This window comes from Acomys minous (assembly GCF_964271855.1).
Source record: "Acomys minous genome assembly, chromosome: 15".
NCBI lineage: Eukaryota > Metazoa > Chordata > Mammalia > Rodentia > Muridae > Acomys > Acomys minous.
This window is the reverse complement of record NC_140497.1, coordinates 91,564,635-91,625,582: the sequence shown is the minus strand read 5'-3', so window position 1 is coordinate 91,625,582 and position 60,948 is coordinate 91,564,635. Positions and strand designations below refer to the sequence as shown.

At 39.1% G+C, this 60,948-nt stretch overlaps 1 protein-coding gene and 1 pseudogene across 2 annotated transcripts; both read left to right on the top strand.

Moving 5' to 3' along the window:
* The first annotated feature begins 636 nt into the window (after positions 1-636).
* LOC311584220 (olfactory receptor 6C76-like) lies at positions 637-1,574 on the top strand (annotated as a pseudogene). The gene has a single exon. The product of its transcript is annotated as an olfactory receptor 6C76-like (transcript).
* A 16,212-nt stretch (positions 1,575-17,786) lies between these two features.
* On the top strand, positions 17,787-51,842 carry LOC311584219 (uncharacterized protein; the record flags this gene model as incomplete). The annotated part of the gene is made up of 3 exons (XM_084758319.1): positions 17,787-18,712; positions 42,495-42,588; positions 50,970-51,842. 3 exons carry the CDS (start codon positions 17,787-17,789, stop codon positions 51,840-51,842), a joined length of 1,893 nt encoding a protein of 630 aa, XP_084614445.1.
* Between the last annotated feature and the right edge of the window lie 9,106 nt (positions 51,843-60,948).

The following is a 60,948-nucleotide window of genomic DNA, read 5'->3' as shown; positions in this document are numbered from 1 at the left end:
TAATTATTCTGTACCCTAAGTTCTTTGTCTGTTATCATCTCCTCTGTAAAGTGAAAAGATTTTATTTATTTCAATAAAGAAACTCTATAAATGTTTTTTTTAACTTTGGAGATTTCTGAGTTTGTTCCTTTAGGGTTATATAAATGTTGGTTTCGATAGTCCTGAATCTCTTGCTAAATTATTAATTCCTCAGAAAGTCAAGAATAGTTTTAAATATTTTCTAAGATTAACAAATAATCTTAAATGTTTGATTCACAAAAAAAGTAATACATCCCTTTGTTTAGATATTTTTTAGGTATTTTTATCTGGTTACCTGATATATCTGCTCTTTTCCTACAGCAAAAGATCCGCAGTGGTATTATTCTCATCTACTGATGTACTTAACAAAACTATCAAGTGACTACTTTAATATCAAATAGATGTAGATCTAAGGTAAACATCAGACATGTAATTGGTTTATGGAAACTAATATTAATTTTTAAAACAGCAATTTGTTCAGTGATTTAATGTTTCAGTTTGTATATTGTAACAATTCTTCTATAATGTGATGAAACATGTACCAACAACTATAAGTTAAAGTAATGCTGACCCTCCAATTCATTTCACAGTTTTAGACCTGGCAGAACACAAGAAGAAATGAAAAATCGAACAACTGTGAGTGAGTTTATTCTTCTGGGATTAACAAATGACCCAAAGCTGAACATTTTGATTTTTATATTTTTTTTCTCACTTATATTTTGAGCATTACTGGAAATCTGACCATTATTATCCTCACTTTAGTAGACTCACACCTCAAGACCCCCATGTATTTCTTCCTTCGAAATTTCTCTTTCCTAGAAATCTCATTTACAACAGTTTCTATTCCTCGGTTCCTTGTGAGCATTGTAACAGGGGATAAGACCATCTCCTATAATTCTTGCATGGCTCAGGAGTTTTTCTTCATACTCCTGGGTGCAACTGAGTTTTTCCTTCTGACTGCTATGTCCTATGACCGCTATGTGGCTATCTGCAAGCCCTTGCACTACACCACAATAATGAACAGCAGGGTCTGCATCCAGCTCATAATTGGATCCTGGCTGGCTGGATTTCTTGTCATCTTTCCACCTGTGATCATGGGCCTCCAACTGGAATTCTGTGACTCCAACATCATTGACCACTTCACCTGTGACTCTTCTCCCATGCTGCTCATCTCCTGCACAGACACAGCCGTCCTGGAGCTCTTGGCTTTCCTCCTGGCAGTACTCACGCTCTTAGTAACCTTAACATTAGTGGTTCTTTCCTATCTCTTCATCCTTAGGACAATTCTCAGAATCCCTTCTGCTGAGCAAAGGAAAAAGGCCTTTTCTACCTGTTCCTCACACATGATTGTTGTCTCCATTTCCTATGGAAGCTGCATTTTCATGTACGTCAAAACCTCAGCAAAGGAAGGAGTGGCCTTGACTAAGGGCATAGCAGTGCTCAACACATCTGTTGCCCCAATGCTGAATCCTTTTATTTACTCCCTTAGAAACAAACAGGTAAAAGAATCCTTTAAGAACATGGTCAAGAAAAGTATGTCAAATAAAATAGGATGATAGAGAAATTCACTGTTTCATTTTTTAAAGAACATTATATACAATGTGTATTTCATTCTTGTATTTTCTATCCTCTGCTGTATTAAACTTAGCTGAATGTTTCTATCTTTTCCATTTCAGCTTTACTTGACACCATTATCATTTTAAAATTTAGACACCCTTTAAATTTTTCTGAACATGGCTGATTTTATGTCTCTGAACTGAAAATGACACTTTCATGAGACCAACACTTTACCACTTGGCCATGATGCCTGCATCGAAAATGACATTTTGAAAGAATTTATTTTCAAAGAATTTATCTATTGATCAACACAGAAACTAATAAAAGAACAACAGACCACCCTGAAAAATCATTTTTCCACCATATAAGTCCTTTTTAACATGAGCTCTTCTGTGAGGCAAAGTCCTTACCTCTGTTGTGTGGCTGCTTTTTTGCTGTATTTTTGAAGAGTTTTCATATTAAATATTGATTGGCCTGTGTGGCTCAGTGCATAGGAGCTATAACTTCACTGTGTGCTCCATCCTTCATTATTGTATCTGGTGCTTTGTTTGGCTCAAATTCTAAAAGTTTCTCTGAAATCTACTATGTTATTTCATTCAAGCTCCCAAACCTTGACCATTAAGCATATTGAAGATTCCTTTTATGCTTATTTGTTAGTGCTGAACTTTGAGCTCCCTAAAGTATCCTGGAAAGAGCCTCTATCCATTTGTTTCCAAAACTATGGATTTCTGTGACAATGAAAAGTACTATTTCTTCTATATCCCAGGGAGTTGTTAAGATTCTTGGCATATACATATCTTAAGTCATTTTCCAATATTTCTTTTCTTTTTTATAATTTATTCTGATTACATCCCAATTGTAATCCCCTCACTTGTATATTCCTCTTCCCCCTCCCTCTTTCACCCTATTCCCCTTGCCTAGACCTGTGACAGAATGGGATGCCCTCAAATATGATCACAGCCTATCAGTTCTCGTTGTGATGACCTGCTTCCCCTTCCTCTCAGTGCCACTAGGCCTCCCCACCAAGGGGAAGTGGTCAAACAGGGAGCTCCAGAGTTCATGTCAGAAGTAGTCACCACGGTCCCCACAACCATGCAGAATGAGCTGTCCATTGGCTAGCTGTGAAAAGGGGGTCTAGGGCTACTGCATGTATTGTCCTTGGTTGGTACAGTAGATAGTGCAGGCCCCCTGTGTCCAGATCTTCCAGCCTTGATGGTCTTCTTGTAGAGTTCCAGGGACCTCTGGGTTCATCTGTATTCCCATTCTCCCATAACTCTCTCACATGGAGTCCCAGTAGCAAGTCCTAGCATCTGTCTCAATATCCTGCTAAGGGAAGACTTTCAGGGGACATTCTTGTTGGGCTGTGTCCAATTATAAGTGAATATATACCACTTGTATCTTCCTGGGTCTGGGTTACCTCACTCAGGATGATCATTTCTAGTTCCATGCATTTGCCTGCAAATTTCAAGATATCCTTGTTTTTAATAACTGAGTAGTATTCTGTAGTGTAAATGTACCATTTATCCATTCTTTAACTGAGGGACATCTAGGTTGTTTCCAGATTCTGGCTATTATGGATAAAGCTCTATGAATTTAGTTGAGAAAATGTCCTTGGGTGGTGGATCATCATTTCATTATTTTCCACTACTTCTTATTGTTTAGTCTTTTAAGGGTATTGGCTTCTCTCAGACTTTGCAGGACATGGGGTTAAGAATGCTTGCTATATACACTGATATACACAGTTCCAAGAAAGATTGTTAGGGGTTGTGAGTGTGTGTGTGAGTGTGTGTGTGTGTGTGTGTGTGTGTGTGTGTGTGTGTGTGTAAAACCAACATTCTCAGTCTGCATAATATTGCTTCTATGTGTGCATTTTCAAGATAAAGTACACAGACTTCCTTAAAGGTTCCTATTAATAATCAATAAGTGAAAATAGGTATAGATCTCTCCAGGTAACTTTACTGAAAAGTGTATTTAATGTCAATAGAATGGAAGTTAAGTAAGAAACCCATAACTATTTTCATAATAAAAACTTTAGCCACTTTTTCCTCATCTGCTTGTTTCTGGACTTTTTAAACTAGATTTTAGAGTTTAGATATTGATTCAGATTCAGACATAATGGCATGGACCTTTTGTCCCAGCACTCAGGAAGCAGAGGGAAGTGGATATTTGTCAGTTGTAGGCTAGACTGATCTATCTACATAGTAATAGCAAGAACAGCAAGAGCTACATAATATAGCTACTTCATCTAAAAAATAACCTCTTCTTTTATGTTTTCTAGCTTAACAGTTTGTTCAATGTGACAACTGATCCTTAGAATTCCTTGATGTAGTATTTATCCTGCTTATCCCAAGTAAAAATATTTAGTTTGATAATGAACATGATAACATTTTATGAAATTTTTCTGAAGCAATGGTTTCAACAAAGGTGGCATGGTGTTCTTCAAGTGAACCTTTTCTTAGAACTTTGTTTCAATTCACTTTCTTTAAGGTTCATCTTACTTTAAAAGAAATAAGGCTATCACCAAGAAAAATGAAAAGCAGAAAATATTGGCAAAAGTATGGGAGGAACAGTCCTTATATACTTTATGAGAGTGTACATTATTTCTGCTATTATAGAAATTAAAATGGGCACTCAAAAACACTGGAATTTGAGCTAGTATATGATTCAGATAAATAATTCCTGGGTACTCACCTGAAGGAACCCAAACTAATATACAACAGAGATCCCGGCATACCTCTGGGATAGTCTCATATGCAAAGCCACAAATTCAGTCTTGATGTCCTTCAACAAATAAGTAGGTAAATACAAATATGGCATATGTATATCATAGATGGACTATTATTCAAACATAAACAACATATCCAAATGTTTGGGACACAATGAAAGCAGAGCTAAGAGTAAAGTTTATAGCACTAGGTGCCTTTGTACAGAAATAGATGACATCACATACAAGCAATTTAATAGAACACCTGAAAACTCTAGAAAAGAGAAGCAAACACACCCAAGTGGAGTAGATGGCTTGAAATAATCAAACTCAGGGCTGAAATAAATAAAATAGAGAAAACGAAAACAATTCAAAGAATCAAAGAAACCAAGAACTGGTTCTTTGAGAAACTCAACAAGATAGACAAACTCTTAGCCAAACTAACTAAAAGGGAAAGGGAGCACACCCTAAGTAACAAAATCAGAAATGAAAAGGGAGACATAACAATGGGTAGCAAAGAAATCTAAATAATCATTTGGTTTTACTTCAAAAACAACTATATGCCACAAAATGTGAAAATCAAAATGATATGGACAATCTCCTTGATAAATTCCACTTACCAAAGCTGAATCAAGAGCAGGCAAACAAATTAAGAGGTCCTATATCTCCTCTAGGGAAATAGAATCAGTCATCAAAAATTTCCCAACAACAACAACAAAAAGCCCAGGGCCAGATGGATTCAGCACAGCGTTCTACCAGACCTTTGAAGAATAACTAATACCAATACTCCTCAAACTATTCCGCAAAAGAGAAACAGAAGGATCACTACCAAACACATTCTATGAAACCACAGTCACCTTAATACTTAAGCCCCACAAAGACAAAACAAAGAAAGAGAAAATCATACCAATCTCTCTTATGAACACCGATGCAAAAATGCTCAATAAAATTCTGACAAAGCAAATGCGCAAGAACACATCAAAAAATCTCATCCCTCATGACCAAGTAAGCTTCATACCAGACATGCAGGGGTGGTTCAATATATGGAAATCCATCAATGTAATCAACTATATAAACTGCAGGGAAAAAACAACATGATCATCTCTTTGGATGCTGAAAAAGCATTCAACAAAATCCAACACCCTTTCATGTTAAAATGTCTTAGAGAGATTGGGGATATATGGCACATACCTAAACATAGTAAAGGCTATATACAGCAAGACTATAGCCAACATCAAACTAAATGGAGAGAAACTTAAATCAATCCCACTGAAATCAAGGATAAGACAAGGCTGCACACTCCATTTCCCTTCAATATAGTACTTGAAGTCTTGGGTAGAGCAATAAGACAGCTAAAGGAGATCAGGAGGATACAAATAGGAAAGGAAGAAGTTAAAGTTTCACTATTGCAGATGATATGATAGTATATACATCAGTGACACTCAAAATTCTACCATAGAACCCCTTCATCTGATAAACAATTTCAGCAAAGTGGCAGGATACAAAGTTAACACAGAAAAGTCAGTAGCCCTCCTGTATACAGATGACAAATGGTCTTATAAAGAAATTAAGAAAATGAGACCCTACACATTAGCCTCAAATAATATAAAGTATATTTGTGTAAATCTAACCAAGCAAGTAAAAGACTTATATGAAAAAAATTCAAGATTCTGCAGAAGGAAATTGAAGAAGATCTCAGAAAATGGAAATATCTCCCATGCTTATGGATTAGGAGAATCAACATAGTAAAAATGGCCATCCTACCAAAAGCAATCTACAGATACAATGCAAACCCTACCAAAATACTAACACAATATTTTACAGAGCTGGAAATATCAAATCGCAACTTCATATGGTAAAACAAACAACCGAGGATAGCTAAAACAAGCCTATACAATAAAGGATCTGCTGGAGGGATCTTCATCCCTGATCTCAATTTGTACTTTAGAGCAACAGTAATAAAAACAGCATGGTACTAGCATAGAAATAAGCCAGTTGACCAATGGGATCTAATCGAAGACTCAGAAATAAATCCACACTCCTATGGTCATTTGATTTTTGAAAAAGAAACAAACAAAAACCATACAATGTAAAATAAAGAAAGCATCTTTAACAAATGGTGGAGTCTAACTGGAGGTCTACTTGAAAAAAATGTGAATAGATCCATATTTCTCACCCTGTACAAAACTAAAGTCTAAGTGGATTAAAGACCTCAGCATAAAACCAGACATACTAAATCTGTTAGAAGAAGTGGGAAAGGGCCTAGAACTTATTGGCACAGGGGACCACTTCCTGAACAGAACACCAATGGCTCAGGCTCTAAGATCAACAATTAATAAATGGGACTTCATGAAACTGAAAAGCTTCTGTAAGGCTAAAGACACTATCAACAGAACAAAGTGACACCCCACAGATTGGGAATTATCTTTACTGACCCTACATCTGACAAAGGGCTAATGTCTAAAATATACAAAGAACTGAATAATTAAACACCACCAAACACAATAATCAAATTAAAAATGTGGTACAGAACTAAACAAAGAATTCTCAACAGAAGGACAGCAGGTTACCAAGAAGAGACTTGATACCCTATGAGCATATACAGGGGAAGGTAATCCCCCTCAGGAACAGTCATAGGGGAGGGGAATAAGGGGAAAATGGGAGGGAGGGAAGAATGGGAGGATACAAGGGATAGGATAACCATTGAGATGTAACAAAAATAAATTAATAAAGGAGAAAAAATTAAAAAAAAAAGAAAACCAAGTGGCTAAGAAACAGTTAAAGATATACTGAAAATCCCTAGGCATCAGGGAAATGCAAATCAAAACAACCTTGAGGTTGCATCTTACACCTATCTGAATGGCAAAGGTCAATAACGCAAGTGACAACACCATACTGAAGAGGATGTAGAGAAAAGGGAACACTCGTCCACTGCTAGTGGGAGTGCAAACTTGTATAAGCACTCTGGAAATCAATATAGTGCTTTCTCAGAAAATTGGGAAAAGTTCTACCCCAAAATCCAGCTATACAACTCCTGAGTATATATCTGAAAGATGTTCCACCATGCAACAAGGACATTTGCTCAACTATATTCAAAGCAGCTTTATTTGTAATAGCCAGAATTGGGAAACAACCTAGATGTCCCTCAACCAATGAATGGATAAAGAAACTGTGGTACGTCTAACAATGGAATACTATTCATCTATTAAAAACAAGGAAATCTTGAATTTTGCAGGCAAATGAATGGAACTAGAAATGATCATCCTAAGTGAGATAATCCATACTCAAAAAGACACTCATGGTATATACTCACTTATAAGTGGATTTTAATCCAACATTGATGCCCTCTGGGAGACTCCAACAAGTGTGGGATAAGGACAGTTACCTAGACTCAAAGCTGGATACTGGGCATAGTGCTGAGAGTGTAAGTAAGAGTGGGGGAATGTAAGGTCTGGGAGGGAGCAGAGGCTCCAAAGGGAGACCACCAAGACCTGTGGATTGAGGCACAAGGGGATCTCCACAAACTGATGATCCAGTCATTGACAACACAGGCAAAGAACCAAGACCCCTTTTTTCAGAGATAGCCAATAAACTGCAGATTCCCTGCATGGGGGGAAAGGGAGAACTGCTGCTGAACCTCTTCCTGCACTCGGGGTCCCACTACTTGGCCTCTGCCCCTTGGCAAGATGGTCTAGCGGGAATACAGTGGAAGGAGATGCAGACTACCCTGATGATAGGCTGTGGCCAGAGGTCTAGAGGAGGGGAATAAGCAGAAGATCAATGGGAAGATGAGAGGGAGGGTATAGCAAATGGGAGGTAAGTTGAATAAATTATAATAAATAAAATATACACTTAAAATCTGAACAGAGGATAGGGTTGCTGCAGAGACATACACTAACCAAGGACCATGCAAGGTGAGGATCTAGACACTCAGCTCACTTGTAGTATTAGGCAGAAGAGTCTCCTTGTGGGTCCCACAATACAGGGAATAGGGACTACCTCCGAGATTGACTATGGCCTCCTAATAATATTCACTTTCCCCCTGACAGGGTGGCCTTGACAGGCCATAAGGAAGAGGTCACATGTAGTACAGAGGACACTGGATAAGCTGAGGTCAGACATTAGGGAAGGAGGGCTCCCCTTTCTAATGACTATGGAGGGAAAAGGGATAAGGGAGAAGATGGAATCGGGAGGTGATGAGGGAGGGGGCTGCAATAGGGATGTAAAGAATTCAAACTGCAGAACAAGCAGGCAATTTATATTGCTAAACCCACTACACAGGAATATCTCTGAGACTGGCAGAGATACGAGTGTCTATGCATAGGCAAGTCTTCACGTTGGTCACAGGTTCTTGGTGATTTATTACTAGAGGCCATTCTGAGTACATCATGAAGGAAGATTTTCAGATGTCTTACTTCTACTAAATCAATTAGCAGAGAATCAGCTTTAATTGCTCTGTACATCCCACACACCTCATGATACTATAGTGTTAGACCTGTATGATGCCTTTGAGAAGTTCTGTTTTCATAACAGAAGAACCAGACACTGACGCTCGATCAGACCTGAGAGGATTTATTCCTCTCAACATGCTGCATGCTGACATCCAGCATCCTCCTTGTTCCAGACCCCAGGCACCTCAGTTGCTGTTACCCAGCAAATTTGGATCCCTGCCATGTTGTAGAAAGCTTCTGATCCCAAATGCACCAGTATTTCAGTCTGTCCCACACAGGACTCCAATTAAGGCTGGAATCTCTCAACATTTAGAAACTGGAACGTAAATGCAATCCCTGGCTTGTTTGAACATTTTCTCCAACGTTAGGGGACCCATCCTAAGGTAATATTTGTCCTAAATCAGCCTGAAGAAACCTTAACAAGTAAGCTTCATTGTAAAACTAAGCTACCTGGTCTTCAACTCCCTCAGAGACTTGAGCAGGAATAAAGTTGATTACCTGAGTTTGCCAGAAATGCAGGTTAGAAGCTTTCCAAATGAAAAGATGACAGAGACAGTTTTCTACCTGAATAGTCACCCAAAACTCTCTATAACACGAGAGCATCTTCCCAGCCTTCTGACCCAAGCTTGCCCTTTTTTAAGGCAGAATTCTGTCTGTGGTAGAAATGAGGACCATTTTCCCAGTGGCTAGTTTGCCACATTTGAAGCCATCTCCATGAGGAGGCTCTTTGATGCTCATCATCCTCTGTGAGATAGGCTGGGTGTTGCCAAGAGTTACCCTGTCTCATTGTCAATGAATCTTTAAAGTAAAAAAAAAACATTTTAAATGCCATATTCTGCATGTCTCTGGCGTTTTTGAAGACCTTATCTTTCTATAGAGTCATATCTATCTGCTTCACCTAAGATGTATATTCTTGTGATAATAGACCAGCAATTGACATGACCATGATTTGACCTACTAACATTTAATTTGTATAACTTACTTTTCCTAAACAGCTTGCTATAGCACTTCCAAAGAATTGGAGGTAAACCTTGTGTTATAATTGAGTTATATGGGTACAGTAGCTCATATTAGAGTAGAAATATATATGCATATATATAATGTGTGTGAAGAATAATCTTACATTTATGTTCTATACCACTATATCTAGATTTAAACTTATTTTGCATCTATATACAAAATTCTATGCCAGTCAATTAAAAATACCTTGTGAGTGACAATTGAGGCATTAAGTTGAGGAGTAGATTTACTAATTTACTTTTTGTTCTATCTTTCCTATATGTTTCGATATTTCCCTTCTTTCTTTTCAACCCCTTTCTCCAAACAGTATGTCAATGTCCAGTGTGCTGTGAGGAGTGCATCCTGTCAGCTCTGATCCAATGACAGTGTCTGGTTCTTTTGTTCTGAAAGCATATGGTTTCTCACAAGCATTATGCAGTCCTAAAATTATAAGTGTATAAGGTGTGCATGATGCACAGAACAATTAATGCTGGATTTCTGCTCTTTATATGAGCAGGAAAAGAAGATCTCTGTAAATCTTCATTCATGCCATATGAAGATTGGCATCTAATAGTAATTCATAGGGGTTCTGCAGTCAACAAGAAGCATTGTCTATGCCTAGACATTCACATTTCAGCCAGTCTCAGACCTAGTCCTATATGGTGGGATTAGCAATATAAGTTACCTGCTTGTTCTGCAGTTTAAATTCTTCACATCCCAATTGTATCCCCCTCATTCCCTCCTGATCCCCCTCCCTCCCTCATGCCCTCTCCCTCCCTCCCTTAGTACTCAGACAGGGTAACCCTCTTCCCCTAATATCTGACCTCAGCCTATCAAGTCTCACCTGTATTAGCTGTAATCTCTTCCTTTGTACCATGGCAAGACTGTCCTGCCAGGGAGATGTGATCTAATTCAATGGCCAGAGTGCATCTCTGAAGCAGTCCATATTCTCCATATGTGGCATCCACAAGGAGACCGTGCTACTACATCCAAGCAGTGGGTCTAGGTCTACATCATACATGGTCCTTGGTTGACATTTCTGACTCTCTTTTGTAGTGTAGATAGCCTGTATTATGTGGCTAATGTTGTCAGTATATACCAGGCATGTCTTTCTGGGTTGGGTTACCTCACTCAGGATGATCTTTTCAAGTTCCATCCATTTGCTTGCAAATTTCAAGACTTCCTTGTTTTTAATAGCTGAATAGTATCCCATTGTGTAGATGTTCCACGGGTTTTTTTATGCACTCTCCGGTTGAGGAACATCTAGGTCACTTCTAGATTCTGGCTATTACAAATAAAGCTGCTATGAACATTTTTTAGTAAATGTCCTTGTATGATGGAACATCATTTGTGTATATTCCCAAGAGTGGTATGGCTGGGCCTGAGGTAGAATTATTCCAATTTTCCTGAGAAAGCATGAGATTTGTTTCTGAAGTGGTTGTACAAGTTTGCACTCCCACCAGCAATGGAGAAGTGTTCCCCTTTCTCCACATGCTCACCAGCTTGTGTTATCACCTGAGTTTTTATCCTAGCCATTCATATAGGTGTAAGATGGACTGTCAGAGTTGTTTTGAGTTACATTTCCCTGATAACTAGGAATTTTGAGCATTTCTTTAGGTGTTTCTTGGACATTCGATATTCCTCTATAGATAATTCTCTGTTTAGCCCTGAACTCCATTTTGGAATTGGATTATTTTGTTTGGTGGTGTATAATTTCTTGAGTTCTTTATATATTTTGGATATTAGCCCTTTGTCCAATGTTGGGTTGGTAAATATCTTCTCCCAGTCTGTAAGCTGTCATTTTGGTCTGTTGACAGTGTCCTTTGCCTAACAGAAGCTTTTCAGTTTCATAAGGTCCCATTTATTTATGGTTGATCTTAGGGCCTGGGTTGTTGGTGTTCAGGTCAGGAAGTTGTCTCCTATGCCGATGAGCTCAAAGCTCTTCCCCACTTTTTATTCTAACTGATTTAGTGTGTCTGGTTCTATTTTTTTTCATTTTTTATTAATTTATTCTTGTTACATCTCAATGGTTATCCCATCCCACCAGGTCTCCCCCTCCAGGGGACATAGTCAAAGGTGAGGCCCCAGAGTATGTGAGACAGTCATATCCCAAGAAGAATGGATAAAGAAACTGTGGTACATATACACTATGGAATACTACTCAGCTATTAAAAACAAGGAATTCCCGAAATTTGTGGATAAATGGATTGAGCTAGAAATGATCATAATGAGTGAGTTAACCCAGAAGCAGAAAGACTCAAATGGTATATACTCACTTATATCTGCATATTAGCCCAAGGGGCATGTCCCACGAAAGCCTTCACTTACCAGGAAATTGAGACAGAGGGGAGGACATTCTAGTGGGACTCTAGATGAGAGAATCATGGGAGAAAGGCAAAGTAGAAGGATCAAGAGGGTCCTAGAAACCTACAAGTAGAACATTATGATAGGCAGATTTGGGCACAGAGGTCCCGCTCAAACTAAGGCACCAGCCAAGGACAATACAGGCGGTAAACCTTAAACCCCTACCCAGATCTAGCCAATGGACAGAACACTCTCCACAGTAGAGTGGAGAGTGGGATATTACTTTCTCACATACTCTGGCGCCTCACCTTTGACCATGTCCCCTGGAGGGGGAGACCTTGTGGCACTCAGAGGAAGGACAGCAGGTTACCAAGAAGAGACTTGATACCCTATGAACATATACAGGGGGAGGTAATCCCCCTCAGGAACAGTCATAGGGGAGTGGAATAAGGGGAAAATGGGAGGGAGGGAAGAATGGGAGGATACAAGGAATGGGATAACCATTGAGATGTAACAAGAATAAATTAATAAAAGAGAAAAAAAAGTAAAAAAAAAAAGAGAGAGAGAAATGAGACCTCACAGAAGTAACAAAACTTCTGTACAGCAACATACATCATCATTTGCACAAAGCAGAAACCTATATAATGGGAAAATCTTTCCTGATTATGCATCATATTTTAAGTTGAATTATTAGTTTCTTTGATGTTTAGTATGTTTTAGTTCACTGTATATCTAGAATAAGAGAGACACTTTATTCTAGTCAAAGAAAGAGTTAACCAAGAAGACATTGCTATCCTCACCATACCTGCATCAAATTCTGGTGTGTCTCATTTTTTTTTAAATTTACAACTGGATTTGGGGATGGAGATTAATTTAAATCCATTGATAATGGGTGATTTTAATATCTCAATGTGAACACACAGATGACCAAAACAAAAATAAACAGAAAAACATCAAAATTATATAAAATCACACATCAGTAGACTTAAATATCTATATATATTCCAAACACCAAAGAATATATACATTCTAATCAACAGCACATAAAATGTCTAAAATATATCACATTCTAGGAAACAAAACAAATCTTTACAACTCAAAAAGACATTTTTACAATGTTAATACTGCCAATCCATGACCACAAGACATCTTTCCATCTCTTCATATCTTATTCAATTTCTTTCTTCAGAGACTTGAAGTTCTTGTCATACAGGTCTTTGACTTGCTTGGTTAGAATTACATAAAGATATTATATATTATTTATCACTTGTATAAAGGGAGGCTACCAATGTTTTAAGTTAACTTTGTATCCAGCTAAATTGCTAAAGGTGTTTATCAGCTATAGGAGCTCTCTAGTCAAATTTTTGGAGTCCCTTACGTATACTATCATGGCACTGTGCATATCAAACTTTGACTTCTTCCTTGATAATTTGTATCCCCTTGATCTCCTTTAGTTTTCTTACTGCTCTAGCAAACACTGTATGGAAGACATATGGCAAGAGTGAGCAGAGTTGTCTTGTCCCTGATTTTAGTTGAGTTTCTTTAAGTTTCTATCCACTTAATTTGAAGCTGGCTATTTGCTTTCTATAGCTTTCCTTCATTGTGTTTAGGTATGGGCCTTGTATCCCTGATCTTTTCAAGACTTTTAAGATGAAAGGGTTTGGATTTTGTCAAAGCCTTTTTCATCATCTAATTAAATGGTTTTTGCTTTCAGTTTCTTTATATGGTGGACATCATCAATAGATTTTCATACATTGAATCATTCCTGCATCCCTAGGACGAAATCTCCTTGACCGTAGTCATTTGCTATGTGTTCTGTGATTTAGTTTGTGAGTATACTATTGAGTATTTTTCACCAATGTATGTAAGGGAGATGGTTTTGAAATTCTCTTTCTTCATTGAATCTTCATGTGGTTTAGGTATCGGGGTGGGTTTGGCATCATAGAATGGTTTGGCAATGTTCATTCCTTTTCAATATTTTATAATAGTTTAGAAGTGTTGGTATTAGCTCTTCTATTTCAAATGGAACATTTAAAAACCAGGATAGTTAAGACAATCCTGTGCAATAAAAGAACTTTTTTTTGTGTTTCAGGTATGGTGATCCCTGATTTCAAGCTGTACTACAGACCAATAGTAATAAAAAAACTACATGGTATTGGCACAGAAGCAGACAGCTTGATCAATGGAATCAAATCAATGAGCTAGTAATAAACCCATACACCTACACACGCTTGATATTTTTACAAAGGAGCCAAAACCAGACAGTGGAAAAAAGAAAGCATCTTCAACAAATGGTGCTGGTCTACCTGGATGTCTACATGTAGAAGAATGCAGATAGATCCATATGTATTACCCTGTGCAAAACTCAAGTCCTAGTGGATCAAAGACCTCAGCATGAAGCCAGATATGCTACATCTATAGAAGAGAAAGTGGGGAATCACCTAGAATGCAGTGGTACAGGAAACAATTTTCTGAACATAATAACAACATCTGAGACACTAAGATAACAATAAATGGTAACTCAGAAAACTGAAAAGCTTCTGCAAGGCAAAGAACACTGTAAATAGAATGAAATGGCTGTCTACATATTGGGAAAAGATCTGCACCAACTCTACATATGACAGAGGGCAATTATCCAAATATATATAAAGAACTCAAGAAAGTAAATACTGACAAAGTAAATAGCCCAATTAAAAAATGGCATACACAGCTAAACAGAGAATTCTTAACAAGTTATATTGAATGGCCCAAAAAAGCGTAAAGAAATGCTCAACATCCTTAGTCATGAGGGAAATGCAAATGAAAACAACTTTGAGATTCCGTCTGAACAGCCATCAGAAATGTTAAGATTAAAAAGTGAGACTCGCCTCAATGGAGAAAGACAACCCCTGACTCTGTTAATGACAGGAGTCTAACATAATCATCTTCTAAGAGGCATTTTCCAGAAGCTGATGGAAACAGATGCAGAGACTTACAGCCAAACAATAGGCAGAACTCAGGGAGTCCTGTGGAAGAGTGGAGGAAGGACAGAGGTGGGGCAGAGAGGTCATGAACACTAGAACAAGTTCTACAGATTTAACTAACCTGGGCCCATAGGGACTCACAAAAATGAAATCATCACCCAAAGAGCATGTGTGGGATGAACCTAGGCCCCCAATACATTTGCAGCAGGTGTGCAGCTTGTTCATCATGTGTGTCCCTTAACAAGTGTAGTAGGGGCTGACCCTGACTCTGTTGCCTGCCTTTGGATCTCTTTCCCACAGCTGGGCTCTCTTGTGTGGCCTCAGTGTGAAAGGATGATTCAGTGCTTTGCTTGCTAGGGTTGGTTAATCTCTGGAAAGTGGAAGGGAGGATGGGGAAGCTCATGTTAGGATGGAACAAGAAGAGGAGGGAGGGTATGTAACCAGGACATAAATTGATTAAATAGATGATTGAAGACAAAATGAATGCCTCACAGCAATAAAGCAGACCCCACATTGTCTTACAGAGAAAAATATCAGAGGACTATTTTGGAAAAAAATAAACGTGATTATTCTAATATAAATTAAATAATGTGTACGATAATATGTTGGATGCTAATTTTATGAGTTGTAAAAATATGGCCTCTTTGTTCTTCACAGTCTATTAGCTATATCTTGCCTAAATTATACAGTATGCTTTTTATTATCCAATGCAATAATTTCATGGCACACTTCATGTCCCAGTGGATATTTCTCATGCTATTTTCTGCTTTGTTATGACTACATGAAATATGATTATATTACCTTTGCAAGTTTTTGTATTAAAATATTTCACTATATGAAATACAAAAAATTGATGTTGTTTCTTCACAACTGTTTGCTTTCTACATTTCTCCAACCTTGGATGTTTCAAAAGATAATTTCTGTAATTCACCTAATTATTCAGCTTAGCTTTAGGGCACACCAATCAACACTCTCCAGAGACAGTTAGCTCTGCTTAGCTGTAAGAATCCCCTGTGTCCATTTTAAGGAGGAGATAAAACATAAAATGGAAATGCTTTTTCTGAAAAGAATACTTAGCAAAGTATTTTCTAACAATAGGGTAAAAAGTAAAAATTTAAAGTCACAAGCCATCTTTTTTTCCCAAGAGTTACTGGAAGCCAAATGATATTTGTCAGATTTCATAATTTCCGTGGTAATAACTTGTTCTTTTAAGGGTTTTTAGAAACTAGAAGATACCAGGTACTTGTTAGGCCCACAACTGAGAATTTCAAGTGATATTCTATTTCAATAATTTCCACTCAGATGTTATGTGCTCTCCATCTTCCACAGATGTTGGTTCTTGACTCCCACTCATACTGTGTGTCTTTTCCTGCTTCACCTAGAAAGCAAACAAAATATTGATCTTTATTGCTTCATAGCTGTAAGTATTGCCTCAAATGCTTTGACAATGTGCCTGCTTTCTTCCCATTTTTTACTTTGCTCCCCTCTTCCTCTCCCTCCTCCCTCTCCTCATCCTCTTGAGAGTCTTAGCTACGAGACTTCCAAGACACCATACTTCTGGTTCTGAATTCCTGTTCTGTTTGTCAGCTTCCCTGCCTGTTCCCACAGCCTTTGGATTTGCTGCTAAATAGTAAGTTGTATCCAGAGACACATCTACTAAATAAAAGCAAATAATAAATAATAAAATAAAGATTTTTTTCACTTTAAGACTTTCATTCATAATGTGCATTGCCCTGGGGTGCCCACTGAGATTTTTGCTGCTCACGGGGACTGAAGGATGTCTCAACTTTCTTAGACCGTGAATTCAGAATGCATTACTTTGGAGAATTTAATTTGGCTTTTGGCAGTTTCTATCAACACCTAAGCCCATGTCACCTATCAAACCTCTCCTACTTTAGAGATTCTTTTTTAATTCATCCTCACAGTAGATCTTGTTACTGTATCTAGTTCAATTATCTTCTCAAATTTCAGCTACACAATATATAAGTTTGTTATGTATGAAAATTGCAAAATGTAGACATCAGTGAGAAGTGTGGAAGTTGGTTTAAAAAAAAACATCGAACGTTTGGGTTTGAGCTTTTCAGCTGTGACCACTTGGCATTATAAAATTGTAAGTATTTTCTATTCTGTAGATCTTTTTTTTTTCTAATTATTCTGTACCATCGGTACTTTGTCTTTCAGGTATCATCTCATCTATGCAATGAAAATGTCTTATTTCTTTCAATAAAGAAACCCTATAAATGTTTTCTAACTTTGGAGATTTCTGAGTTTGCTGCTTCAAGGTTACATAAATGTTGGTTTTGATTGTCTACTTCCTCAGACAGTGAAGAATGGTTTTAAATATTTCAAAAATTAGCAAATAATTGTAAATGTTTGTTTCACAAAAAAGTAACACATCCCTTTGTTCAGATAGTTTTGAGACTAAAATAATATTGTCCTTTTTAGGTATTTTCATCTCTTTCCAGATATATCTGCTCTTTTACTACAGCAAAAGATCCGCAGTGGCATTATTCTCATCTACTGATGTACTTAACAAAACTGTCAAGTGACTAATTTAATACCAAATAGCTGTAGATCTAAGGCAATCACCAGATATGTAATTAGTTTATGGAAATTAATATTAATTTTTAAAACTGTAATTTGTTGAGTGATTTAATGTTTCAGTTTGTATATTGTAACAAGTCTTCTATAATGTGATGAATAAAACACATATAACAACAAATATAGTTTAAGTAATCCTGACTCTCTGATTCATTTCACAGTTTTAGACCTGGCAGAACACAAAAAGAAATGAAAAATCGAACAACTGTGAGTGAGTTTATTCTTCTGGGATTAACGAATGACCCAAAGTTAAATACTGTGATTTTTATATTTTTATTTCTCACTTATATTTTGAGCATTACTGGAAATCTGACCATTATTACTCTCACTTTAGTAGACTCACACCTCAAGACCCCTATGTATTTCTTCCTTCGAAATTTCTCTTTCCTAGAAATCTCATTTACAACAGTTTGTATTCCTCGGTTCCTTGTGAGCATTGTAACAGGGGATAAGACCATCTCCTATAATTCTTGCATGGCCCAGATGTTCTTCTTCATACACCTGGGTGCAACTGAGTTTTTCCTTCTGACTGCTATGTCTTATGACCGCTATGTGGCTATCTGCAAGCCCTTGCACTACACCACAATAATGAAAAACAGGGTCTGCATCCAGCTCATAATTGGATCCTGGCTGGCTGGATTTCTCATCATCTTTCCACCTGTGATCATGGGCCTCCAACTGGAATTCTGTGACTCCAACATCATTGACCACTTCACCTGTGACTCTTCTCCGATTCTGTCCATCTCCTGCACAGACACAGCCGTCCTGGAGCTCTTGGCTTTCCTCCTGGCAGTACTCACGCTCTTAGTAACCTTAACATTAGTGGTACTCTCCTATCTCTTCATCCTTAGGACAATTCTCAGAATCCCTTCTGCTGAGCAAAGGAAAAAGGCCTTTTCTACCTGTTCCTCACACATGATTGTTGTCTCCATTTCCTATGGAAGCTGCATTTTCATGTACGTCAAAACCTCAGCAAAGGAAGGAGTGGCCTTGACTAAGGGCATAGCAGTGCTCAACACGTCTGTTGCCCCAATGCTGAATCCTTTTATTTACTCCCTTAGAAACAAACAGGTAAAAGAATCCTTTAAGAACATGGTCAAGAAATGTATGTCAAATAAAACAGGATGATAGAGAAATTCACTGTTTCATTTTTTAAAGAACATTATATACAATGTGTATTTCATTCTTGTATTTTCTATCCTCTGCTGTATTAAACTTAGCTGAATGTTTCTATCTTTTCCATTTCAGCTTTACTTGACACCATTATCATTTTAAAATTTAGACACCCTTTAAATTTTTCTGAACATGGCTGATTTTATGTCTCTGAACTGAAAATGACACTTTCATGAGACCAACACTTTACCACTTGGCCATGATGCCTGCATCGAAAATGACATTTTGAAAGAATTTATTTTCAAAGAATTTATCTATTGATCAACACAGAAACTAATAAAAGAACAACAGACCACCCTGAAAAATCATTTTTCCACCATATAAGTCCTTTTTAACATGAGCTCTTCTGTGAGGCAAAGTCCTTACCTCTGTTGTGTGGCTGCTTTTTTGCTGTATTTTTGAAGAGTTTTCATATTAAATATTGATTGGCCTGTGTGGCTCAGTGCATAGGAGCTATAACTTCACTGTGTGCTCCATCCTTCATTATTGTATCTGGTGCTTTGTTTGGCTCAAATTCTAAAAGTTTCTCTGAAATCTACTATGTTATTTCATTCAAGCTCCCAAACCTTGACCATTAAGCATATTGAAGATTCCTTTTATGCTTATTTGTTAGTGCTGAACTTTGAGCTCCCTAAAGTATCCTGGAAAGAGCCTCTATCCATTTGTTTCCAAAACTATGGATTTCTGTGACAATGAAAAGTACTATTTCTTCTATATCCCAGGGAGTTGTTAAGATTCTTGGCATATACATATCTTAAGTCATTTTCCAATATTTCTTTTCTTTTTTATAATTTATTCTGATTACATCCCAATTGTAATCCCCTCACTTGTATATTCCTCTTCCCCCTCCCTCTTTCACCCTATTCCCCTTGCCTAGACCTGTGACAGAATGGGATGCCCTCAAATATGATCACAGCCTATCAGTTCTCGTTGTGATGACCTGCTTCCCCTTCCTCTCAGTGCCACTAGGCCTCCCCACCAAGGGGAAGTGGTCAAACAGGGAGCTCCAGAGTTCATGTCAGAAGTAGTCACCACGGTCCCCACAACCATGCAGAATGAGCTGTCCATTGGCTAGCTGTGAAAAGGGGGTCTAGGGCTACTGCATGTATTGTCCTTGGTTGGTACAGTAGATAGTGCAGGCCCCCTGTGTCCAGATCTTCCAGCCTTGATGGTCTTCTTGTAGAGTTCCAGGGACCTCTGGGTTCATCTGTATTCCCATTCTCCCATAACTCTCTCACATGGAGTCCCAGTAGCAAGTCCTAGCATCTGTCTCAATATCCTGCTAAGGGAAGACTTTCAGGGGACATTCTTGTTGGGCTGTGTCCAATTATAAGTGAATATATACCACTTGTATCTTCCTGGGTCTGGGTTACCTCACTCAGGATGATCATTTCTAGTTCCATGCATTTGCCTGCAAATTTCAAGATATCCTTGTTTTTAATAACTGAGTAGTATTCTGTAGTGTAAATGTACCATTTATCCATTCTTTAACTGAGGGACATCTAGGTTGTTTCCAGATTCTGGCTATTATGGATAAAGCTCTATGAATTTAGTTGAGAAAATGTCCTTGGGTGGTGGATCATCATTTCATTATTTTCCACTACTTCTTATTGTTTAGTCTTTTAAGGGTATTGGCTTCTCTCAGACTTTGCAGGACATGGGGTTAAGAATGCTTGCTATATACACTGATATACACAGTTCCAAGAAAGATTGTTAGGGGTTGTGAGTGTGTGTGTGAGTGTGTGTGTGTGTGTGTGTGTGTGTGTGTGTGTGTGTGTGTGTGTGTGTAAAACCAACATTCTCAGTCTGCATAATATTGCTTCTATGTGTGCATTTTCAAGATAAAGTACACAGACTTCCTTAAAGGTTCCTATTAATAATCAATAAGTGAAAATAGGTATAGATCTCTCCAGGTAACTTTACTGAAAAGTGTATTTAATGTCAATAGAATGGAAGTTAAGTAAGAAACCCATAACTATTTTCATAATAAAAACTTTAGCCACTTTTTCCTCATCTGCTTGTTTCTGGACTTTTTAAACTAGATTTTAGAGTTTAGATATTGATTCAGATTCAGACATAATGGCATGGACCTTTTGTCCCAGCACTCAGGAAGCAGAGGGAAGTGGATATTTGTCAGTTGTAGGCTAGACTGATCTATCTACATAGTAATAGCAAGAACAGCAAGAGCTACATAATATAGCTACTTCATCTAAAAAATAACCTCTTCTTTTATGTTTTCTAGCTTAACAGTTTGTTCAATGTGACAACTGATCCTTAGAATTCCTTGATGTAGTATTTATCCTGCTTATCCCAAGTAAAAATATTTAGTTTGATAATGAACATGATAACATTTTATGAAATTTTTCTGAAGCAATGGTTTCAACAAAGGTGGCATGGTGTTCTTCAAGTGAACCTTTTCTTAGAACTTTGTTTCAATTCACTTTCTTTAAGGTTCATCTTACTTTAAAAGAAATAAGGCTATCACCAAGAAAAATGAAAAGCAGAAAATATTGGCAAAAGTATGGGAGGAACAATCCTTATATACTTTATGAGAGTGTACATTATTTCTGCTATTATAGAAATTAAAATGGGCACTCAAAAACACTGGAATTTGAGCTAGTATATGATTCAGATAAATAATTCCTGGGTACTCACCTGAAGGAACCCAAACTAATATACAACAGAGATCCCGGCATACCTCTGGGATAGTCTCATATGCAAAGCCACAAATTCAGTCTTGATGTCCTTCAACAAATAAGTAGGTAAATACAAATATGGCATATGTATATCATAGATGGACTATTATTCAAACATAAACAACATATCCAAATGTTTGGGACACAATGAAAGCAGAGCTAAGAGTAAAGTTTATAGCACTAGGTGCCTTTGTACAGAAATAGATGACATCACATACAAGCAATTTAATAGAACACCTGAAAACTCTAGAAAAGAGAAGCAAACACACCCAAGTGGAGTAGATGGCTTGAAATAATCAAACTCAGGGCTGAAATAAATAAAATAGAGAAAACGAAAACAATTCAAAGAATCAAAGAAACCAAGAACTGGTTCTTTGAGAAACTCAACAAGATAGACAAACTCTTAGCCAAACTAACTAAAAGGGAAAGGGAGCACACCCTAAGTAACAAAATCAGAAATGAAAAGGGAGACATAACAATGGGTAGCAAAGAAATCTAAATAATCATTTGGTTTTACTTCAAAAACAACTATATGCCACAAAATGTGAAAATCAAAATGATATGGACAATCTCCTTGATAAATTCCACTTACCAAAGCTGAATCAAGAGCAGGCAAACAAATTAAGAGGTCCTATATCTCCTCTAGGGAAATAGAATCAGTCATCAAAAATTTCCCAACAACAACAACAAAAAGCCCAGGGCCAGATGGATTCAGCACAGCGTTCTACCAGACCTTTGAAGAATAACTAATACCAATACTCCTCAAACTATTCCGCAAAAGAGAAACAGAAGGATCACTACCAAACACATTCTATGAAACCACAGTCACCTTAATACTTAAGCCCCACAAAGACAAAACAAAGAAAGAGAAAATCATACCAATCTCTCTTATGAACACCGATGCAAAAATGCTCAATAAAATTCTGACAAAGCAAATGCGCAAGAACACATCAAAAAATCTCATCCCTCATGACCAAGTAAGCTTCATACCAGACATGCAGGGGTGGTTCAATATATGGAAATCCATCAATGTAATCAACTATATAAACTGCAGGGAAAAAACAACATGATCATCTCTTTGGATGCTGAAAAAGCATTCAACAAAATCCAACACCCTTTCATGTTAAAAAGTCTTAGAGAGATTGGGGATATATGGCACATACCTAAACATAGTAAAGGCTATATACAGCAAGACTATAGCCAACATCAAACTAAATGGAGAGAAACTTAAATCAATCCCACTGAAATCAAGGATAAGACAAGGCTGCACACTCCATTTCCCTTCAATATAGTACTTGAAGTCTTGGGTAGAGCAATAAGACAGCTAAAGGAGATCAGGAGGATACAAATAGGAAAGGAAGAAGTTAAAGTTTCACTATTGCAGATGATATGATAGTATATACATCAGTGACACTCAAAATTCTACCATAGAACCCCTTCATCTGATAAACAATTTCAGCAAAGTGGCAGGATACAAAGTTAACACAGAAAAGTCAGTAGCCCTCCTGTATACAGATGACAAATGGTCTTATAAAGAAATTAAGAAAATGAGACCCTGCACAGTAGCCTCAAATAATATAAAGTATATTTGTGTAAATCTAACCAAACAAGTAAAAGACTTATATGAAAAAAATTCAAGATTCTGCAGAAGGAAATTGAAGAAGATCTCAGAAAATGGAAATATCTCCCATGCTTATGGATTAGGAGAATCAACATAGTAAAAATGGCCATCCTACCAAAAGCAATCTACAGATACAATGCAAACCCTACCAAAATACTAACACAATATTTTACAGAGCTGGAAATATCAAATCGCAACTTCATATGGTAAAACAAACAACCAAGGATAGCTAAAACAAGCCTATACAATAAAGGATCTGCTGGAGGGATCTTCATCCCTGATCTCAATTTGTACTTTAGAGCAACAGTAATAAAAACAGCATGGTACTAGCATAGAAATAAGCCAGTTGACCAATGGGATCTAATCGAAGACTCAGAAATAAATCCACACTCCTATGGTCATTTGATTTTTGAAAAAGAAACAAACAAAAACCATACAATGTAAAATAAAGAAAGCATCTTTAACAAATGGTGGAGTCTAACTGGAGGTCTACTTGAAAAAAATGTGAATAGATCCATATTTCTCACCCTGTACAAAACTAAAGTCTAAGTGGATTAAAGACCTCAGCATAAAACCAGACATACTAAATCTGTTAGAAGAAGTGGGAAAGGGCCTAGAACTTATTGGCACAGGGGACCACTTCCTGAACAGAACACCAATGGCTCAGGCTCTAAGATCAACAATTAATAAATGGGACCTCATGAAACTGAAAAGCTTCTGTAAGGCTAAAGACACTATCAACAGAACAAAGTGACACCCCACAGATTGGGAATTATCTTTACTGACCCTACATCTGACAAAGGGCTAATGTCTAAAATATACAAAGAACTGAATAATTAAACACCACCAAACACAATAATCAAATTAAAAATGTGGTACAGAACTAAACAAAGAATTCTCAACAGAAGGACAGCAGGTTACCAAGAAGAGACTTGATACCCTATGAGCATATACAGGGGAAGGTAATCCCCCTCAGGAACAGTCATAGGGGAGGGGAATAAGGGGAAAATAGGAGGGAGGGAAGAATGGGAGGATACAAGGGATAGGATAACCATTGAGATGTAACAAAAATAAATTAATAAAGGAGAAAAAGCCTTTTCCCCTTACTGCTGTATCTCAAGTCAGCAGTATTGGGATCTAGAGTAAGGTCAGCACACAAGCTCTCAGACTGGGAAAAGATCATCACCGACTCTTCATCTGACAAAGGTCTAATATCCAAAATATATAAAGAACTTAAGAAATTAAACACCACCAAACCAAATAACCCAATTGAGAAATGGGGCGCAGAGCTAAACAGAGAATTCTCAACAGAGGAATATCAAATGGCTGAGAAACACTTAAAGAAATGCTCGACCTCCTTAGTCATCAGAGAAATGCAAATCAAAACGACACTGAGATTCCATCTTACACCCATCAGAATGGCTAAGATCAATAACTCAACTGACGCCTCATGCTGGCGAGGGTGTGGAGAAAGAGGAACACTCCTGCATTGCTGGTGGGAATGCAAACTAGTACAACCACTTTGGAAAGCTATCTGGTGCTTTCTCAGAAAAATGGGAATAGGGCTTCCTCAAGACCCAGCTATTCCACTCCTTGGAATATACCCAGAGGATGTACTACCACACAACAGGGACATATGCTCAACCATGTTCATAGCTGCCTTATTCATAATAGCCAGAACTTGGAAAGAACCTACGTGTCCCTCAATAGAAGAATGGATAAAGAAACTGTGGTACATTTACACTATGGAATACTACTCAGCTATTAAAAACAAGGAATTTCCAAAATTTGTGGACAAATGGATTGAACTAGAAATTGTCATAATGAGTGAGTTCACACAGAAGCAAAAAGAGCTAAATGGTATATACTCACTTATATCGAGACACTAGTCCAAGGTGTACGTCCCCATGAAAAACTGTACCTACCAGAATAGTGGGTAAGAGGGGAGGACATCCTATTGAAACTTTAGGTGTGAGAAGCCTGGGAGAAAGAGGAAATGGAAGGATCCAGTGGGTCCTGGAAAACTATAGGCGAGTCTGGGCCCTGGGGTCCTCTGCGAACTGTGGCGACAGCCAAGGAAAAAATAGGCAGTAAAAATCTTGAACCCCTACCCGGACAAGCCGATGGACATTCTCCACTGTTGAGTGGAGAAGGAGATCTAACTTTCACACAAACTCTGGTGCCCCATATTTGAACATGTCCCTTGGACGGAGATGCCTGGTGGCACTCAGAGGAAAGATAATAGGTCACCAAGGAGAGACTTGATACCGTATGAGCATATACGGGGGGAGGAGGTCCCCCTCAGACACAGACTTAGGGGAGGGGAGGAGAGTAGTAGAGGGGAAGTGGGAGGAAGGGAGGAATGGGAGGATACATGGGATGGGCTAACAACTGAGATGTAATATGTATAAATTAATAAAAATGTATTAAAAAATAAATAAAGGAGAAAAATTTAAAAAAAAAAAAAAGAAAACCAAGTGGCTAAGAAACAGTTAAAGATATACTGAAAATCCCTAGGCATCAGGGAAATGCAAATCAAAACAACCTTGAGGTTGCATCTTACACCTATCTGAATGGCAAAGGTCAATAATGCGAGTGACAACACCATACTGAAGAGGATGTAGAGAAAAGGGAACACTCGTCCACTGCTAGTGGGAGTGCAAACTTGTATAAGCACTCTGGAAATCAATATAGTGCTTTCTCAGAAAACTGGGAAAAGTTCTTCCCCAAAATCCAGCTATACAACTCCTGAGTATATATCTGAAAGATGTTCCACCATGCAACAAGGACATTTGCTCAACTATATTCAAAGCAGCTTTATTTGTAATAGCCAGAATTGGGAAACAACCTAGATGTCCCTCAACGAATGAATGGATAAAGAAACTGTAGTACGTCTAACAATGGAATACTATTCATCTATTAAAAACAAGGAAATCTTGAATTTTGCAGGCAAATGAATGGAACTAGAAATGATCATCCTAAGTGAGATAATCCATACTCAAAAAGACACTCATGGTATATACTCACTTATAAGTGGATTTTAATCCAACATTGATGCCCTCTGGGAGACTCCAACAAGGGGGGATAGGGACAGTTACCTAGACTCAAAGCTGGATACTGGGCATAGTGCTGAGAGTGTAAGTAAGAGTGGGGGAATGTAAGGTCTGGGAGGGAGCAGAGGCTCCAAAGGGAGACCACCAAGACCTGTGGATTGAGGCACAAGGGGATCTCCCCAAACTGATGATCCAGTCATTGACAACACAGGCAAAGAACCAAGACCCTTTTTTCAGAGATAGCCAATAAACTGCAGATTCCCTGCATGGGGGGAAAGGGAGAACTGCTGCTGAACCTCTTCCTGCACTCGGGGTCCCACTACTTGGCCTCTGCCCCTTGGCAAGATGGTCTAGCGGGAATACAGTGGAAGGAGATGCAGACTACCCTGATGATAGGCTGTGGCCAGAGGTCTAGAGGAGGGGAATAAGCAGAAGATCAATGGGAAGATGAGAGGGAGGGTATAGCAAATGGGAGGTAAGTTGAATAAATTATAATAAATAAAATATACACTTAAAATCTGAACAGAGGAGAGGGTTGCTGCAGAGACAGATACACTAACCAAGGACCATGCAAGGTGAGGATCTAGACACTCAGCTCACTTGTAGTATTAGGCAGAAGAGTCTCCTTGTGGGTCCCACAATACGGGGAATAGGGACTACCTCCGAGATTGACTATGGCCTCCTAATAATATTCACTTTCTCCCTGACAGGGTGGCCTTGACAGGCCATAAGGAAGAGGTCATATGTAGTACAGAGGACACTGGATAAGCTGAGGTCAGACATTAGAGAAGAAGGGTTCCCCTTTCTAATGACTATGGAGGGAAAAGGGATAAGAGAGAAGATGGAATCGGGAGGTGATGAGGGAGGGGGCTGCAATAGGGATGTAAAGAATTCAAACTGCAGAACAAGCAGGTAATTTATATTGCTAAACCCACTACACAGGAATATCTCTGAGACTGGCAGAGATACGAGTGTCTATGCATAGGCAAGTCTTCACGTTGGTCACAGGTTCTCGGTGACTTATTACTAGAGGCCATTCTGAGTATGTCATGAAGGAAGATATTCAGATGCCTTACTTCTACTAAATCAATTAGCAGAGAATCAGCTTTAATTGCTCTGTACATCCCACACACCTCATGGTACTATAGTGTTAGAACTGTATGATGCCTTTGAGAAATTCTGTTTTCATAACAGAAGAACCAGACACTGACGCTGGATCAGACCTGAGAGGATTTATTCCTCTCAACATGCTGCATGCTGACATCCAGCATCCTCCTTGTTCCAGACCCCAGGCACCTCAGTTGCTGTTACCCAGCAAATTTGGATCCCTTCCATGTTGTAGAAAGCTTCTGATCCCAATTGCACCAGTATTTCAGTCTGTCCCACACAGGACTCCAATTAAGGCTGGAATCTCTCAACATTTAGAAACTGGAACGTAAATGCAATCCCTGGCTTGTTTGAACATTTTCCCCAATTTTAGGGGACCCATCCTAAGGTGATATTTGTCCTAAATCAGTCTGAAAAAACCTTAACAAGTAAGCTTCATTGTAAAACTAAGCTACCTGGTCTTCAGGTAGCTTCCCTCAGAGACTTGAGAAGGAATAAAGTTGATTACCTGAGTTTGCCGGAAATGCAGGTTAGAAGCTTTCCAAATGAAAAGATGACAGAGACAGTTTTCTACCTGAATAGTCACCCAAAACTCTCTATAACACGGGAGCATCTTCCCAGCCTTCTGACCCAAGCTTGCCCTTTTTTTAGGCAGAATTCTATCTGTGGTAGAAATGAGGACCATTTTCCCGGTGACTAGTTTGCCACATTTGAAGCCATGTCCATAAGGAGGTTCTTTTCTTTGATGCTCATCATCCTCTGTGAGATAGGCTGGGTGTTGCCAGGAGTTAACCTGTCTCATTGTCAATGAATCTTTAAAGTAACAAAAACATTTTAAATGCCATATTCTGTATGGTACTGGTGTTTTTGAAGACCTTATCTTTCTATAGAGCCTTATCTATCTGCTTCACCTAAGATATATATTCTTGTGATAATAGACTAGCAATTGACATGACCATGATTTAAATCTACTAATATTTAATTTGTATAACTTACTTTTCTTAATCAGCTTGCTGTAGTACTTCCAAAGAATTGGAAGTAAACCTTGTGTTATAATTGAGTTATATGGGTACAATAACTCATATTAGAGTAGAAATATATATATACGTATATATAGAAATATATATAATGTGTGTGAAGAATAATCTTACATTTATACTCTATACCACTGTATCGAGATTTAAACTTATTTTGCATCTATATACAAAATTCTATGCCAGTCAATTAAAAATACCTTGTGAGTGACAATTGAGGCATTAAGTTGAGGAGTAGATTTACTAATCTACTTTTTGTTCTATCTTTCCTATAATATTTCTATATTTCCCCTTCTTTCTTTTCAACCCCTTTCTCCAAACAGTATGTCGATGTCCAGTGTGCTGTGAGGAGTGCATCCTGTCAGCTCTGATCCAATGACAGTGTCTGGTTCCTTTGTTCTGAAAGCATATGGTTTCTCACAAGCATTATGCAGTCCTAAAATTATAAGTGTATAAGGTGTGCATGATGCACAGAACAATTAATGCTGGATTTCTGCTCTTTATATGAGCAGGAAAAGAAGAGCTCTGTAAGTCTTCATTCATGCCATATGAAGATTGGCATCTATTAGTAATTCATAGGGGTTCTGCAGTCAACAAGAAGCATTATCTATACCTAGACATTCACATTTCAGCCAGTCTCAGACCTAGTCCTATATGGTGGGATTAGCAATATAAGTCCCTCTTGTTCTGCAGTTTAAATTCTTCACATCCCAATTGTATCCCCCTCATTCCCTCCTGATCCCCCTCCCTCCCTCATTCCCTCTCTTTCCCTCATCCTCTCTCCCTCCCTCCCTTAGTACTCAGACAGGGTAACCCTCTTCCTCTAATATCTGACCTCAGCCTATCAAGTCTCACCTGTATTAGCTGTAATCTCTTCCTTTGTACCATGGCAAGACTGTCCTGCCAGGGAGAAGTGATCTAATTCAGTGGCCAGAGTGCATCTCTGAAGCAGTCCATATTCTCCATATGTGGCATCCACAAGGAGACCGTGCTACTACATCCAAGCAGTAGGTCTAGGTCTACATCATACATGGTCCTTGGTTGACATTTCTGACTCTCTTTTGTAGTGTAGATAGCCTGTATTATGTGGCTAATGTTGTGAGTATATACCAGGCATGTCTTTCTGGGTTGGGTTACCTCACTCAGGATGATCTTTTCAAGTTCCATCCATTTGCTTGCAAATTTCAAGATTTCCTTGTTTTTAATAGCTGAATAGTATCCCATTGTGTAGATGTACCACAGGTTTTTTATGCATTCTCTGGTTGAGGAACATCTAGGTCGCTTCTAGATTCTGGCTATTACAAATAAAGCTGCTATGAACATTTTTTTAGTAAATGTCCTTGTATGGTGGAACATCATTTGTGTATATTCCCAAGAGTGGTATGGCTGGGTCCTGAGGTAGAGTTATTCCAAATTTCCTGAGAAAGCATGAGATTTGTTTCTGAAGTGGTTGTACAAGTTTGCACTCCCACCAGCAATGGAGAAGTGTTCCCCTTCCTCCACATGCTCACCAGCTTGTGTTGTCACCTGAGTTTTTATCCTAGCCACTCATATAGGTGTAAGATGGACTGTCAGAGTTGTTTTGAGTTACATTTCCCTGATAACTAGGAATTTTGAGCATTTCTTTAAGTGTTTCTTGGGCATTCAATATTCCTCTGTAGAGAATTCTCTGTTTAGCCCTGAACCCCATTTTTTAATTGGATTATTTGGTTTGGTGGTGTTTAATTTCTTTTTGGATATTAGCCCTTTGTCCAATGTTGGGTTGGTAAATATCTTCTCCCAGTCTGTAAGCTGTCATTTTGGTCTGTTGACAGTGTCCTTTGCCTTACAGAAGCTTTTCAGTTTCATAAGGTCCCATTTATTTATGGTTGATCTTAGAGCCTGGGTTGTTGGTGTTCAGTTCAGGAAGTTCTCTCCTATGCCAATGAGCTCAAGGCTCTTGCCCACTTTTTCTTCTAACTGATTTAGTGTGTCTGGTTTTATGTTGAGTTCTTTAATCCATTTGGACTTCAGTTTTGTGTAGGGTGATAGATATAGATCTATTTTCCTTATTCTACAAGTAGCCATGCAGTTAGATCATCACAATTTGTTTAAGATGCTATCTTTTTCCACTGTATGGATCTGGCTTCTTTGTCAAAATTCAAGTGTCCAAAGGTGTGTGGGTTTAATCTCTGGGCCTTCTATTTGGTTCCACTGATCAACCAGCCTATTTCTATGCCAGTGCCATGCTGTTTTTATTACAGTGACTCTACGGTATAACTTGAGATCCAGCATGGAGATTCCTCCAGAAGATCTTTTATTGTACAGGATCATTTTAGCTGTTCTGGGTTTCTGTTTTTCCATATGAAGTTGAGAATTGATCTTTAAAAGTTGGTAAAGAATTGTGTGGGTATTTTGATGGGAATTGCATTGAATCTGTAGATTGCTTTTAGTAAGATGGCCATTTTTACTATGTTGAGTCTCCTGATCCATGAGTGTGTGAGGTCTTTCCATCTTCTGAAATCTTCTTCATATTCTTTCTTCAGAAATGTGAATTTTTTTTCATACAGATCTTTCACTTTCTTGGTTAGAGTTACACCAAGATACTTTATATTATTTGTGGATATTGTGAAGGGTATTGTTCCCATAACTTCTTTCTCAGCCTCCTTGTCACTTGTATACAGGAGGGCTACTGATTATTTAGTTCGTCTTATGTCCAGCCACTTTGCTGAAAGTGTTTATGAGCTGTAGAAGTTCCTTGATAGAATTTTTGGGGTCACTTATGTAAATGATCATATCATCTGCAAATAGTGATAATTTGTCTTCTTCTTTGCCAATTTGTATCCCCTTGCTCTCCTTTTGTTGTCTTACTGCTCTATCTAGTACTTTAAGTACTATATTAAAGAAATACAGAGAGAGTGGACAGCCTTGTTTTGTCCCTGATTTCAGTGTAATTGATTTAAATTTCTCTCCATTTAGTTTTATATTGGCTATAGGCTTGCAGTATATCGTCTTTATTATGTTTAGGTATGTGCCTTGTATCCCTGTCCTCTACAGGACTTTTAGCATGAATGGGTGTTGGATTTTGTCTAATGCTTTTTTGGCATCTAAGGAGATGATCATGTGTTTTTTTTTTCTTTCAGGCTGTTGATATGATAAATTATACTGATGGATTTCCATATATTGAACCGCCCCTGCATGCTTGGGATAAAGCCTGCTTGGTCATAGTGAATGATGGTTTTGATTCTGTTTGCGAGGATTTTATTGAGTATTTTTGCATCAATATTCATAAGAGAAATTAGTCTGAAATTCTCCTTCTTTGTTGAATCTTTCTGTGGTTTAGGTATCAATGTAACTGTGGCCTCATAGAATGAGTTTTGTAATGTTCCTTCTGTTTCTATTTTACAGAATAGTTTGAAGAGAATTGGTATTAGCTCTTCCCGGAAGGTTTGGTAGAATTCTGCGCTGACTACATCTGGTCCTGGGCTTGTTGTTGTTGTTGTTGTTGTTCTTGTTGTTGTTGTTGTTGTTGTTGTTGCTGTGGTTGTTGTTGTTAGACTTTTGATGACTGCCTCTATTTCCTTAGGTGTGATAGGACTGTTCAATTTGTTTACCTGATCTTGATTCAATTTTGGTAGTTTGTAGCTATCAAGAAAATTATCCTTTTCATTTACGTTTTTTAATTTTGTGGCATACAGGCTTTTGAAGTAAGACCTCATGATTCTTTGGATTTCCTCAGGGTCTGCCATTATGTCTCACTATTCATTTATGATGTTGTTGATTTTAATACCCTCCCTCTGCTTTTTAGTTAGTTTGGCTAAAGGTTTGTTGTCCGTGCCCTTCCTGACCAGCAGGAATAAGACTCAAGACAACCAGGTTCCTTCTCAAGACGGTTTACTCAGGAAATGAATCTTCAGCAGCCTCGCTTGGCAGGGAATGGCCCCGCCCCCAGGCAGGCAAAGGCTTATACCCTCAGCAAGAGCCAATCAGGGAGAGCCACGTGTAGCCTCTCCATAGGTCTGAAATGAGTCACGGAGACGTAAGGCTTGATGCCCGTGCTGATAGCCATATAAGGACTTGTTTACTAGGGAGAGCACTCACCGTTGGGAGGGTGGAAGGCAGAAGCCAGAGCCATCTTTAGGCGTGGCAACATTGCAGCTCTCGACAGTTTGTCAATCTTGTTGATTTTCTCAAAGGGCCAGCTCCTGGTTTCATTGATATTTTGAATTGTTTTCTTCATTTCCATTTTATTGATTTCATCCCTAAGTTTGATGATTTCTAGCCATCTACTCCTCTTGGGTGTGTCTGCTTCATTTTGTTCTAGAACTTTCAGGTATGCTGTTAAGTTTCCATTATGGCATCTCTCCAGTTTCTTTATAAAGGCATTTAGTGCTATGAACTTTCCTCTTAGCAATGCTTTCATTGTGTCCCATAGGTTTGAGTATGTTGTGCCTTCTGTTTCATTGAATTCTAGGAAGTTTTTAATTTCTCTTTTTATTTCATTCCTTGCCCAGATGTCATTGAGTAGGGAGTTGTTTGGTTTCCATGAGTTTGCAGGCTTTTGGTTGTTTCTTTGGTTGTTGAGTTCCATCCTTGATCCATAGTGGTCTGATAAGATGCAAAGGATTATTTTGATTTTCTTGTATCTGTTGAAATTTGCTTTGTGGCAAAGTATGTGGTCAATTTTGGAGAAGGTTCCATGAGGTGCTGAAAAGCAGGTATATTTCTTTGTGTTTGTATGAAACGTTCTATAGATATCAGGTAGGTCCGTTTGTTTCATGAAATCTATTAGTTTCCTTGTTTCTCCATTTAGTTTCTGTCTTGATGATCTGTCTGTTGGTGAGAGTGGGGTGTTGAAGTCTCCCACTATTAATGTGTGTGTTTCTAAGTGTGGCTTAAGTTTTAATAACATTTCTTTTACAAATATGGGTGCTCCTGTGTTTGGAGCATAGATGCTCAGAATTGAGAAATCATCTGCACGTATTTTTCCTTTGATGAGGATGTAGTGACCTTATCCATATCTTTTGATTGGTTTTTGTTGAAAGTCTATTTTATCAGATACTAGAATGGCTACCCAAGCTTGCTTCTTAGGTCCATCTGCTTGGAATACTGTTTTCCAACCCTTTACTCTGAGGTGATGTTTATCTTTATCGCTGAGGTGTGTTTCCTGTATGGAGAAGAATGACGGATCCTGTTTTTGCATCCATTCTGTCAGCCTGTGTCTTTTTACTGTGGAGTTGAGGCCATTGATGTTAGGAGATATTAATGACCAGTGGTTGTTAGTTCCTTTTGTTTTGATGTTGGTGGTGGTTGAGTATGTGTGTTTCCGTGTTTTGGATTTGTGGATGTGGAGTTATTTATTTCCTGTGTTTTCCTGTGTTGTTATATGGCTCTAAGTTTTGTTGCTAGTCTTCTTGTGCTGTCCTCTAGTCATCTGGTTGCCTCTGGTGTTAGCAGGCCTAGGGGTTCCTCCAATGAGGTTGCTATCTGTGTCCCAGGTTGGGCAGGCAGATTAGGAGCAAGTAAGAAGAAATCCAAGCCAAAGGTTGTTTGCTCAGGCTCCCCAGAGGCCTCCTTAGGATGTTGGACAGTGCGTATTAGAGCCTGCACCCAGCTCAGTTCAACTGTATTCCCTGACTATATTACAGTTTGGTCAGGCAGGGGAGGACTGAGCTGATATATTTCTAAGCCTAAAGCTGCTCAGGGATGGTAGTGCTCTGTCTATCTGCTATATTCAATGTGGTTCTCTGTGCCTCATTTGGGAAAGGCCAACAGAGAGAGATTAGAGCTCCAAGCTTCTCATGAAACAGCAGCAAATGTGAGGTGTGGCCTGCACAAGTCTCTGCTCTGTGACCTAGGTGGATCTGGCCAACAGGCTTTAAGTGGGTGGGGTGAGATCAGGGCCAGAAGCTGCTAGCATGATTGCAGTTAATGAATAATGTGGTCCAAGCAGGTCTCTGCTCAGTGGGCTTGCATTGTGTCTTACCTGTATCTCAGTGGTATGCTTCAGGCAGGTTTGCATACATAGACCAAGGCCTGAAGTTGTTTGTAGGATGGCAGCTAATACAGAATGTGGGCGGAGCCTGGATTCAGCTCTACCAGCCACAAGGCCATGTTCCCAGCTAGTAAGCACTTGGGGGTATTGTAAGTTAAGACAAAAATAAGTACCTATCCTATATACAAATGACAAATACACTAAAAAAGAAATCAGTGAAACAACACCTTTCACAATAACCTCCCAAAAAACAAATGCCTTAGGGTAACTCTAATTAAGCAAATGAAAGACTTCTATAATAAAAGCTATAAGACAAAGAAGGAAACGATACCAGATGATGGAAGTATGTTCCATGATCATAGATATGTAGAATTATTACTGTGAAAATGGACATCTTGCCAAAAACAATCTAAAAACTCAATGAAATCCACATCAATAGAAGCAAATTAAAAGTCCAGACATAATTTCACACACCTCAGGACAAGTAAATTTTGACAAAGAAGCCAAAAATACACACTGAAAATAGACAACATCTTCAACTTATGGTGCTTGTCAAATGGGATATAGGAGAATCGAATAGATCAATATCTACCTCCCTTCACAAAACTCCGTTCCAAATGAGAGAAGGACACCAACATAAAGCTAAATAGATGAAATCCTATAGAAAAGAAAGTCACATTGAATAGGATACTGATAACATAGGTATTAAAACCAACCATTGAGAAATGGGACCTCACAGAAGTAACAAAACTTCTGTACAGCAACATACATCATCGTTTGCACAAAGCAGAAACCTATATAATGGGAAAATCTTTCCTGATTATACATCATATCTTAAGTTGAATTATTAGTTTCTTTGATGTTAAGTATGTTTTAGTTCTTTATATATCTAGAATAAGAGAGACACTTTATTCTAGTCAAAGAAAGTTAACCAAGAAGACATTGCTATCCTCGCCATATGTGCACCAAATTCTGGTGTGCCTTATTTTTTTTTTTAATTTACAACTTGATTTGGGGATGGAGATTAATTTAAATCCATTGATAATGGGTGATTTTAATATCTCAATGTGAACACACAGATGACCGAAACAAAAATAAACAGAAAAACATCAAAATTATATAAAATCACACATCAGTGGACTTAAATATCTACATATATTCCAAACACCAAAGAATATGTACATTCTACTCAACAGCACATAAAATGTCTAAAATATATCACATTCTATGAAACAAAACAAATCTTTACAACTCAAAAAGACATTTTTACAATGTTAATACTGCCAATCCATGACCACAAGACATCTTTCCATCTCTTCATATCTTATTCAATTTCTTTCTTCAGAGACTTGAAGTTCTTGTCATACAGGTCTTTGACTTGCTTGGTTAGAATTACATAAAGATATTTTATATTATTTATCACTTGTATAAAGGGAGGCTACCAATGTTTTAAGTTAACTTTGTATCCAGCTAAATTGCTAAAGGTGTTTATCAGCTATAGGAGCTCTCTAATCAAATTTTTTGTGTCCCTTACATATACTATCATGGCACTGTGCATATCAAACTTTGACTTCTTCCTTGATAATTTGTATCCCCTTGATCTCCTTTAGTTTTCTTACTGTTCTAGCAAACACTGTATGGAAGACATATGGCGAGAGTGGGCAGTGTTGTCTTGTCCCTGATTTTAGTTGAATTTCTTTAAGTTTCTATCCACTTAATTTGAAGCTGGCTATTTGCTTTCTATAGCTTTCCTTCATTGTGTTTAGGTATGGACCTTGTACCCCTGATCTTTTCAAGACTTTTAAGATGAATGGGTGTTAGATTTTGTCAAAGCCTTTTTCATCATCTAATTAAATGGTTTTGCTTTCAGTTTCTTTATATGGTGGACATCATCAATAGATTTTCATACATTGAATCATTCCTGCATCCCTAGGATGAAATCTCCTTGACCGTAGTCATTTGCTATGTGTTCTTGGATTTAGTTTGTGAGTATACTATTGAGTATTTTTCACCAATGTATGTAAGGGAGATGGTTTTGAAATTCTCTTTCTTCATTGAATCTTCATGTGGTTTAGGTATTGGGGTGGGTTTGGCATCATAGAATGGTTTGGCAATGTTCATTCCTTTTCAATATTTCATAATAGTTTAGAAGTGTTGGTATTAGCTCTTCTATTTCAAATGGAACATTTAAAAACCAGGATAGTTAAGACAATCCTGTGCAATAAAAGAACTTTTTTTTTGTATTTCAGGTATGGCGATCCCTGATTTCAAGCTGTACTACAGACCAATAGTAATAAAAAACTACATGGTATTGGCACAGAAGCAGACAGATTGATCAATGGAATCAAATCAATGAACCAGAAATAAACCCACACAGGTATACACACTTGATATTTTACAAAGATACAAACCACACAATGGAAAAAAGAAAGCATCTTCAACAAATGGTGCTGGTCTACCTGGATGTCTACATGTAGAAGAATGCAAATAGATCCATATGTATTACCCTGTACAAAACCCAAGACCTAGTGGATCAAAGACCTCAGCATTAAGCCGGATATGCTACATCTATAGAAGAAAAAGTAGGGAATCACCTAGAATGCAGTGGTACAGGCAACAATTTTCTGAACATAATAACAACATCTGAGACACTAAGATAACAATTAATAAATGGTAACTCAGAAAACTGAAAAGCTTCTGCAAGGCAAAGAACACTGTAAATAGAATGAAATGGCTGTGTACAAATTGGGAAAAGATCTGCACGAACTCTACATATGACAGAGGGCGATTATCCAAATATATATAAAGAACTCAAGAAAGTAAATACTGACAAAGTAAATAGCCCAATTAAAAATGGCATACACTTAGTGACTTAGTGTCTCTGGTTTTATGTTGAGGTCTTTAATCCACTTGGATTTGAGTTTTGTACAAGGTGACAAATATGGGTCCAGTTGCATTTTTTTACACACAGACATTCAGTTAGACCAGCACCATTTGTTGAAGATGCTATCCCTTTTCCATCGAATGGATTTGGCTTCTTTGTCAAAAATCAAGTGACCATATGTGTGTGGATTTATATCTGGGTCTTCGATTCGATTCCACTGATCAACCAGCCTGTTGCTGTGCCAGTACCATGCTGTTTTAATTACTATTGCTTTATAGTACAGTTTGAGATCAGGTATAGAGACTCCTCCGGAGTACCTTTTATTGTACAAGATAATTTTATCTATTCTGAGTTTTTTGTTTTTCCATATGAGGTTCAGAATTGAACCTCAACATAAAACCGGAGACACTAAGTCACTTAGAAGAAAAAGGGGGAAAGAGCCTAGAACATATTGGCACAGGAGACAACTTCCTGAACAGAACACCAACAGCCCAGACATTAATGTCAACAATTAATAAATGGGACCTCATGAGGCTGAGAAGCTTCTGTAAGGCAGGAGACACTGTCAAAAGTACAAAGCGACAGCCTACAGACTGGGAAAAGATCTTGACCAACCCTACATCTGACAAAGGTCCAATATCCAAAATATATAAAGAACTCAAGAAGTTAAACACCACCAAACCAAATAACCCAATTGAGAAATGGGGCTTGGAACTAAACAGAGAATTCCCAACAGAGGAATATCAAATGGCTGAGAAACACTTAAAGAAATGCTCAACCTCCTTAATCATAAGGGAAATGCAAATCAAAACAACTCTGAGATTCCATCTTACACCCATCAGAATGGCTAAGATCAAAAATTCAAGCAACACCACATGCTGGCGAGGATGTGGGGAGAGAGGAACACTCCTTCATTGCTGGTGGGAATGCAAACTAGTACAACCACTTTGGAAATCTATCTGGTGCTATCTCAGAAAAATGAGAATAGGGCTTCCTCAAGACCCAGCTATTCCACTCCTTGGAATATACCCAGAAGATGCTCCAGCCCACAACAAGAAAAGTTGCTCAACCATGTTCATAGCAGCCTTATTCATAATAGCCAGAACATGGAAACAGCCTAAGTGTCCCTCAACAGAAGAATGGATAAAGAAACTGTGGTACATATACACTATGGAATACTATTCAGCTATTAAAAACAAGGAATTCCCGAAATTTGTGGATAAATGGATTGAGCTAGAAATGATCATAATGAGTGAGTTAACCCAGAAGCAGAAAGACTCAAATGGTATATACTCACTTATATCTGCATATTAGCCCAAGGGGCATGTCCCACGAAAGCCTTCACTTACCAGGAAACTGAGACAGAGGGGAGGACATTCTAGTGGGACTCTAGATGAGAGAAGCATGGGAGAATGGCAAAGTAGAAGGATCCAGAGGGTCCCAGAAGCCTACAAGTAGAACATTATGATAGGCAGATTTGGGCCCAGGGGTCCCGCTCAAACTAAGGCACCAGCCAAGGACAATACAGGTGGTAAACCTTAAACCCCTACCCAGATCTAGCCAATGGACAGAACATTCTCCACAATAGAGTGGAGAGTGGGATATTACTTTCTCACATACTCTGGCGCCTCACCTTTGACCATGTCCCCTGGAGGGGGAGACCTGGTGGCACTCAGAGGAAGGACAGCAGGTTACCAAGAAGAGACTTGATACCCTATGAACATATACAGGGAGAGGTAATGCCCCTCAGGAACAGTCATAGGGGAGGGGAATAAGGGGAAAATGGGAGGGAGGGAAGAATGGGAGGATACAAAGGATGGGATAACCATTGAGATGTAACAAGAATAAATTAATAAAGAAAAAAACAAAACAAAAACAAAAAATGGCACACACAGCTAAACATTGAATTCTTAACAAGTTATATTGAATGGCCCAAAAAAGTGTAAAGAAATGCTCAATATCCTTAGTCATGAGGGAAATGCAAATGAAAACAACTTTGAGATTCCATCTAAACATCCTTCAGAAATGTTAAGATTAAAAATTGAGACTCGCCTGAATGGAGAAAGACAACCCCTGACTCTATTAATGACAGGAGTCTAACATAATCATCTTCTAAGAGGCATTTTCCAGAAGCTGATGGAAACAGATGCAGAGACCTACAGCCAAACAATAGGCAAAACTCAAGGAGTCCTGTGGAAGAGTGGAGGAAGGATAGAGGTGGGGCAGAGAGGTCATGGGCACCAGAACAAGTCCTACAGATTTGACTAACCTGGGCCCATAGGGACTCACAAAAATGAAATCATCACCCAAAGAACATGTGTGGGATGAACCTAGGCCCCCAATACATTTGTAGCAGATGTGCAGCTTGTTCATCATGTGTGTCTTTTAACAAGTGTAGTAGGGCTGACCCTGACTCTGTTGCCTGCCTTTGGATCTCTTTCCCACAGTTGGGCTCTCTTGTGTGGCCTCAGTGTGAAAGGATGATTCAGTGCTTTGCTTGCTAGGGTTGGTTAATCTCTGGAAAGTGGAAGGGAGGATGGGGAAGCTCATGTTAGGATGGAACAAGAAGGGGAGGGAGGGTATGTGACCAGGACGTAAATTGATTAAATAGATTTTTGAGGGCTAAATAATGCCTCACAGTGTGGAGAGCCACATTAGCAGTGCCCCCTGCTGCTTCTCCGGCACGAGGTGCCCCCTTTTGCGCATGCACATGCGCAGTGCACCCCTTTTTGTGCATGCGCTGTGCGTAAACCTTATGCGCATGCGCAGTGAGCAAGCCCCTTATGCCCATGCCTGAAGGCATGGCGTGAGGTGGCGTGATTCGAACAAGGCATAGCATGAAGTGGCGTGATCTGACCAAGGCATAGCATGAGGTGGCGTGATCCGAAGGCACAAACCAGGAGCGACAACGTGGCAGTCTCTGATAGGACCAGACACACTATAAAGGTTCTGTGGGAGCTTTTCCCAGGGTCACTCCAGTCACTCCAGGATCCTGAATAAAACTGCGGCAAGAAGAGTTCCCAGTGCTGATGTCTTTCCTGCTGGTCGAGGGCGGCATCGACATCACAGCAGTAAAGCAGACGCCACAATGTCTTACAGAGAAAAATATCAGAGGACTATTTTGGAAAATATAAACATGATTACTCTAATATAAATTAAATAATGAGTACGATAATATGTTGGATGCTAATTTTATGAGTTGTAAAAATATGACCTCTTGGTTCTTTACAGTCTATTAGCTATATCTTGCCTAAATTATACAGTATGCTTTTTATTATCCAATGCAATAATTTCATGACACACTTCTTATCCCAGTGGATATTTCTCATGCTATTTTCTGCTTTGTTATGATTACATGAAATATGATTATATTACCTTTGCAAGTTTTTGTATTTAAATATTTCACTATATGAAATACAAAAAATTGATGTTGTTTCTTCACAACTGTTTGCTTTCTACATTTCTCCAACCTTGGATGTTTCAAAAGATAATTTCTGTAATTCACCTAATTATTCAGCTTAGCTTTAGGGCACACCAATCAACACTCTCCAGAGACAGTTAGCTCTGCTTCGCTGTAGGAATCTCCTGTGTCCATTTTAAGGAGGAGATAAAAACATAAAACAGAAATGCTTTTTCTGAAAAGAATACTTAGCAAAGTATTTTCTAACAATAGGGTAAAAAGTACAAATTTAAAATCACAAGCCATCTTTTTTTCCCAAGAGTTAATGGAAGCCAAATGATATTTGTCAGATTTCATAATTTCCATAGTAATAACTTGTTCTTTTAAGGGTTTTTAGAAACTAGAAGATACCAGGTACTTGTTAGGCCCACAACTGAGAATTTCAAGTGATATTCTATTTCAATAATTTCCACTCAGATGTTATGTGCTTTCCATCTTCCACAGATGTTGGTTCTTGACTCCCACTCATACTGTGTGTCTTTTCCTGCTTCTCCTAGAAAGCAAACAAAATGTTGATCTTTATTGCTTCATAGCTGTAAGTATTACCTCAAATGCTTTGACAATGTACCTGCTTTCTTCCCATTTTTTACTTTGCTCCCCTCTTCCTCTCCCTCCTCCCTCTCCTCATCCTTCTTGAGAGTCTTAGCTACGAGACTTCCAAGACACCATACTTCTGGTTCTGAATTCCTGTTCTGTTTGTCAGATTCCCTGCCTGTTCCCACAGCCTTTGGATTTACTGCTAAATAGTAAGTTGTATCCAGAGACACGTCTACTAAATAAAAGCAAATAATAAATAATAAAATAAAGATTTTTTCACTTTAAGACTTTCATTCATAATGTGCATTGCCCTGCGGTGCCCACTGAGATTTTTGCTGCTCACGGGGACTGAAGGATGTCTCAATTTTCTTAGACCGTGAATTCAGAATGCACTAGTTTGGAGAATTTAACTTGTCTTTTAGCAGTTTCTATCAACATCTAAGCCCATGTCACCTATCAAACCTCTCCTACTTTAGAGATTCTTTTTTAACTCATCCTCACAGTAGATCTTGTTACTGTATCTAGTTCAATTATCTTCTCAAATTTCAGCAAACAATATATGTTTGTTATGTATGAAAATGGCAAACTGTAGACATCAGTGAGAAGTGTGGAAGTTGGTTAAAAAAAAAAACATCGAACGTTTGGATTTGAGCTTTTCAGCTGTGACCACTTGGCATTATAAAATTGTAAGTATTTTCTATTCTGTAGATCTTTTTTTTTTCTAATTATTCTGTACCATCGGTATTTTGTCTTTCAGGTATCATCTCATCTATGCAATGAAAATGTCTTATTTCTTTCAATAAAGAGACCCTATAAATGTTTTCTAACTTTGGAGATTTCTGAGTTTGCTGCTTCAAGGTTACATAAATGTTGGTTTTGATTGTCTTGACTCACTTGCTAAATTATTAATTCCTCAGACAGTGAAGAATGGTTTTAAATATTTCAAAAATTAGCAAATAATTGTAAAGGTATGTTTCACAAAAAAGTAACACATCCCTTTGTTCAGATAGTTTTGAGACTAAAATAATATTGTCCTTTTTAGGTATTTTCATCTCTTTCCAGATATATCTGCTCTTTTACTACAGCAAAAGATCCGCAGTGGCATTATTCTCATCTACTGATGTACTTAACAAAACTGTCCAGTGACTAATTTAATACCAAATAGCTGTAGATCTAAGGCAATCACCAGATATGTAATTGGTTTATGGAAATTAATATTAATTTTTAAAACTGTAATTTGTTGAGTGATTTAATGTTTCAGTTTGTATATTGTTACAAGTCTTCTATAATGTGATGAATAAAACACATATAACAACGAATATAATTTAAAGTAATACTGAATCTAATTCATTTCACAGTTTTACACCTGTCATAACACAAAAAGAAATGAAAAATCGAACAACTGTGAGTGAGTTTATTCTTCTGGGATTAACGAATGACCCCAAGCTAAACATTTTGATTTTTTTTTTTCATAGAGTTATATATTGTTTATTATGAAAATTTCCTCTACCCAACACTGCATCTCTCATTTTTAAATCCAATCCATTTTTTTTCTTTTTTTTTTTTTTTTTTTTTTTTAATACATTTTTATTAATTTATACATATTACATCTCAGTTGTTAGCCCATCCCATGTATCCTCCCATCCCTCCCTTCCTCCCACTTCCCCCCCCTACTCCCCTCCCCTATGTCTGTGTCTGAGGGGGATCTCCTCCCCCTGAATATGCTCATACGGTATCAAGTCTCTCCTTGGTGACCTATTATCTTTCCTCTGAGTGCCACCAGGCATCTCCATCCAAGGGATATGATCAAATATGGGGCACCAGAGTTTGTGTGAGAGTTAGATCTTCTTCTCCACTCAACAGTGGAGAATGTCCATCGGCTAGTCCGGGTAGGGGTTCAAGGTTTTTACTGCCTATTTTTTCCTTGGCTGTTGCCACAGTTTGCGGAGGACCCCAGGGCCCAGACTCGCCTGTAGTTTTCCAGGACCCACTGGATCCTTCCATTTCCTCTTTCTCCCAGGCTTCTCACACCTAAAGATTCAATAGGATGTCCTCCCCTCTTACCCATTATTCTGGTAGGTACAGTTTTTCATGGGGACGTACACCTTGGGCTAGTGTCTCGATATAAGTGAGTATATACCATTTAGCTCTTTTTGCTTCTGTGTGAACTCACTCATTATGACAATTTCTAGTTCAATCCATTTGTCCACAAATTTTGGAAATTCCTTGTTTTTAATAGCTGAGTAGTATTCCATAGTGTAAATGTACCACAGTTTCTTTATCCATTCTTCTGTTGAGGGACACGTAGGTTGTTTCCAAGTTCTGGCTATTATGAATAAGGCAGCTATGAACATGGTTGAGCATATGTCCCTGTTGTGTGGTAGTACATCCTCTGGGTATATTCCAAGGAGTGGAATAGCTGGGTCTTGAGGAAGCCCTATTCCCATTTTTCTGAGAAAGCACCAGATAGCTTTCCAAAGTGGTTGTACTAGTTTGCATTCCCACCAGCAATGCAGGAGTGTTCCTCTTTCTCCACACCCTCGCCAGCATGAGGTGTCAGTTGAGTTATTGATCTTAGCCATTCTGATGGGTGTAAGATGGAATCTCAGTGTCGTTTTGATTTGCATTTCTCTGATGACTAAGGAGGTCGAGCATTTCTTTAAGTGTTTCTCAGCCATTTGATATTCCTCTGTTGAGAATTCTCTGTTTAGCTCTGCGCCCCATTTCTCTATTGGGTTATTTGGTTTGGTGGTGTTTAATTTCTTAAGTTCTTTATATATTTTGGATATTAGACCTTTGTCAGATGAAGAGTCGGTGATGATCTTTTCCCAGTCTGTAGGCTGTCGCTTTGTTCTCTTGACAGTGTCACCAGCCTTACAGAAGCTTCTCAGCCTCATGAGGTCCCATTTATTAATTGTTGATGTTAAGGCCTGGGCTGTTGGTGTTCTGTTCAGGAAGTTGTCTCCTGTGCCTATGAGTTCCAGACTCTTCCCCACTTTTTCCTCTAACTGGGTTAATGTCTGTGGTTTTAAGTTGAGGTCTTTAATCCACTTGGACTTGAGTTTTGTGCATGGTGACAAATAGGGGTCTAATTGCATTTTTCTACATGTAGACATCCAGTTAGACCAGCACCATTTGTTGAAGATGCTGTCGTTTTTCCATTGAATGGATTTGGCTTCTTTGTCGAAAATCAGGTGAGCAAATGTGTGTGGATTCATCTCTGGGTCTTCAGTTCGATTCCATTGATCCACTAGCCTATTGCTGTGCCAGTACCATGCTGTTTTAATTACTGTTGCTCTATAGTACAGCTTGAGATCAGGTATGGAGATTCCTCCAGCGGATCTTTTATTGTAAAGGATTGTTTTTGCTATTCTGGGCTTTTTGTTTCTCCATATGAAGTTGAGAATTGTTCTTTCAATATCTACAAAATATTTAGTAGGTATTCTGATAGGGATTGCATTGAATCTGTAAATTGCTTTTGGTAAGATGGCCATTTTTACTATGTTGATTCTTCCGATCCACGAACATGGTAGATCCCGCCATCTTCTGATGTCATTTTCAATCTCTTTCTTCAGAGGTTTAAAGTTTTTTTCAAATAAATCCTTCACTTGCTTGGTTAGGGTTATTCCTAGATATTTTATATTGCTTGTGGCTATCGTGAAGGGAGTAATTTTTCTAATTTCTTCCTCTGCCTGTTTGTCATTTGTATATAGGAAAGCTACTGACTTTTTTGAGTTTATTTTGTATCCTGCCAATTTGCTGAAGGTGTTTATCAGCTGTAGGAGTTCTCTGGTGGAATTTTGGGGGTCACTTATATACACTATCATATCATCTGCAAATAGGGATAATTTTACTTCTTCCTTTCCCATTTGGATCCCCTTGATCTCCTTTTGATGTCTTATTGCTCTGGCTAGAACTTCAAGAACTATATTAAAGAGGTATGGGGAAAGTGGGCAGCCTTGTCTGGTCCCTGATTTTAGAGGGATTTCCTTGAGTATCTCTCCATTTAATTTAATGTTGGCTATTGGTTTGCTATATATAGCCTTTATTGTGTTTAGAAAAGTGCCTTGTATTCCCGATCTCTCCAGAACTTTAAACATAAATGGGTGTTGGATTTTGTCAAATGCTTTTTCTGCATCTAAAGAGATGATCATATGGTTTTTCTCTTTCAGTTTGTTTATATGGTGGATTACGTTGATGGATTTCCGTATGTTAAACCATCCCTGCATTCCTGGAATGAAGCCTACCTGGTCATGGTGAATGATGTCTTTGATATGCTGTTGTATTCGCTTTGCGAGTATTTTGTTGAGTATTTTTGCATCAATGTTCATAAGAGAAATTGGTCTGAAATTCTCTTTTTTTGTTGGGTCTTTGTGGGGTTTAGGTATCAATGTGACTGTGGCCTCATAAAAGGAGTTTGGTAATATTCCATCCATTTCTATCTTTCGGAATAGCTTGAATAGTATCGGTATTAGCTCCTCTTTGAAGGACTGGTAGAATTCTGCGCTGAAACCATCTGGCCCTGGGCTTTTTTTGGTTGGAAGACTATCAATGGTTGCTTCTATTTCTATAGGCGAAATAGGGCTATTTAATTTGTTTATCTGGTCTTGGTTCAATTTTGGTAAATGGAATCGGTCGAGAAATTTGTCCATTTCCCTTAAATTTTCAAATTTTGTGGCATAAATGTCTTTGAAGTAGGTCCTTACGATTCTTTGTATTTCTTCGGTGTCTGTTGTTATGTCTCCCTTTTCATTTCTGATTTTGTTAATTTGGATAGCTTTTCTTTGTCTTTTAGTTAGATTGGCTAACGGTTTGTCTATCTTGTTAATTTTCTCAAAGAACCAGCTCTTGGTTTTGTTGATTCTTTGGATTGTTGTCTTTGTTTCTAATTTATTGATTTCAGCTCTGAGTTTGATTATTTCCAGGCGTCTACTCCTCTTGGGTGTTTCTGCTTCTTTTTTTTCTAGGGCTTCCAGATGTGTTGTTAGGTTGTTTATGTGGGATGACTCCATTTTCTTTTTAAAGGCACTTAGTGCTATGAATTTTCCTCTTAGCACTGCTTTCAATGTGTCCCACAAATTTGGGTATGTTGTTCCATCATTTTCATTGAATTTCAGGAAGTCTTTTATTTCTTCCCTTATTTCTTCCGTGACCCATGTGTCATTAAGTAGAAAGTTGTTTAGTTTCCACGTGTTGGTATGCTTTTTGTTATTTCTATTGTTGTTGAAGTCCAGCCTTAGACCATGGTGATCTGATAAGATACAAGGTATTATTTCAATCTTCTTGTATCTGTTGAGGTTTGCTTCGTGACCAACTATGTGATCAATTTTAGAGAACGTTCCATGGGGTGCTGAGAAAAAGGTATACTCCTTTGCGTTTGGGTGGAAAGTTCTGTAGATATCTGTTAGATCCATTTGATTCATGACATTGGTTAATGAAGTTATTTCCCGGCTTAGTTTTGAAATCAAAGTCCTATCCTTGAGTGAAAGTGGGGTGTTGAAGTCTCCCACTATTAATGTGTGGGTATCGATGAATGGGGCAAGCTTTGTTAATAACTCTTTTACAAATGTCGGAGCCCTTGTATTCGGAGCATAGATGTTCAAAATCGTGATGTTTTCCTGGTTGACTTTACCTTTGACAAGTATGAAGTGACCATCCTTGTCCCTTTTGACTAATTTTGGTTGAAAGTCTATTTTATTAGATATTAGAATAGCTACCCCAGCTTGTTTCTTGTGACCATTTGCTTGGAATATTTTTCCCCAACCTTTCACTCTGAGGCAATGTCTGTCCTTGTGGTTGAGATGTGTTTCTTGAATGCAGAAGAATGTTGGGTCGTGTTTATGCATCCACTCTGTTAGTCTGTGTCTTTTTATTGGAGAGTTGAGACCATTAATGTTGAGAGATATTAATGACCAGTGATTGGTAAGTCCCTTCATTTTTGGTATTTATAACAATCGAGTTTTTGTGAAGTTGTGATTTTGCAATGGTGTAGTTATTTATTTCTTATGTATTTTTGGTTGTAGTTTGACCAGTTGGGGTGGAGTTTTCCTTCTAGTAACTTCTGTAAAGCCGGGTTTGTTGCTAGGTATTGTGTGAATTTGTTTTTGTCATGGAATATCTTGTCTTCACCTCCAATGGTTATTGATAATTTTGCTGGATATAGTAGTCTTGCCTGGTATCTGTGTTCTCTTAGCGTTTGCAGAACCTCTGTCCAGGCCCTTCTGGCTTTCATGGTCTCTGCTGAGAAGTCAGGAGTGATTCTGATAGGTTTGCCTTCATATGTTACTCGTCCTTTTTCTCTTGCCGCTTTTAATATTTTTTCCTTGTTCTGTATATTTTGTGTTGTTATTATTATGTGGCGGGAAGATTTTCTTTTTGGGTCTATTCTATTTGGTGTTCTGTAGGCCTCTTGTATGTTCGTATGCATCTCCTTCTTCAAATTGGGGAAATTTTCTTCTATTATTCGGTTAAAGATATTTTCTGGGCTGTGGAGTCGGTTACCTTCTCTTTCCTCTATCCCTATTATTCTCAAGTTTCTTCTTTTCATGTTGTCTTTTATTTCATGAACGCTTTGTGTCAGGAACTTTTCAGATTTAGCATTATCCTGGATGATTGTTTCCAATTGTGCGATTGTATCTTCAAGTCCTGATATTCGTTCTTCCATTTCTTGCAATCTGTTAGATAAGGCCACCTCTGAGATGTTTGCTTTCTTTTCTGATGCTTCTCGATCGCGTTTTTCTTCCGTGCGTTCTTTTATGATTTCTTCCATTTTTATCTTCAGGTCTTGAACTGTTTTAATAATTTCCTTCATCTGGTTATTTGTGTTTTTCTGAAATTCTTCAAATGCCTCTTTATATGACTCTTTTAAGTCATCAGCCCTCTTGTTTGCTTCCTCCTGCATTTGTTTACAAAATTTATTTGATTCTTCCAATATCATCTTACTTACTAAGGATTTGAGGTGGTTTTCATTTATATCCATTGTTGTTGGGTTCTCCAGGTTGTTTTCATTAGGATTGCTGGGATCTGGAGATGCCATCCTGTTTTGGTTTTTGTTAGCATTCTTTCGTTGTCCCCTTGTCATTTTGGTGAGTCTAATGTTGGGAGGTGGTTTGTAGTGACCTTCCCTGTTTGGGAGTGGATAGTTGATGTCTGCTTATAGGTAGGGTGCCCTTATCTGTGGGGAACAGGGAGTACTTCCCTGGACCAGGCTGGTGATTCAGATTCTACTCCTGTAGATTTTTCTCAACACCTTAGGCTCGAGGCTGAGTCCCGCGAAGTAGGTTTCTGTTTGGGCCTTTTCCCCTTACTGCTGTATCTCAAGTCAGCAGTATTGGGATCTAGAGTAAGGTCAGCACACAAGCTCTCTGGTTGTGTAGGTTGATCCCAGCTGTCTGTCTTTCCTGTTGCTTTGTAGCCAAGACCCCAGGTGGATCAGATCTTCTGGGTTGTAGCTGTCTTAGGAGCGTTCAGCCTTTCCCATGAATTTGGGAGTTCTTGCTGGGTCTGCAGGAGCTGACACAGCTAGGATCTGCCTGTTGGAGATTACAGGATCTGTGCCTGTAACCATACGGTTTCAGGCCACTGGCAGTATCTGAGGAGGTAGCAGTTTCCACGCCCCTGTATGCCAGGCCACTCCCAGCTTGCTATAAATTAGCGGTTATACCCTGCACATATGAGCCTCAGCTCCCTATATTGTGGGATACAGCTAGGGAGAGCCCAGTCAGAGCCAGCAGTTCGTCCCCGTGGCTGGGGACAAAAGCAGGTTAGACCGCTCCCAGACGCTTTAAGGCAGCAGTTATTCCCTGCCAGCAAGGCCCACAGCTCCGGATAAGGTGGGCGGTCCTAACGAGGGCGCGCAAGAATGACCCCTGCTAGGTCTATTGATCAAGTAGAGCCCAGTCAGAGCCAGCAGCTCGTCCCCGTGGCTGGGGACAAAAGCAGGTTAGACCGCTCCCAGACGCTTTAAGGCAGCAGTTATTCCCTGCCAGCAAGGCCCACAGCTCCGGATAAAGTGGGCGGTCCTAACGAGGGCGCGCAAGAATGACCCCTGCTAGGTCTATTGATCAAGTAGAGCCCAGTCAGAGCCAGCAGCTCGTCCCCGTGGCTGGGGACACAAGCAGGTTAGACCGCTCCCAGACGCTTTAAGGCAGCAGTTATTCCCTGCCAGCAAGGCCCACAGCTCCGGATAAAGTGGGCGGTCCTAACGAGGGCGCGCAAGAATGACCCCTGCTAGGTCTATTGATCAGGTAGAGCCCAGTCAGAGCCAGCAGCTCGTCCCCGTGGCTGGGGACAAAAGCAGGTTAGACCGCTCCCAGACGCTTTAAGGCAGCAGTTATTCCCTGCCAGCAAGGCCCACAGCTCCGGATAAAGTGGGCGGTCCTAACGAGGGCGCGCAAGAATGACCCCTGCTAGGTCTATTGATCAGGTAGAGCCCAGTCAGAGCCAGCAGCTCGTCCCCGTGGCTGGGGACAAAAGCAGGTTAGACCGCTCCCAGACGCTTTAAGGCAGCAGTTATTCCCTGCCAGCAAGGCCCACAGCTCCGGATAAAGTGGGCGGTCCTAACGAGGGCGCGCAAGAATGACCCCTGCTAGGTCTATTGATCAGGTAGAGCCCAGTCAGAGCCAGCAGCTCGTCCCGTGGCTGGGGACAAAAGCAGGTTAGACCGCTCCCAGACGCTTTAAGGCAGCAGTTATTCCCTGCCAGCAAGGCCCACAGCTCCGGATAAAGTGGGCGGTCCTAACGAGGGCGCGCAAGAATGACCCCTGCTAGGTCTATTGATCAGGTAGAGCCCAGTCAGAGCCAGCAGCTCGTCCCCGTGGCTGGGGACAAAGGCAGGTTAGACCGCTCCCAGACGCTTTAAGGCAGCAGTTATTCCCTGCCAGCAAGGCCCACAGCTCCGGATAAAGTGGGCGGTCCTAACGAGGGTGCGCAAGAATGACCCCTGCTAGGTCTATTGATCAGGTAGAGCCCAGTCAGAGCCAGCAGCTCCTCCCCTCGGCTGGCGACAAATCTCCTGTATTTTCCCTTTCTGCTAGAGAAAGGCAGCGTGCGTCGCCTTAGGGCAGCAGTTATTCCCTGCCAGTAAGACCCACAGCTCCCGATAACCTGGGTGGATCTGTCGCGGGCCCACAAAGATGGGCCCAGTTAGTTCAGTTGTTTGGGGATTGCCGGCAGTCGGGCCACGCAGCTGGCGCCAAAGGCAGTTCAGACCGCTGGCGTGAATCTCCTGCCGGAGTACTGCCAGTTCCCTTTAGGGCAGTAGTTAGTCCCTGCAAGCGTGACCCTCGGCTCCCTATAACGTGGGCGGACCCACTGGGCTGTGGGAGCAGACCACGCCGGTTGCTAACTGCCCCAGTTTGCAGGGTCAAACCTTTGTGTCTGGCTTCAGCTTGAGCGCAGGACGCGGACGCGGTCCCCAGATCTAGTTGGTTTTGGTGAGACTCGCCACCTGTGTTTCCACCCGGGTTAGGCAGGTGCCGTCCGCAGTTCGGCGCGGTGTGGATGTACAGGATCAATGGTAGTTTCACCCTATTCGCTGAGACTCCTCAGGCTTGGGGCTCCGGAAAATCTCCTCCCCAAATGGCGAATTTGGGTTTTTTGTGCTGGCTACAGCTTGATTGTGGATTCCTTTTCAGAGTTTGGGGAGTGCGTTTAGCCCTCGGGGCTGTCGCTTGTCCCGGGGTTGGACCCCCTGGTGGTCTGCGGAGTTTGGGGTCCCACTCACCTACAGTTCTCAAAATCCAGCAGTCTGTGGTTCCATTCAAGTCCCTGGTCTCCTCAGAGAAGATCAGCTATGGTGCCTACTGGTCGGCGCCATCTTGGAATCCCCCAACATTTTGATTTTTATATTTTTATTTCTCACTTATATTTTGAGCATTACTGGAAATCTGACCATTATTACTCTCACTTTAGTAGACTCACACCTCAAGACCCCCATGTATTTCTTCCTTCGAAATTTCTCTTTCCTAGAAATCTCATTTACAACAGTTTCTATTCCTCGGTTCCTTGTGAGCATTGTAACAGGGGATAAGACCATCTCCTATAATTCTTGCATGGCCCAGGTGTTCTTCTTCATACTCCTGGGTGCAACTGAGTTTTTCCTTCTGACTGCTATGTCTTATGACCGCTATGTGGCTATCTGCAAGCCCTTGCACTACACCACAATAATGAAAAACAGGGTCTGCATCCAGCTCATAATTGGCTCCTGGCTGGCTGGATTTCTCATCATCTTTCCACCTGTGATCATGGGCCTCCAACTGGAATTCTGTGACTCCAACATCATTGACCACTTCACCTGTGACTCTTCTCCCATGCTGCTCATCTCCTGCACAGACACAGCCGTCCTGGAGCTCTTGGCTTTCTTCCTGACAGTATTCACGCTCATGGTAACCTTATCATTAGTGGTTCTCTCCTACCTCTTCATCCTTAGGACAATTCTCAGAATCCCTTCTGCTGAGCAAAGGAAAAAGGCCTTTTCTACCTGTTCCTCACACATGATTGTTGTCTCCATTTCCTATGGAAGCTGCATTTTCATGTACGTCAAAACCTCAGCAAAGGAAGGAGTGGCCTTGACTAAGGGCATAGCAGTGCTCAACACATCTGTTGCCCCAATGCTGAATCCTTTTATTTACTCCCTTAGAAACAAACAGGTAAAAGAATCCTTTAAGAACATGGTCAAGAAATGTATGTCAAATAAAACAGGATGATAGAGAAATTCACTGTTTCATTTTTTAAAGAACATTATATACAATGTGTATTTCATTCTTGTATTTTCTATCCTCTGCTGTATTAAACTTAGCTGAATGTTTCTATCTTTTCCATTTCAGCTTTACTTGACACCATTATCATTTTAAAATTTAGACACCCTTCAAATTTTTCTGAACATGGCTGATTTTATGTCTCTGAACTGAAAATGACACTTTCATGAGACCAACACTTTACCACTTGGCCATGATGCCTGCATCGAAAATGACATTTTGAAAGAATTTATTTTCAAAGAATTTATCTATTGATCAACACAGAAACTAATAAAAGAACAACAGACCACCCTGAAAAATCATTTTTCCACCATATAAGTCCTTTTTAACATGAGCTCTTCTGTGAGGCAAAGTCCTTACCTCTGTTGTGTGGCTGCTTTTTTGCTGTATTTTTGAAGAGTTTTCATATTAAATATTGATTGGCCTGTGTGGCTCAGTGCATAGGAGCTATAACTTCACTGTGTGCTCCATCCTTCATTATTGTATCTGGTGCTTTGTTTGGCTCAAATTCTAAAAGTTTCTCTGAAATCTACTATGTTATTTCATTCAAGCTCCCAAACCTTGACCATTAAGCATATTGAAGATTCCTTTTATGCTTATTTGTTAGTGCTGAACTTTGAGCTCCCTAAAGTATCCTGGAAAGAGCCTCTATCCATTTGTTTCCAAAACTATGGATTTCTGTGACAATGAAAAGTACTATTTCTTCTATATCCCAGGGAGTTGTTAAGATTCTTGGCATATACATATCTTAAGTCATTTTCCAATATTTCTTTTCTTTTTTATAATTTATTCTGATTACATCCCAATTGTAATCCCCTCACTTGTATATTCCTCTTCCCCCTCCCTCTTTCATCCTATTCCCCTTGCCTAGACCTGTGACAGAATGGGATGCCCTCAAATATGATCACAGCCTATCAGTTCTCGTTGTGATGACCTGCTTCCCCTTCCTCTCAGTGCCACTAGGCCTCCCCACCAAGGGGAAGTGGTCAAACAGGGAGCTCCAGAGTTCATGTCAGAAGTAGTCACCACGGTCCCCACAACCATGCAGAATGAGCTGTCCATTGGCTAGCTGTGAAAAGGGGGTCTAGGGCTACTGCATGTATTGTCCTTGGTTGGTACAGTAGATAGTGCAGGCCCCCTGTGTCCAGATCTTCCAGCCTTGATGGTCTTCTTGTAGAGTTCCAGGGACCTCTGGGTTCATCTGTATTCCCATTCTCCCATAACTCTCTCACATGGAGTCCCAGTAGCAAGTCCTAGCATCTGTCTCAATATCCTGCTAAGGGAAGACTTTCAGGGGACATTCTTGTTGGGCTGTGTCCAATTATAAGTGAATATATACCACTTGTATCTTCCTGGGTCTGGGTTACCTCACTCAGGATGATCATTTCTAGTTCCATGCATTTGCCTGCAAATTTCAAGATATCCTTGTTTTTAATAACTGAGTAGTATTCTGTAGTGTAAATGTACCATTTATCCATTCTTTAACTGAGGGACATCTAGGTTGTTTCCAGATTCTGGCTATTATGGATAAAGCTCTATGAATTTAGTTGAGAAAATGTCCTTGGGTGGTGGATCATCATTTCATTATTTTCCACTACTTCTTATTGTTTAGTCTTTTAAGGGTATTGGCTTCTCTCAGACTTTGCAGGACATGGGGTTAAGAATGCTTGCTATATACACTGATATACACAGTTCCAAGAAAGATTGTTAGGGGTTGTGAGTGTGTGTGTGAGTGTGTGTGTGTGTGTGTGTGTGTGTGTGTGTGTAAAACCAACATTCTCAGTCTGCATAATATTGCTTCTATGTGTGCATTTTCAAGATAAAGTACACAGACTTCCTTAAAGGTTCCTATTAATAATCAATAAGTGAAAATAGGTATAGATCTCTCCAGATAACTTTACTGAAAAGTGTATTTAATGTCAATAGAATGGAAGTTAAGTAAGAAACCCATAACTATTTTCATAATAAAAACTTTAGCCACTTTTTCCTCATCTGCTTGTTTCTGGACTTTTTAAACTAGATTTTAGAGTTTAGATATTGATTCAGATTCAGACATAATGGCATGGACCTTTTGTCCCAGCACTCAGGAAGCAGAGGGAAGTGGATATTTGTCAGTTGTAGGCTAGACTGATCTATCTACATAGTAATAGCAAGAACAGCAAGAGCTACATAATATAGCTACTTCATCTAAAAAATAACCTCTTCTTTTATGTTTTCTAGCTTAACAGTTTGTTCAATGTGACAACTGATCCTTAGAATTCCTTGATGTAGTATTTATCCTGCTTATCCCAAGTAAAAATATTTAGTTTGATAATGAACATGATAACATTTTATGAAATTTTTCTGAAGCAATGGTTTCAACAAAGGTGGCATGGTGTTCTTCAAGTGAACCTTTTCTTAGAACTTTGTTTCAATCCACTTTCTTAAGGTTCATCTTACTTTAAAAGAAATAAGGCTATCACCAAGAAAAATGAAAAGCAGAAAATATTGGCAAAAGTATGGGAGGAACAGTCCTTATATACTTTATGAGAGTGTACATTATTTCTGCTATTATAGAAATTAAAATGGGCACTCAAAAACACTGGAATTTGAGCTAGTATATGATTCAGATAAATAATTCCTGGGTACTCACCTGAAGGAACCCAAACTAATATACAACAGAGATCCCGGCATACCTCTGGGATAGTCTCATATGCAAAGCCACAAATTCAGTCTTGATGTCCTTCAACAAATAAGTAGGTAAATACAAATATGGCATATGTATATCATAGATGGACTATTATTCAAACATAAACAACATATCCAAATGTATGGGACACAATGAAAGCAGAGCTAAGAGTAAAGTTTATAGCACTAGGTGCCTTTGTACAGAAATAGATGACATCACATACAAGCAATTTAATAGAACACCTGAAAACTCTAGAAAAGAGAAGCAAACACACCCAAGTGGAGTAGATGGCTTGAAATAATCAAACTCAGGGCTGAAATAAATAAAATAGAGAAAACGAAAACAATTCAAAGAATCAAAGAAACCAAGAACTGGTTCTTTGAGAAACTCAACAAGATAGACAAACTCTTAGCCAAACTAACTAAAAGGGAAAGGGAGCACACCCTAAGTAACAAAATCAGAAATGAAAAGGGAGACATAACAATGGGTAGCAAAGAAATCTAAATAATCATTTGGTTTTACTTCAAAAACAACTATATGCCACAAAATGTGAAAATCAAAATGATATGGACAATCTCCTTGATAAATTCCACTTACCAAAGCTGAATCAAGAGCAGGCAAACAAATTAAGAGGTCCTATATCTCCTCTAGGGAAATAGAATCAGTCATCAAAAATTTCCCAACAACAACAACAAAAAGCCCAGGGCCAGATGGATTCAGCACAGCGTTCTACCAGACCTTTGAAGAATAACTAATACCAATACTCCTCAAACTATTCCGCAAAAGAGAAACAGAAGGATCACTACCAAACACATTCTATGAAACCACAGTCACCTTAATACTTAAGCCCCACAAAGACAAAACAAAGAAAGAGAAAATCATACCAATCTCTCTTATGAACACCGATGCAAAAATGCTCAATAAAATTCTGACAAAGCAAATGCGCAAGAACACATCAAAAAATCTCATCCCTCATGACCAAGTAAGCTTCATACCAGACATGCAGGGGTGGTTCAATATATGGAAATCCATCAATGTAATCAACTATATAAACTGCAGGGAAAAAACAACATGATCATCTCTTTGGATGCTGAAAAAGCATTCAACAAAATCCAACACCCTTTCATGTTAAAATGTCTTAGAGAGATTGGGGATATATGGCACATACCTAAACATAGTAAAGGCTATATACAGCAAGACTATAGCCAACATCAAACTAAATGGAGAGAAACTTAAATCAATCCCACTGAAATCAAGGATAAGACAAGGCTGCACACTCCATTTCCCTTCAATATAGTACTTGAAGTCTTGGGTAGAGCAATAAGACAGCTAAAGGAGATCAGGAGGATACAAATAGGAAAGGAAGAAGTTAAAGTTTCACTATTGCAGATGATATGATAGTATATACATCAGTGACACTCAAAATTCTACCATAGAACCCCTTCATCTGATAAACAATTTCAGCAAAGTGGCAGGATACAAAGTTAACACAGAAAAGTCAGTAGCCCTCCTGTATACAGATGACAAATGGTCTTATAAAGAAATTAAGAAAATGAGACCCTACACATTAGCCTCAAATAATATAAAGTATATTTGTGTAAATCTAACCAAGCAAGTAAAAGACTTATATGAAAAAAATTCAAGATTCTGCAGAAGGAAATTGAAGAAGATCTCAGAAAATGGAAATATCTCCCATGCTTATGGATTAGGAGAATCAACATAGTAAAAATGGCCATCCTACCAAAAGCAATCTACAGATACAATGCAAACCCTACCAAAATACTAACACAATATTTTACAGAGCTGGAAATATCAAATCGCAACTTCATATGGTAAAACAAACAACCGAGGATAGCTAAAACAAGCCTATACAATAAAGGATCTGCTGGAGGGATCTTCATCCCTGATCTCAATTTGTACTTTAGAGCAACAGTAATAAAAACAGCATGGTACTAGCATAGAAATAAGCCAGTTGACCAATGGGATCTAATCGAAGACTCAGAAATAAATCCACACTCCTATGGTCATTTGATTTTTGAAAAAGAAACAAACAAAAACCATACAATGTAAAATAAAGAAAGCATCTTTAACAAATGGTGGAGTCTAACTGGAGGTCTACTTGAAAAAAATGTGAATAGATCCATATTTCTCACCCTGTACAAAACTAAAGTCTAAGTGGATTAAAGACCTCAGCATAAAACCAGACATACTAAATCTGTTAGAAGAAGTGGGAAAGGGCCTAGAACTTATTGGCACAGGGGACCACTTCCTGAACAGAACACCAATGGCTCAGGCTCTAAGATCAACAATTAATAAATGGGACCTCATGAAACTGAAAAGCTTCTGTAAGGCTAAAGACACTATCAACAGAACAAAGTGACACCCCACAGATTGGGAATTATCTTTACTGACCCTACATCTGACAAAGGGCTAATGTCTAAAATATACAAAGAACTGAATAATTAAACACCACCAAACACAATAATCAAATTAAAAATGTGGTACAGAACTAAACAAAGAATTCTCAACAGAAGGACAGCAGGTTACCAAGAAGAGACTTGATACCCTATGAGCATATACAGGGGAAGGTAATCCCCCTCAGGAACAGTCATAGGGGAGGGGAATAAGGGGAAAATGGGAGGGAGGGAAGAATGGGAGGATACAAGGGATAGGATAACCATTGAGATGTAACAAAAATAAATTAATAAAGGAGAAAAAATTTTTAAAAAAAAGAAAACCAAGTGGCTAAGAAACAGTTAAAGATATACTGAAAATCCCTAGGCATCAGGGAAATGCAAATCAAAACAACCTTGAGGTTGCATCTTACACCTATCTGAATGGCAAAGGTCAATAACATGAGTGACAACACCATACTGAAGAGGATGTAGAGAAAAGGGAACACTCGTCCACTGCTAGTGGGAGTGCAAACTTGTATAAGCACTCTGGAAATCAATATAGTGCTTTCTCAGAAAATTGGGAAAAGTTCTTCCCCAAAATCCAGCTATACAACTCCTGAGTATATATCTGAAAGATGTTCCACCATGCAACAAGGACATTTGCTCAACTATATTCAAAGCAGCTTTATTTGTAATAGCCAGAATTGGGAAACAACCTAGATGTCCCTCAACCAATGAATGGATAAAGAAACTGTGGTACGTCTAACAATGGAATACTATTCATCTATTAAAAACAAGGAAATCTTGAATTTTGCAGGCAAATGAATGGAACTAGAAATGATCATCCTAAGTGAGATAATCCATACTCAAAAAGACACTCATGGTATATACTCACTTATAAGTGGATTTTAATCCAACATTGATGCCCTCTGGGAGACTCCAACAAGTGGGGGATAAGGACAGTTACCTAGACTCAAAGCTGGATACTGGGCATAGTGCTGAGAGTGTAAGTAAGAGTGGGGGAATGTAAGGTCTGGGAGGAAGCAGAGGCTCCAAAGGGAGACCACCAAGACCTGTGGATTGAGGCACAAGGGGATCTCCCCAAACTGATGATCCAGTCATTGACAACACAGGCAAAGAACCAAGACCCCTTTTTTCAGAGATAGCCAATAAACTGCAGATTCCCTGCATGGGGGAAAGGGAGAACTGCTGCTGAACCTCTTCCTGCACTCGGGGTCCCACTACTTGGCCTCTTCCCCTTCGCAAGATGGTCTAGCGGGAATACAGTAGAAGGAGATGCAGACTACCCTGATGATAGGCCGTGGCCAGAGGTCTAGAGGAGGGGAATAAGCAGAAGATCAATGGGAAGATGAGAGGGAGGGTATAGCAAATGGGAGGTAAGTTGAATAAATTATAATAAATAAAATATACACTTAAAATCTTAACAGAGGATAGGGTTGCTGCAGAGACAGATACACTAACCAAGGACCATGCAAGGTAAGGATCTAGACACTCAGCTCACTTGTAGTATTAGGCAGAAGAGTCTCCTTTTGGGTCCCACAATACGGGGAATAGGGACTACCTCTGAGATTGACTATGGCCTCCTAATAATGTTCACTTTCCCCCTGACAGGGTGGCCTTGACAGGCCATAAGGAAGAGATCATATGTAGTACAGAGGACACTGGATAAGCTGAGGTCAGACATTAGGGAAGGAGGGCTCCCCTTTCTAATGACTATGGAGGGAAAAGGGATAAGGGAGAGGATGGAATCGGGAGGTGATGAGGGAGGGGGCTGCAATAGGGATGTAAAGAATTCAAACTGCAGAACAAGCAGGTAATTTATATTGCTAAACCCCTACACAGGAATAGCTCTGAGACTCAATGAGATACGAGTGTCTATGCATAGGCAAGTCTTCACGTTGGTCACAGGTTCTCGGTGACTTATTACTAGAGGCCATACTGAGTACGTCATGAAGGAAGATTTTCAGATGCCTTACTTCTACTAAATCAATTAGCAGAGAATCAGCTTTAATTGCTCTGTACATCCCACACACCTCATGATACTATAGTGTTAGAACTGTATGATGCCTTTGAGAAGTTCTGTTTTCATAACAGAAGAACCAGACACTGACGCTCGATCAGACCTGAGAGGATTTATTCCTCTCAACATGCTGCATCCTCCTTGTTCCAGCCCCCAGGCGCCTCAGTTGCTGTTACCCAGCAAATTTGGATCCCTGCCATGTTGTAGAAAGCTTCTGATCACAATTGCACCAGTATTTCAGTCTGTCCCACACAGGACTCCAATTAAGGCTGGAATCTCTCAACATTTAGAAACTGGAATGTAAATGCAATCCCTAACTTGTTTGAACATTTTCCCCACTGTTAGGGGACCCATCCTAAGGTGTTATTTGTCCTAAATTAGCCTGAAGAAACCTTAACAAGTAAGCTTCATTGTAAAACTAAGCTACCTGGTCTTCAACTCCCTCAGAGATTTGAGAAGGAATAAAGTTGATTACCTGAGTTTGCCGGAAATGCAGGTTAGAAGCTTTCCAAATGAAAAGATGACAGAGACAGTTTTCTACCTGAATAGTCACCCAAAACTCTCTATAACACGGGAGCATCTTCCCAGCCTTCTGACCCAAGCTTGCCCTTTTTTTAGGCAGAATTCTGTCTGTGGTATAAATGAGGACCATTTGCCCGGTGACTAGTTTGCCACATTTGAAGCCATGTCCATAAGGAGGTTCTTTTCTTTGATGCTCATCATCCTCTGTGAGATAGGCTGGGTGTTGCCAGGAGTTAACCTGTCTCATTGTCAATGAATCTTTAAAGAAAAAAATTTTAAATGCCATATTCTGCATGTCTCTGGTGTTTTTGAAGACCTTATCTTTCTATAGAGTCATATCTATCTGCTTCACCTAAGATGTATATTCTTGTGATAATAGACCAGCAATTGACATGACCATGATTTGACCTACTAACATTTAATTTGTATAACTTACTTTTCCTAAACAGCTTGCTATAGCACTTCCAAAGAATTGGAAGTAAACTTTGTGTTATAATTGAGTTATATGGGTACAGTAGCTCATATTAGAGTAGAAATATATATGCATATATATAATGTGTGTGAAGAATAATCTTACATTTATGTTCTATACCACTATATCTAGATTTAAACTTATTTTGCATCTATATACAAAATTCTATGCCAGTCAATTAAAAATACCTTGTGAGTGACAATTGAGGCATTAAGTTGAGGAGTAGATTTACTAATCTACTTTTTGTTCTATCTTTCCTATATGTTTCGATATTTCCCCTTGTTTCTTTTCAACCCCTTTCTCCAAACAGTATGTCGATGTCCAGTGTGCTGTGAGGAGTGCATCCTGTCAGCTCTGATCCAATGACAGTGTCTGGTTCTTTTGTTCTGAAAGCATATGGTTTCTCACAAGCATTATACAGTCCTAAAATTATAAGTGTATAAGGTGTGCATGATGCACAGAACAATTAATGCTGGATTTCTGCTCTTTATATGAGCAGGAAAAGAAGACCTCTGTAAGTCTTCATTCATGCCATATGAAGATTGGCATCTATTAGTAATTCATAGGGGTTCTGCAGTCAACAAGAAGCATTATCTATACCTAGACATTCACATTTCAGCCAGTCTCAGACCTAGTCCTATATGGTGGGATTAGCAATATAAGTTACCTGCTAGTTCTGCAGTTTAAATTCTTCACATCCCAATTGTATCCCCCTCATTCCCTCCTGATCCCCCTCCCTCCCTCATCCTCTCTCCCTCCCTCCCTTAGTACTCAGACAGGGTAACCCTCTTCCTCTAATATCTGACCTCAGCCTATCAAGTCTCACCTGTATTAGCTGTAATCTCTTCCTTTGTACCATGGCAAGACTGTCCTGCCAGGGAGAAGTGATCTAATTCAGTGGCCAGAGTGCATCTCTGAAGCAGTCCATATTCTCCATATGTGGCATCCACAAGGAG